This window comes from Eumetopias jubatus, unplaced genomic scaffold, assembly GCF_037043125.1.
Source record: "Eumetopias jubatus isolate StellerSeaLion01/CBP00866 unplaced genomic scaffold, mEumJub1_p1.0 scaffold_9, whole genome shotgun sequence".
Taxonomy (NCBI): Eukaryota; Metazoa; Chordata; class Mammalia; order Carnivora; family Otariidae; genus Eumetopias; species Eumetopias jubatus.
In genome coordinates, this window is record NW_028274815.1 from 113346191 (window position 1) to 113415088 (window position 68898).

Genomic DNA, 68898 nt, shown 5'->3' on the forward strand with positions numbered 1-68898 from the left:
CTTTTCCATGTTCAAAGACCTGATAAGATGGGTGCTCATTTTGGGTGAGTGGCCATTTTTGTACCACTCGAAGGGGAACGGCTCACATAACGGTCTATGTAAAAGGCATTTTCTGGCCTTGAGCAGTGCACAACCTGTGGAGCTGTATGCAATGGTTCTACTGAACCCTTAAGTCGCCAAGTATGACGACAGGAGCTCGTGTGAGGAGGTGAGATGCTGGTAAAATTCTTGGTAAACAAAAATAATGGCTCATAATTGTGGAGCAGTTACTATATGCTTCTAAATATTCTAGGCACTTTCCCAATAATTCCGTGAGTTCAGTACTTTTATCATCATCAGTATCATTTTACAGATAAGAAAAGCAAAAGAAATGGCAAAATCTGGTCCTGAACACACTTTCTCAAATGTGCCCGCCACGCTCTATAGTTCACACAGAACTACCTGGCGCGCTGCCCGCGCTCTTCCTCTCGCTTCTTAGGGCGCCTGCGCGTGTGTCCCCGCGACCGCCTTCCGCCTGGCGTAGCGGCCGGTCACGTGCCGGCACGGGGGCGGGAGCCCGCGCGGGACGCCTGCGCGCCTGCGCGCCGCGGGCTGACCGATTCTACCCTGTCCGGCGGAGCCGGCTCTGGGTCCCGCGGCCATAGCCGCGTCTTCTCTCAGCTGTGCCACCAGCCGGGGCTCGGGCCCGGGCCCGGGCCCCCGGGACATGGCCCTCCGGAGTGCGCAGGGTGACGGCCCCACCTCCAGCCGCTGGGACGGTGGCGCGGAGAAGACAGGTACGGAAGCCGGCGGGGGCGCCGAGGAGCGACCTTCGGGGACGGCCCGAGGGGCAGGGGCGGCCCTGCGGGGGGTAGGCAGGGGACAGCTGTCGGAGGAGGGGCCCCGGGCGCAGGCGGCGTCCGGGGGGTGGGGGGGCCCCCGAGGGACCGCGCGGGGTGTGCCCAGCGCCGCAGGCTGAGGTCGGGACGGCGGGAGAGGAAAAGGGTGGTGGGCCCGGTCATGTCTGAAAGGGAAGCGATCCTGGAGTTGGGGAGTCAGCGGATGCTGAGACCAGAGGAACCCTGCTGGCCGACTCGCGTGCCCCGTGCGAAGGACTGGCGGGGGATCTGGTCCGGCTTCGTCACGTCTGGGGAGAACTGGGTCTCCCGGAGAACTGAGGCCGAGCCTCCACCCCCGGCCCGAGGCTGTCTGGCCACGTCCGCACACTGCTGGTGCCTCCTCCCTAGTTGTAAGGCCCGTTTCCCAAACTTCATTCATCTCTCGCCGGCTTAATTTACGCGGTGAACGTGCTCCACTTACTTCTTTTAATTGCCATAAAAATCCAGCCTTTTAAAAACGTACAGTTCACTGGTTCTTAGCACATTTACGGTGTTGTGCAATCATAGCCACTGTCTGATTCCAGAACATTTCTAATTCCAAAAAGAAACCCCCATCACTCTCCATTCTCTAGTCTCCGCAGCTCCTGGCAGCCACTAATCTACTTTCTGTCTCGATGCTGTGCCACCTAATTTAACATTACTTAATTGTGTAGAAGAAAGCGATTCTCCCAAATTTTTATAGTTTCATACTAAGCAGTAATTTCTATGAAATCATCGTTTCGTTGTGCACTGTTTTTGAATGTTTTACATACAGTTAAAACGGCGCTTAGAATTATTGTTTACTCTGTACCAAGGAAAATAATCCTTTCCCCCTAAGAAGGTAGCTTTCCCATTTTTCCGTCCCCTGTTGGGTGCTGCCCATAACAGAGCCAGCCACCTATGCAACCCACATTTTTGGTGAAGCACCTGGTGTCCACATCTTGTTTCTCTGGGCTCATTTTCTGTTATCTTCCTTTCCTCCTGTTCACTCCTCATATTACTTCTTTGGGCCCTTTGGCCTTGTAACCCTTTGCTGGTGTTTTTGTACGACATCTGTCCTCATGGCATAGTGCCCCAAGCAGTATGGTTTTGTGACCTGTTGTAGTGTGGCTGTGCCTAGGTTGTGAGACTTTAACCCAGTTTCCTTGGTTTTGCTTCTCTGGAAGGAATTTAGAGATGAGAGTTTTGCTTTTAATCATATTGGAGAATTGTTGGCAAAGTTACTAATACTGGAATCCCTCCTTTGTAGACTTTATGATCAGATTGGTTTACTCTCTAGAATATTTTTCTTTATTGTTGGGGTAAAGCAGTTTTTTGTTTTGTTTTGTTTTGTTTTAAGTAGGCTCCACGGAGCCCAACAGGGGCCTCGAACTCACCAACCTGAGATCAAGACCTGAACTGATATCAAGAGTCGGATGCTTAACTGACTGAGCCACCCAGGTGCCCCAAGCAGTTTTTCTTAATACATGCTTGTCTTCATGTTTCAGGTAGTTAATGGATCTCTGCTAATTTGGATACTGTTTGTTGAAACTAATTAGGACTTCCAGAAACAGAGGTTACTTTGTTTTGTTTTTAGTAGGAACCTTACTTGAGTAAGGTAAGGTTTTCCTCTCCCACTCTTTATCTGGTACAGGTATGAAGTTTAAACATAAAATTTTAAGAAAATTTCCAGTGTCAGCATTAGAAGTTCAAGGGATGGGACAGGAAGTGTCTGTTTGGGGGACTCTGTGTCCCCTCTGGCTGGGTCTTCCATTGTTTTGATTTAGGCTGAGTGGACGTTAATTTTACTGTTTTCCTGAGAATCCCAAGAATAGGTCTATGATTTTTCTCTTTCTGAGGTGATACTAGTCGTTCAGCTGAGACTCTTGCTAACCTTTTCTTCCTTGTTGTATAGGCCTACAGTTGTCCTTATCACTCTGTAATTCGTACATCTCTAGTGCACTTGAGTTTTCTGTTTTCTCCCCCTTTTTTACATCACAATGAGAGCCTATATATTAGGGGCAATAAATTTTTGTTGAAGCGGGGAATGGCACACATAGTGTGCCTTCCTCATCTGCCACTACCATTCAATCACTAGATTGTGGGGTTGATAGTGGAGCCTAAACAGACAGCAGCTAAAGTCCACATTTGAACGGTATCCTATTTTGGGAAGTACCAGTAGCTTTAGAAAGAGGCCAAAGAGTTTACATATCTATTTAGGGTTTTGCAGTGAGCCTGTCCCTAACAGTAGTGTGGGGGAAAATAATGTCATTTACTATAGGCCACTTTTTCCAGGAACAGTGGCCAAGCCAAATTATTTCTTTTATTCTGCACATATTTGTTGAGTTCCCACAAAGTGCCAAAAACGAGAAGATAGTAGTAAATTTTGAAATGCAGGATTAAAAATAGAATGGGAGGATAGTGTTAGGAGAAATAAGTATGGGAGCTGTGGTTTGAGTTCAGAATTAGTTAAAATTCTGGCCGATTATTTGCCAAAGCATAATGGAAATCCAGCTGATTGCAAACAGTGCTACTGTTACTAGTTAGTGATACTAGCAACAATTTTCCTTTCCCCCAGATTGCCGAATAGCTTACTTGGGAAGAGGGGTGGATATATGTATAAACAATTTGAGAAAATATATCCACACTCTTAGCAAGTAGTTTAATAAGATTTCTAAATGTCAGCTCACCTCAACAATATTCGGTATTATCATTCTAAGTGTTCTTAATTTGTGATGTGTAGAAAGTACAGGGACACTCTGAATTTATTTATTTATTTATTTTTAAAGATTTTATTTATTTATTTGACAGAGAGCACAAGCAGGGGGAGCAGCAGAGGGAGAGGGAGAAGCAGGTTCCGCACTGAGCAGAGAGCCCGGTGTGGGGCTCGATCCCAGGACCCTGGGATCATGACCTGAGCCGAAGGCAGACGCTTAACCAACTGAGCCACCTAGACACCCCAAAATTTAAAAATAAAAATATATATGTGAATAAAATATTTTGATTTTTCTTTCTTTGCTGGAAATTAATCCAATTCCTGCCATATTTTGTCTCAGCCTGTGTTATATAAAAAGTCTTTTCTTCTACATGTCTGCAGTTCCTCTCTGAACACATACAGCCTTCTCTTCCAAAGGATGGCCCTTTGATCCAAAGTTTATTTTGTTTAATTTTATTTATTTGAGAGCGAGAAAGCGGGAGAGCGTGCGCATGAGTGGGGTGAGGGGCAGAGGGAGAGGGATAAGCAGACTCCCCATTGAGCAGGGAGCCCAACACGGGGGGTCGGTCCCAGGACTCCAGGATCATGAACTGAGCCAAAGGCAGATGCTTAACTGACTGAGCCACCCAGGAGCCCCTGATCGAGTTTAAAATTCCTTCCTTGACTTCCTCTTTTTCTTTTTTTTTAATATTTTATTTTTAAGTCACCTCTACACCCAGTGTGGGACTCGAACCCACAACCCCGAGATCAGGAATCACAGGTTCCGTTGACTGAGCCAGCCAGGCGCCCCACCTTGTCTTCCTCTTGAGTGCAGGACAAAACCCAAATTCTTATTGCCCACAGTTCCTGCATCCATCCAGGTTCTGTTTTCTCTCTTTCCCTAACACTTCAGCCGCACAGAATTTTTCTGTTTTCTGGACGCGTTATTTCTTTCATGTGACAAGGCTTTCCACACACTCTTTCCTCTGCCTGGAATGCTTCCTTCAACAGTCTTCCATGTGCAAAGTTTGCTTTAAGAAGAATAGGGGCAGAATAGGGGCGCCTGGGTAGCGCAGTCGGTTAAGCGTCTGCCTTCAGATCAGGTCATGATCCCAGGCTCCTGGGATGGAGCCCCGAGTCAGACTCCCTGCTCAGCAGGGAGCCTGCTTCTCCCTCTCCCTCCCCCTCTGCCTCTCTCTCAAATAAAATCTTTTTGTTTGTTTGTTTGTTTGTTTTTTAAAGATTTATTTATTTATTTGAGAGAGTGAGAATGAGAGAGAGAGTACGTGAGAGGGGTGAGGGCTAGAGGGAGAAGCAGGCTCCCCGCCAAGCAGGGAGCCCGATGTGGGACTCGATCCCGGGACTCCAGGACCATGACCCGAGCCGAAGGCAGTCGCCCAACCAACTGAGCCACCCAGGCGCCCTCTCTCAAATAAAATCTTAAAAAAAATTTTTTTTAACTAAAAAAAGGTGGCAGAATGTATTTTCACTGAAACCTTTCTTGATTGCCCCAGAAGTAGTCATTCTTTCCTCTGGATTTTCATAATTTTTCATGATTCTGTTATATAATAATGTGTCCCTCCCTAATGTGACTCTCTCAAAGGCTGAGGTGTCATATTCATCGTCCTGTCCCCAGTGTAGTACTTATTACAAGTAGCAGCTCATTCAGTGATGGTTGGATAAATGAATGGATAGACTAATGAGCGGGTGGGTAGAAGGAAGGAAGGACACACTCAAGCCAAGAGCTTGAAGCATCTTGGGGCACCTGCGTGGCTCATTCAGTTAAGCAGTGGACTCTTGATTTTGGCTCAGGTTGTGAGATCGAGCCCCACGTTGGGCTCCACGCTCAGTGGGGAGTTTGCTTGAGATTCTTTCTCCCCACCGCCATGCACACGCTCTAAATCAATCAATCAATCTTTAAGAACTTGAAGCATGTTATAAACAAACGTTAGACTAGTTAGGTGCTATGCTAGCAGAGGGAATTGAGACCTGATTTTTCATGATCTCTAGGTAGAGTTACTATTTAATACAGCATCCAAGCTGGGACATTTCTGAGAGTGCAGTTAGCAGGAGGGGTTTACTATGAGTAATTATGCCGGGACTATAGACGTAAACCAGGAATCTCTCAGACAAACTGGAACAGATGGTCACCCTACTAGGTTATCAGGGAAAATAACAGTCTAACCAGGAGAACAGGTTTACCGGGGTGAAGAGTCACCTGTGTTGTATTCCTGTCTGCACCTCCAGGTGCATGTGACTCCAAGCCAGTGATGCCTCTGTTTGTATGGTTTGTATGTCACAGCTGTCATAGGTAACCAGGATCATTACTACCAACTTTCATGGTGTTAATAATGTGCATCTTTGTCATGGGAACAATTTGTAGACTGTCTCAAAATAGGGTATTATTGAGGAAGGCTGCTTAGGGACCCTTCTAAAGCCTACTCTTCCTTCCAGTGTTACCTTCCACTTAACTGTAGGGTCTTGCGCTTTGTATATGCTACATAACTGTTTCTTACATGAGTCTGTTTACTGTTAGATGAAAGGGCCCTGTGTTCCCTGGATCCAAGCCTTTCTTTTGCTCTCTGCCCCACCCCTTGCTTCTTGAAATCCCCTCTTCCTTTAGAAATTGCACTCTTCAGTAAGGCCTTCTCAAGTTAGCCTGACCTACCACAGCCTCTTTGAGTTCTTGGTGTCTGCACATCCGTTTGGGGGGGCAATTATACTACACTGTTTTGTAACATCTCTTTGGTATTGTCCTGTTTAACTTTTATTGTGTTTGCTGTTCCTAATATTAGATATTCTGCACTGAACTGTGAAAGCATATTACCGCATTATTTTCAATAGAAAAATTACAGTAGGATACCCATCAACCACAGACGCTCAGCCAATTCCTTAGAAGGAATTTAAACACAGTAAAATGCCAGTGTAAATCACAAACTATCACATAAGGATGTAAGATGCTTAAAACATTACTTTCTGCTCACATGCAATTAACATGGTGGTCAAGAAACAGTTGCTGTGTGTGCACGATCATGCCTCTCTTACCACCAGCCACACTGGGGACCCAAGTACACCCTTTGATATTCTGCTTTTGAAAATAATCTCTATGTAGGGGTGCCTGGCTGGCTCAGTTGGTAGAGCATGCAACTCTTGATCTCTAGGTCATGAGTTCAGGCCCCACATTGGGCATGGAGCCTACTTTAAAAAAAAAAAGAAAGAAAAAATATCTCTGTAATTCTGAGATGTTACCAGCTGTATTAGCATGTAACGAGAATTTTTTATCATGTGGTTTTATTTTAAAAGTATTAAATTTTGGTGACATGTATATAAACAACAGGAAAAAATTATTATGTAAAGACATATGTATGTTCTGTGAAGTTAGTTATTAAGAAAGAACAAGCATTCTGTTCTATTCCAAAACATTACTAGTGTCAGAAATGCCTGAATTCACTGGGTGTTTATTCTAATGGTAGTCCCTTGCCTGTCACTTATATGGTTTATCTCCTTAGCGTTTTGCACATTATGTACTAATGACATACCTATAGGTCAACTTCAAAAATACCTACTTGTACCTCAAACGAAATCAGGAGATTGAGCGAGCCCTGCACAGAAAATGAGCACGTGCTGAATATGTGCCTGATGCCTTTTCCCCCTTTGTTTTGCAGACTTTAATGCCAAAAGGAAAAAGAAAGTGGCAGAGATACACCAGGCTCTGAACAGTGACCCCACTGATGTGGCCGCCCTTAGACGCATGGCCATCAGTGAAGGAGGGCTTCTGACTGATGAGATCAGGCAGAAAGTGTGGCCCAAGCTCCTCAATGTCAACACCAATGACCCACCTCCTATATCAGGTAATGGTGGTGGGTGGTTGTGAGGGAAATCTGTCTAGGACGCAAGGATAAAAGAACTCCAGGTGGCGCCTGGGTGGCTCAGTTGGTTGGGCGTCTGCTTTCGGCTCAAATCGTGGTCTCGGGGTCCTAAGATCAAGCCCCGCATCGGGCTCCCTGCTCAGTGGGGAGCCTGCCTCTCCCTCTCCCTCTGCCACTTCCCCTGCTTGTGCTCTCTCACTCTCTCTCAAATGAATAAATAAAAATCTTAAAAAAGAAAATAGAAAGAATTCCAGGATCTTTGATTTTTAGGCTCATTTTAAGCCAATAGTAGATGAGCAAATCTAAAGCATTTTAGGACATGTTTGGGCATCCCCTGAAAGTGATAAGTAGAATTTTCTTCAAAAAATGAAATGAGCTTTTATTAGTTTGATGGGTAGCTTTTATTGACTAGGTAGGGGAGTTTATTCTAGTTTCTATATTCACTTAGGGGTGGGTTATAGGAATCTGTATTTTAACAGACAAATGAACTCATTCTGGTGCAGATGAACTCATTTTGAGAAACGCTAGGCCATGGGGAGAGAGAATACCTCTCTGGTCTTTAAGCAAAACAAAACAAAACTTTTTTATTGGGAACTACTAAGACGTTTTGAATTCTGAAGTTCTGTAACAGTAAGAAAAGCCGTTACTGTGGCACCTGGGTGGCTCGGTCGGTTGGGCGTTCGACTCTTGATTTCAGCGCGGGTCTTGATCTCATGGTCATGGGACTGAGCCCCATGTGGGGCTCTGCGCTCCGTGGAGAGTCTGCTTGAGATTCTTTCTCCCTCACTCTCTGCCCCTCCTCCGTGCACACACGTTCACTTACGTGTTCTCTCTCTTTCTAAAACAAATACATAAATCTTGAAAAGAAAAGAAAAGCTGTTCTTTACTAATTTGCAAGGCCAATGAAGTAAAAGCAGTTCCTTGGAATATAGTACAAAATACAAAAAAGTACTGCACAACAGTGAATCCACTTGGTCATTCAGTCACTCAACAAACATTGATTGCTTTTCTGCTATGTACCGCCAAAGTCCAGGTGCTAGAGATCCTTTCACTCGTGTGGCAGATATTAGCTGTGCTCCTGCTGTGTGCCAGGTGCTAGAGGCGGGTCATGCAGCCTCTGCCGATAAGCCCACGGTGCCGAGGTGCAGCCAAGTAGGTGTTAAGTTGCCACTTGTTATTATCTTTGAAACCGGCTGCCTCGGAGCAGTCAGCTTTCGGTTGGAAGGAAAAGACGTCACCACATTCACACTCTAAACCATGAGAGGATGATCTTCTGTCAGATTCCAAACTACCCAGATCTTTACAAGGTGAAGTCTGTGTGTAGGGAAGTGTTACACGTGCTCCTCCGGTAGCTTCGGATTGGGGCTGTGATGGAAATGCGCACTTGTTATATTACCCTTGGTTGGGGTTGAGGGAGATGTGTGCTGGTTCCATTTACAACAGCTAGAGACTGCCTCCTTACTTTCACACTGTGTTGGACTTAATCAGCTGAACACAGGCTCCTATTTGCAGTGTCTTAGTTTTTAGATTTCAGGGTCAAGAGAGGTTAGGTTCTTCTTTGTGTGAGTTTATCTTAATGCTCCTTCCTGAACAGCTCAGTGCTCCCGAGGCTGCAGAGATGTCCAGGTTTTCCAGTGATCTGTGCTTTCCACATTCATGATCTTATTTGATCAGCGTAGTAACATATGGAAGGAGATATCCCCATTTTACCGACGTGCATGTTGAAATTCAGAGCAGTCTCCCAGTGACATGCCAGGAGCAGCCTCCAGTAGGCCCCTGGCTTCCTGACATCTCTGCTGCTCCTTCTGCCTCACCCTGAACACTGCATGTCCCTCCTCTTATGGTCACAGTGACTCGAATGAAACAGCACGTTTGGAACTAAACTGGGGATTCTTCTCCAAATGTTGTGTCTTGTGTCTTGTCCTCTTCAGGAAAAAGCTGAAGGATGTCCTCCGGGCTTCTGATGTCATACCAGAACGTTTTTGCCCCTGATCTGGCTCCCAGACATTCCTGCAGTAACATGTTCCTTTTCCTCCCACAGGGAAGAACCTACGGCAGGGAAGCAAGGACTACCAGCAAGTGCTGCTGGACGTCAGGCGGTCTTTGCGACGGTTCCCGCCTGGTGAGAAGCTCTTTGGGTCCCGCCACCTGGGAGTTCCCGGCCCAGCTGCTTCCAGCCCAGCCCACGGCGTGACCTCAAAGGGGCCCCTGCCTCCTCAGGAGCCCTTTGTACGCTCAGTCTGCAGAGACATTCTCTCCCCGGCTCAGTCACGTTCACACCCCCGCGGCGAAAGCCTGAGCCCAGAGTAATTTCTCTTGGCCTAGAGGTGCTGAATGAAAAACTTAGAGGCTTTTCCCTGATTCAGAGCCACCGAAGAGACTTCATAGGGACCGTTGGAGCCATCGTCTGGCTTTAAATAGCAGATAGGTTTACAAGGGGGCACTAAGAAGAAGTATTCATATCTTCATTTGATTAGATGTGGATGTGAGGGCGATCTGGCTGCGACATCTGTCACCCCATTGATCGCCAGGGTTGATTCAGCTGATCTGGCTGGCTAGGCGGGTGTCCCCTTCCTCCCTCACCGCTCCATGTGCGTCCCTCCCGAAGCTGTGCGCTCGGTTGAAGAGGACGACCTTCCCCGAGAGAGGAGAGGACCGTTCTTCGGTCAGGGGTATACGAGTAGCTGCGCTCCCTGCTAGACCCTCCAAACAAGCTCTCATCTGATTAGATGTATAAATAGGGGTATCCTACCTGTGCCTCTGTTGGGCCCTGGGCTGGAAGGGAAGGAGGCCATTCCCTGCATGTTTTAAAGGGTCTGTTTAGAAATCGCTTCCCATTCCAGGAGGCATGAGAAGAATGACCAACTGTTGTCTCCATGTTCACAGTGAAGGAAGCTGAGCAACAGACCTCGTGTTTATGATCCATTTCTCTTCCTTTGGCAGCCTCACCTTTGTTTAGGTCCACAAAGAAAGGAGAATTGCTAAAAGGGACAAGAGCCTCTAAACCCATTGCCTCACTCTTCCGAAACCATGCTCTGGCTTGGATTTTGCCTCTTAAATCTTGCTTGCACCCCTGCTCATGATTCCTGTGTAGCCGGTAGCCTGCCCGCTTGCTTTTGATAAAAACGTCTGCCCGTGGCCCAGTCCCCTTTCCCTGTCCTGCCGGTTTGGAGGAGACCACACACGCAGGTGCCCTCATTTCCCCCTAGGTAACCTGCTTTTCCTCTGACCCCTTTCTGCCTCTGCCATTTATGGAATGTTGGTCTGTGAGGTTCTTTGTGTGGGCTGCACTTTCCATGTAGTTTCATATTCTTCTTACATCCGTGTTCTTTTGAGCTCAGCTGACCTCTCTTACTCTGAAAATTCAAACAGAGTTTAGTCTTGTTCTCTCACCACTTTGATTACTTTCCCTAACCATAGTAGTTACTTCATTTTCTTTTTATTGGGTCTTTTAGAATAAGCCTTTTTGAGAAGGGGTTTCCAGATATACCTTGGATCAAGATATATTCCTGTGATACTTCGTTTGGTTTAGAGGAGAACATGTAACTCTTTCAAATTTTTTATTTTTATATAATTTCTCATACCTATAGAAAAAGTTGCAAAAATAGGACAAATAATTCCCCAGATGCCTTTTACGCAGATTTCCTACATTATATGTTAATGTTTTACTATATTTGCTTTAGTATTGCTTTGTCTCTCTCCTACACACACACACACATACGCTTTTTTTCCTGAATTATTTAAGAATCAGTACAGACATGGTGTCCCTTTACGCCTAAATATTTCAGGGTGTGGTTCCTAAAAACAAGGCTCTTACATACTCACACGGCACTCAAGAAATCAGCAACATACTGAAAACTAGTGCTACTAACGTGGAGATTTTATTCAGGTCTCACCCTTCAACGGCAGTAAAATCCTTTAAAGGAAAAGGCAATGTGAATGCAAGCAGTTCCCATTCAGTCATCCTACCTCATTAGCCTCCTCGACCCTGGAGTAGTTCCTTTGTGTTTTATGACTCAGTTATTTTTATAAAATTCCCCTCGCTTTGGGTTGCCGAGCTCCTGGAGACGCTCCCCAGCAGCGACCCTGGGGTACTTCCCGGCAGTACCCGGCCGCCGCAGGCGTGCTGTTCCTGCTCCAGGCAGTGTCAGCTGTGACTGGGCTGAGAAGGGGTTGGTGGGCCGGGCCCGCCCCGCCCCGCCCCGCCGTGAGGCTGCTGCTCTGTGGCTCCTTCCTGTGTGCCGAGTAGTATCAGTGTGGGGATTTTAATACGTGTTGCCAAACTGTTCATAACTTATTCTTTTTATTAAACACTTGGCAAATCCTTTGCTGACCGTCTTCGCCCCTCCTTGTTAGCAGGATGCTCAGTGTGTTCAGGGGCATCTCCCCTCGTCTTCCCTCCCCAGGCATGCCGGAGAAGCAGAGAGAGGGGCTCCAGGAAGAGCTGATCGACATCATCCTCCTCATCTTGGAGCGGAACCCTCAGCTGCACTACTACCAGGGTTACCACGACATCGTGGTCACGTTTCTGCTGGTGGTAGGCGAGAAGCTGACACCGTCCCTGGTAGAAAAATTGTCTACCCACCACCTCAGGTACCAGCGCAGAGGAATACAAGAGGATGTGGGATCCCTCCTCAAGCCCCCCTGGGGACCACTCCTCAGCCCGTTTGCTAGTCTCTTTCCAGTGGTGGGAACCCTGTTCTACCCCCTCGGCCCTGATCTGAGCATTTGGTCTGACCAAGCTCATTGAATTGTCTCCGTCCAGGGATTTCATGGATCCAACAATGGACAACACCAAGCATATATTAAACTATCTGATGCCCATCATTGACCAGGTGAATCCAGAGCTCCATGACTTCATGCAGTGGTATGTATACGTTTCCATTTGTGTACACGCTTGCACACGCACACCCACACCCCTTTGACTTTCTCCTGGCCCTGGTCTCTTCCTCACAAGTCCAGCTCAATTGCACCACCATTGTATGTTGACAGGCGTTAAGTTTTTCCAGATTGTCCTTTCTGTTCGCCAGTGAGCTGGATAATTCAGGTCTGTACAGTCTGGGAGCACTTTTTTGGGTACTGTGCTCTTGTGGGGATACGAGAGATGTACAGCACATGCCCTTGAGGAGGTTACATTTGGTGGGGAGGGCTGGGGAGGTGAGTATGCCGAGGTGGACTTTGAGGTTATTGCTTCAGGAAAAGGACATACTACTGTAGGATCCCGAATCGAGAAGGACAAGGCCATCCGTGGGTTGTTTTATTCTCTAGGTTCCAAGGAGAAGAAATATTTCTTTGCAAATCTTATATGATTTTTTTCTCTTCTGTGTAATTGGAAATGAGTCCTTGGGCCAACACCTCACCCCCCCCCTTTTTTTTTAATGTCTGTGTCTTAAGATGTTTCAGTCATCTCACGTTAACTGAACAATTAATACAGTTGTGTCTTTAAGCCTGAGAATATGTGCAAACCATGGTATCGTTCTGTGAAAACAGACTTCTTCTTCCTGTTATTGACACTGGTTAGCCATTAGGACAGCAGCCAGCGAGATAAGGCAACCAGGACCCCATCATAGTATTAGTGTCATGATGGTGGGTATGTTTTAAGGATTTTGTATTCGGTGAGAAGATGCTGAATTCCTAGGGGGCTGAATTTTCCAGAGAGTGTATCTCCCAAATTCTTTCTTAATAAGCACCGAGGACAAAGATGTCCCAGGGAGCGGAGAGGGACAGCCTGTCAGGGAACCTAATGTCTGGATTTCCTTGCTCCTAGTGCCGAGGTGGGAACCATCTTTGCCCTCAGCTGGCTCATCACCTGGTTTGGGCATGTCCTGTCTGACTTCAGGCACGTCGTGCGGTTATACGACTTCTTCCTGGCCTGCCACCCGCTGATGCCCATTTACTTTGCAGCCGTGGTAGGTACAGGCCACAAGCCAGCAGCTAGGTTCCCCATCACCCATTCCAACTCAATCGTTTTCCCTCAAGGGAGACCAGGTGATTTTGGAAAGATGGGAAAGAGCATTTCCCAGACTGGTGCCCCTGGACGCCGCTCTGTGCAATGTGAATGGGAGTGTTATGGGGAAAGAAAAGGCTCTGTGTAAAAATAGGATTGGGAAATGCTTGGTTAAACCAAGTTAAAGAGATCTGTTTCCTGCATGATTCTTCTGAAACTTTAAAATGCTCATGTGCATAATGAATTGTCCATGTTCCTCTTGACATCCCCCGGAACTAGTGTAGACTGCCAGCTCCAGGCCAGGGAGGGAGAAGGTGCAGTACGACGACAGGGGGGACACTGGCAGGGCTTGATGGGCTTCCCGTTCCATGGAGGTGCCTTCACTGCTCTTGAGAGGGGAGCAAGCCTGTTCTTTCTACTGCTTTGAACCATTTTTTTCTGTGTGGGAGCTCCAGGAGTCTCCCTGTGAGCCCTTTTCTTCTCTTCCTCCTAAAAGAACCTCTTTCATTTTGTTGGTCGGCCTTCCGCATCCTGGGGTGGAAGTCTGCCTGTAGCAGGAAGGGCCAGCCCCCTGGGAAAAGCATACATACGTTATTCCTTCCTAGATGGATACAAGAGTCTGCTGTCTGTTACCGATTTAAATTCATCTCTAAGGAGAATGACGTGCAAGCGGCGAAGGCCCTGCTTGTCCCGGTCTCTGATGCAAGGCCTTGCTCCCCACAGATCGTGTTGTATCGAGAGCAGGAAGTCCTGGATTGTGACTGTGACATGGCCTCGGTCCACCACCTGTTGTCCCAGATCCCTCAGGACCTGCCCTATGAGACCCTGATCAGCAGAGCTGGAGACCTGTTTGTTCAGTTTCCCCCGTCCGAACTTGCGCGGGAGGCATCTGCCCAACAGCAGGCCGAGAAGTGAGTGAGGCGGAGGCTCTGGTTGACCTGGGGGTGTCTGTGGGTGAGCAGAAGTGGTGGAGGATTGTGTCTGCCGGGCGCCGGGCTGGGGGATGTCTCCAGAGATCTAAGCTCCAGCCAGCAGAATCCCTACCTCAGTCTTCACGGCTCTTTATCCAGAAGAGCCTTGTGAGCAGTGGACGGCTCTGCCCTCAGCCTCTGTGATAATCCCGTTTTTCTGTCTCTTCTTTCATTGCATGTCCTTCTTCTGTCTCCTCCGCCTCTGCAGGACAGCCGCCTCTACCTTCAAAGACTTTGAGCTGGCATCAGCCCAGCAGAGGCCTGACACGGTGCTGCGGCAGCGGTTTCGGGGATTCCTGCGACCTGAGGATCGAACGAAAGACGTCCTGACCAAACCAAGGACCAACCGCTTTGTGAAGCTGGCGGTGATGGGGCTGACGGTGGCACTTGGAGCGGCCGCCCTGGCTGTGGTGAAAAGTGCCTTGGAGTGGGCCCCCAAGTTCCAGCTGCAGCTGTTCCCCTAAATGCCAGGGAGGGCGCTGCCTCCTCCATTACGTTGAGGTTTCACCCTTCCATGGAAGGATTGGGAGGGGGTGGAATTTCCTTTATTAAAAGGGTTTCTGTCAAGGGTTTTCTATTCCTGCCAGGCCCCCACCCTGCCTGCCCATGGCTCACCTTTGCTCCAGAGCCCACTGGCACCTGAGAGCTGCGCTCGGAGGCCGAGCCAGGCCGCGGGCCTCCTCTCCCTCCCCACCGCCCTGCCCCTGCGCTGCCCGCTGCCGCCTCTTGGCGGTGGGCACCAGGGGTTTCTTGAGCTGCCCGTGGCCCTGGGAACCCACCGGGCCTGGTTACTGGGGACCTTCTTAGCTGCCCCGTAGCAAGTAAGCTGGGCCACCAAGGGCCCTCCTCGCGGTGCCTCCTGTTCCGTCTGCTGCCACTGGCCTGAGGAGGAAGGAGCTGCTGCCGTGGGAGTTAGACCTTGGAACCGAGGCGAGGGACAGAGGCTGCTAGCCGGGTGCAAGATCGGCCCCTCTCGAGAGCAGCTCCCTTAGCTGGTCAGAAATCAGACAGATGTGAAGTAGGTTACTAGGTAAATCCTATCTATTTTCAGCCTAGAAATCACTTGGGCATTTCCAGTCAAACAGGAAGGAATGTGAGGTTGCAGGGCCCAGATGTAACCTGGTTTTGCCTGCCTTCTTTTTCCTCCCTGTTCTCTCACAAGCCACACGATGTTGCTTTTAAAGGACACTTTTATTACTCTTTTTAGAATTACATATACACCCAACATGTAAAGTACCCTCACTCTGAAAATGATAGTTCCTTCACAGGAAAAACGGTCCTCATCAGCAAGATGAGCTTCTAAGACCCTGAAGTTTCCTTTCTCCTCGACTGTTGAACGTCTCACTTGAGCTAGAGCCGCTGTGTGTTTACAGCCCCGCACTTCCAGAGCGCCCACGGGCCCACTCTCCTTCCTTCCTCTTCTCCTCAGACCACTGTTCTCCCAAGTAGGCACCCACTCGCTCCTACCTTGGCTTCGTTTGGGGGATTCAGTTTATCTTCTCAACTGCTGGTCTCTCCTTCCTGGTTGGAAATGTCATTGGAGACTTGTCAGCAACCAGAAGGAACACACCAGCCTGAAGAGTATGGGAGAAGCTGAGAACAGCCAGCTCCCGCCCCAAGCTTCTGGAGGAGTCTCCAGGCCTTCGGGGACAAGACGGATCATTCAGTCCTTCTGGACCACTTTTCTTGTAAGCGAAACCAAGTTTGTTTGAGGTTAACTCTGGCTTGAAAAAAAAGTGCCTTTTGCTGCTTTAAAGAATTGAGGTGTAGAGTATGAAGCAGCCATGTACTTTCATTTTCCTGTCTCTTGGGCACTGTTCTCTTGGCAGGTGTTTTCTTAAAGGGAACGTGCCAGAAGTCCTGTCCCTTAGCATACCGAGACGGCAGAGTGGGGGGCACTTAGTACGCCAGGCAGCCGGCAGGCCCAGGGCAGTGAGGGGTCTCTACGGCGAGTCACGTGAAGTGACACTAAGCACTTTAAAACAAAAGGTTAAAGTGATGGGTCATTCTCTGTAGCAGGAGTCCCACTTGGGGTAAGCGTAATGTGGATGGATTAATCTAGACAGTGATGGAGACATGAAGACAAAGGAAATTCTTCCAGGACCCGGTCCCAGGCTTCTCCCCCGGCAAGCTTGTCCCCTTGCCGCCTTCACAGATGCACAGCTCCCCTGCCGCAGCGCTGGGGCCTAAATGCTGAAGGAATTGATGGGCAAGAGGGGCGGAGGGGCATAGGATCACAGGCTTTGGATCCCAGAAGGCAAGTGGCACAGGCTTCTGTTGTAGCCTTAGGAGGGGGTTCATTTGTTTTGTAGCTTTGCTGACATTGGGATTCTCCCTGCCAACGAGAAGAAAGCATTATCCTTTTACCTTCAGGTGGTTTACTATTCTGTAAAGAATATGTGTAAATAGTTTGTACAGAACCCTGTATAAAATAAACAGCCATATGTGGTTACTAGTCAGTCTCCTGACATTCCGTCCTGTGCTCCCTCACGTCCCGCTCCTGGCCTGGGACTGTGCTGGAGTCTAGGGACTCTTGGGTGGCCTTGACTTACGTGGAGAGCTTGGGGAACACCTGCAGTCCTGTTTCTACTTCACCTGCAAGAGGTACGACCTACCCGTTCCAGGTACTGCCCGGGGGCACTGGCCCCAGTTAGGCAGTGCAAGTGACGTGGGACATTGGTCCAGGGGGATCTTGCCTGTTTTCCGCATACTTCTGGGGATGCCTTAGGCTCTAAAGGCGGACATTTGGTTTGGGAACCTAATCAGTCTGATGTGAAGGCAACTTTATCTCCACATGTAATTCCCATCCCCAGAGGAGCTGCTGAGAGCGGTTCTTGCCAAGCTCTTCCCACACCTCTTAACTGCCAGCCATTGGGTAGTGGGAACCCAGAGCAGTGCCTTGAGCATGGGGCCATCTTGGAGGCAAGAATCCATGTTGTCTGGGACATGTTTTGATGCTTCCCTGGCCCAGAGTGGGGGTGTGAGGGCACCCAAGCCGGACAGGCATCACTCAGCTCTTGGACCGTGTCCCACCACCCTAGGCCAGCACACACACCACCCCACCCCCCCCCGTGCTGCCCCCTCGTTTGACGCTCATGGAGTCCACAGGGCTGGCCAGGACACCGCCCTGCCTCCGGGAGCTCACACACCAGACAGTTGCACTGAACAAGCAGGTTGCTCTGAGTGGCAAATTTGGTGGTGGTTTTGTCGAGTTGATGGTTGACTATGGAGAAGTTTTGGTAATTAGAACGTTGAAGGAAGTACATGTGTGATATGATAAATACTTGGGTTTTGTCCCCAGTTCCCCTAACAGCCTGGGAATTTCCCGATGGGAGTGTCTTTGGTTGTTCACAATGATTCCCTTTTGATTCCAGGTGAGTTTATGCTAATGAGGTGACAAGGTAGGGCGACTGGAGAGTTCCGGGAATGGGCAGGTCAGCAGAAAGACCAAGTGATTGGAGGGTGGGACTTCCAGCCCCTCCCAGACCCCCAGGGAGGGGAGGAGATCCTGGGGAGCCATGGCTACACAACACAAACTCTGGACCAGAGATCTCGCAAAGCTTCTGGGTGGACACCTCAAGGTGCTGGGAGGGTAATGCTCCCAGAGGGGGCTTGGGGGCACCGCACCTCCCTCCCCCACGCCTTGGCCTATGCATCCCTTCCATATTACTGTTTGCAGAGTTGTATCCTTTATAGTAAATCCGTAAAGGTTAGTGAAGTTGTTCTGAGTTCTGTGAGCCCTTCTAGCCAAGTATTGAACCTGAGGGGGTGTCGTGGAAACCCCTGAATTTGTGGTTGGCCGGGCAGAAATGTGGGCACCCCGGGCACCCCATTTGTGGCTGGCATCTGAGGGGGGGCAGGCTCGTGGAACTGAGCCCTTTAACCTGTGGGGTCTGATGCTACTTCCCGGTAGTTATGTCAGAATCGAGTTGAATTGTTGGGCCGGGAGCTGTTGGAGAATTGGGGCAATGGGGTCAGAAAATGCCACACGATACTTAAGGTGGAGGGGAAATTGTGTGAAAACAGCTGAATAAAAAGTGTGCCCGTCTCGTAGACAAACGGAGTGGGTCGTGCCAGCGCGAGGGGACCTGCGGTTGAGGCCCTGGAGAAGGGGGTTGGGACTCTCTCGGGGGCAATCTGGGGGGCCGGGGTGGCAGGACGGCCAGTGTCACTTCCGGGCGGTGTGGGCGTCTGCGAGTGCGAATCGGGCCTCCCACGCGGGCGGCGCGGGGAGCTGCGGCGGGGGGGGGGCGGGCAGCAAACGGCGCGCTGGCGTGAGCGCTTCACCTACGCGGCGGTGAACGTGGACGGGCCCTTCACGCTTCCAGCCAGCCCCGCGCCACGCCCCCCCGCCCGCGCGCGCCCTGGGCTCCTCCAGGGATTAAGTGGGGACTACAGGGAAGAACAAGCCGGAGGCTTTTGCCAAATGCAACCAAGAGGTGAGGGGGCCTGAGGCTCGGCCTGGCTTGATCTTCTTTCCCCTGCCCTGCGTCCCCTCGCCCCCTCACCCCTCATCCTTCTGCGGTGTCTCCCGCTGCCTTTCTCCCTGTCCTTACAAAGGCCCTCTCTTGCTGGTGGTCTCCCCGATTGACCGATGGTTGTTTGCCCAGCAGCTTTTGTGAGCGAGCAAGGCTGTGGGCTCGCCTCCAACTTGCTGCTTTTGAAGTGAGTGGCTTTCCTGCCAGACACCCCCCCCCCCCCCCCGACTCGAGAGGAAGACGTGTTCGCTTCGGCAGGGGAGGGGCAGCCCGCCCTCCAGGGCCGCGGCTGCTCCCATCGGAGGAGGCGCGGTCTTCCACTCGCCGTCCCTCGCCCCAGCAGAGAGACTGGCACCCAGGTCCGCCGGGACCTCCGGCTGCTGGCTCAGGTAGGTGGCTCCAGTCCAAAGGCCGTGGGGTTCAGTTTCGAGTCTGCCCCGGTGAGTTGGCAGTGGGCTCTCAGTGGTCTGGGCCCCCGGCAATGGGCTGACCCCTTGGGAGGGGGAGGCTCCTCCACTCAACCCACAGCAGGGAGCACTCAAGGCCCGGCTGTCTTGGATCCTTCCTGGTGCTGGACGCGGAGCCTGGGACAGCCCGCACCCCTGCACTGGTACTCCGGACCCTCTGCTTGGCTGCAGCAGACCCAACTTCTCTGCCAAGTGGCTGAGTGAGCCGAGCCGCACGGCAGCCCCCGGGCCTGTCCTGTCTCCACTGTTGATACAGCCATGGCTAAAGAAATACTCCATTAATACCTCTTAATGCTATCGGACAGAGAATGGTACAAGGCCCCGGGAAAGGCGACAGCGTGGGGCTTACTGGGGGTGAGGAGGACTGGGGTGAACCGAGAGCCACAGTCCCCACCCTGGCCCAGCCCTGCCCTGTGGAAATGAGGGCCCAGGGTTACAAGTGTTGTCTCTTTCAAGAGAAGCTGGGCATCTAGGTTTTAATGCAGTCTCTCTCAATGTAAAATCGTTGGCAACCAAATTTCTAAAATACTGGGGAGGGGGCGCCTCGGTGGCTCAGTCGTGAAGCCTCAGGTCATGATCCCGGGGTCCTGGGATCGAGGCCCACATCGGGCTCCCTGCTCCGCGGGAAGCCTGTTTCTCCCTCTCCCACTCCCCCTGCTTGTGTTCCCTCTCTCGCTGTGTCTGTCAAATAAATAAAATCTTTAAAAAAATAAAATACTGGGGAGACTGGTTACAGCCTGTACTGAGAGAACAGGTCTCTGCTTAACTGTTGCGCTCAGGCCCCTGAGGGCTGCGAGACACTGGCCCTGGTGCAGGGGTCGGGGGGGAGGGAGCTGGGGACAGAATACCTCCCGTCCCCACCGGGCCCCATCTCACTGTGCTGCAGCCCTGCTCTCCTCCCCGGCAGGGGCTCTGTCTGACCCTTTCTTCCTCCCAGGGCAGCGAGGCTGGCAGAGCACAAGACCCTCACTCATGTTCTCAGAGGACTCTCTGCTCCCAGTGCCTGGGGTCAACGCTTGAGCCTCCGGGGACAGGGGGGCAATGCCTGTCCAGGGACCAGAACGAGCCCTGCCCCAGCCCCCAGCCCCAGCCCAAACCACACGCCCCAACTTCTGGAGCCTGGAATCCAGGCAGGCCTTGAAGGGCAGAGACGCCCTCCGCCTGTCTTGACGGTGATCCACATGGAAGCTCAGACGACGTGTTCACCATCAAGTACCGGATCTCAACGGGGAAGGGGGCTTGGTCAGAGAAGGCAGCAAAACTTCCATCTCTTTTAGCTCTGACCAGCACAGACTGACACCAAAACTGTGCCATCTTGCCTGAGGTATTAAAATGGGGATGGCCAGCCCCGCCCCCCAACTGCAGCAGCTTCACGTGTTCCTGAAAGATCGCTGTCCTCCAAGCCCACAGGGCTGCAGCAAGGCTGGCCTGCCGTCCTTGCCCTCCCCCAGCAAGGACCCATCTGCAGACCCACTTCCTGCCTGACCCAAGAGCGTGCAGCCCCTCAAGTGGGCACAGGAGTGCCTCGACCGGGGCAAGGATCCCCGTGCAGGTCACACCCTCGCTCCACCACTGCCAGGGGTTACCGGACCCTGCCTCAGTGCCCACGGAGCTCGCCATCCTGCCCGTGTGCAGGGTCCCAGCCCGTGACGCTTTCACGCCCCCTTACGACATCACACGCATCCCTTCCTGGAAAGCCATTTTAATTAGCTTACACAGGCAGCAAAGAGGGAGACATGGAAGCTGAACCTGATGCGCTGTGCTTTAGACACCGCCAGGTCTCCCCCTGGCTCCGAACGGGCTTAGCAGCAGCTGTCTAACACGCCACAGGCCTCCGACAGCAAAGACAGAGGAGAGTCAGCCCCAGAGAGCCGATGGGGAAGCGGTGGGCTCTGGGTGCTCAGCGTTCAGCAGACGAGGGCGGTGGAAGGGGGAGAGCGTGGACTCACACGGGGCTCTCAGAGGCTCCATCCAGCAGGGCTGTGTTTAAGTCTGGGTCAGGTGGAGGGAAGAGCCGCAGAGAAGAGCTGAGAGGTCTGGCCGGCAAGCCCCAGAGGAAGGGCAAAGGCCCTGGGGCAGACGCAGCCATGGACAACACCGACCGCAAGCTTAGGCAGGGCCCCCTGCAACACCCCTTGCAAACAAAGCCATCCGCACAGCTCGGGGGCCTTGGTCTCTACAAGGCCTGTCTCAGCCATGCGCAAAGGCATCTCCCAGGGAAGAAATCAGAGCCAAAGCACCAGCCCTGTCCCACAGCAGCATGGGGATGTGGGGCTGGGTCAGCGTGGGGACCAGGCCATCCTCAGCTAGTGGCAGTTCTGACAGCTGGGGTGGCAAGGAATCCCATTCACCCGGCAACGGCAGCCCCCACTGGTGTCTCCTGGGCCCTGGAGGATGGGGAGGAGAGAAGGTCATGACAGTGAAGACAGTGCCCTCCCTCCATCACACCCTCAAAGCACTGCACGCCCCCACTCCGGGCCTTTGCTCAGGCCGGTCCTCCTGCTATGAACGGCCCCCCCGGCCTCAGCTACCTGATGGAGGCAGTCAGTAAGACCTTTCTGGGCTCCCACAGCGCCCCCAATTACATGGTCTCAGTCTACACTCCCCTGGACCCAGAGGAGACAAAGGATGTGACAGATCTTTGCATATCCTGGGTGGGCCCCGCACCCGGGCCCCAGAGACAGGGCGGCTCCCTCTGCCTCCGTCTGTCCTGGTGTCCACCTGGATGGAAGGACAAGCCCCCGTCTCCAGAAACAGACTCCTAGTAAAGACAGCTGCCTTCCGTGCAGCGCTCACCACAGACAGCCCGCGGAGCACCTCCCTTGCACGTTTTCAGCTGACTCAGGAGAAGGCGGGAGAGGCCCTGCCACCGTCTCTGCCAGTGTCCCCACGTTACAGATGAGCAGCCTAACCCCAAGGCCAGGGTGCGCGCACCACCGGCCCGCTCGCCTCGGACCCCAGACCGACTCCTCATCGCTGCCCTGGGCGGGGGCGGGGGGGAGGGGTCAGCCAGCTTTTTCCGTAAAGGGCCGGTTCCTTCAGGCTTCTGGGGCCATATGGTCCCGGCCTTTGTGGGCCAAATGCGGCCGCAGACAGGACACAACGGAGGTACTGGGCTGTGCTCCCAGAACACGCTACTTAGGGACAGGACACTTGGATTTCATATCATTTCACAGCTCACAAGACAGTCTTCTGTTCTTGGTACTTTGCAAACACTTAAAAAAATGTAAAAAACGTTCTTACTTTACCAGCTGGACAGATACAGGCAGTAGTCAGATCTGGCCCAGGGGCTGTCCCCCGTTCTCGGGCAAGGCCGCCAGGGCACCTCCCCTAGCACCCCCAAGCCTCTGCTCTCCAGAGGACTCACCCCGGGTCCCCAGCGCGGGCCCTTGGTGACCCAGCAGATTTCCGTGTGGCACACAGTGCAGCGGATCCAGTCACAGCCGTCCTTCTTCTGCACCACGATCCGGCACTGCGGGCAGTGCATGGCCTCGCCCTGCTGCAGCATCGACTGGGGCGGGGGGGGGGGGGGCGCTTCAGCTCCCGCCCCCTGCAGAGGGAAGCCGGCTCTCCCCTCTGGAGTCCGGGCTCACTCTCCTCCGCGGCTCCACCAGGCCTCGTGTCTGTGGACCTCTTCCTGCTGCTTGCCACCCGCCCACCTGTCCTAAGTAGCTCCCATTTCTGGATGGTGATGACACGAGAACGGGGTGAGAGCGCTCTCTGAGAAGCCCCCCACCCGCGGAGAGCTCCCAGCGCTGCAACCTCCAGGCCCTCAGCCCCGACCCTGCCTCACCCTGAGCATCTCTGTCGTCTGCCGGGCGGCCACGTCATTCTGAGCCCGCAGGGCCAGGTCGTCCTGGTACTCCTTGCAGTTCATCTGCTCGTGGATGGCCTGCAGTGGGGTGAGGGGCACGAGGTGAGAAGGTTCCTCGAGGGGTTAAGAGGCTGAGGGACGTGAGGGGGCACTTAATGCCTCCAGACGATGGCCCGGAGAGGGCCTCGCTTTATACACCAAGCACCCATTTTAGGGAAGAGAACACGGAGGCCAGGGAGGGGAGGCCAGGGTCGTCCCATATGATGATAATACCCACAGGTGCCAAGTCCGGAGGGCAGAGAAATCCCTACACCCCCTCTCCCCACGACTGCAGCCCCTCCGTGCCTGGCTAGACTGCCCTGATCACAGGCCCGATGCTCCGCAACCAAGCTTACTTAGGCTGTGACCAGGCTCAGACCTGTCTACTCGCCCAAGACCAGTCTCTTCGGTGGTCAAATGCTGAGATGATGAGGGGAGGGAGGGGCACGAGGTCAGGGTCCGGCAAGACTCCATCTGGGGCCAGCGTTGGGGTCGGTCTGTGACTGGGATCGGGATTCAGTTAGAGGCCAGGGTCAGGACTCAGTCCTGGGCTGAGGCTCAGTCTAGGTTGAGGTTCCATCAAGGGCCAGGGCTTGGTCCAAGGCTTAGGCTCAGTATGGGGCCCAGGTCAGGCCCCATCACGGACATGCAGCTATCTGTCCTGACAGGCCAGTGTCACAGCTCCTTTCCCAGGAGAACAAGCACTGAATTGCAGTGAGCTCCTGGCAGGACGAGGGGGATGGACAGCACGGGTCCCTGTCCCCACCTTACAGAGCAGGCAGTTGACGTGGAAGCACACCGGGCAGGTAAACTCGTTGACATCATCCTCAAAGAAGCACCATCCCTTGCAGTCCGGGGTCTTGCAGTGGTAGCTAAAGGCACTGCGGTTTTCCGCGATGGAGACACCCAGGTCCAGAAACCGCTGGTAATCCTCGGGGGGCAGCAGCTGCCAAAAGGCCACAACCCACAGCCCGGTTTGCTCGGGGTGCAGAATAGCCGATGAGGGCCCTCCCTGCCCCCAAATATCCTCCAGGAAGCCCCCAACCCATAAAGTCCAACCTAGCTCCGGCTCTTTACTTCGCACCACCCTCGGTGTTTAAAAACTCCATTCAAAAGTGGATTATAAGTTCTAGAGATGGATGGTGGTGATGGTTGCACAACAGTGTCAGTGTACTTAATACCACAGAACTGTACACTTAAAAATAGTAAAAATGAAAAAAAACAAGAAAAATGGTAAATTTTGTTATGTGTACATTTAAGGAAAAAAAATGAACAAAAATAATAAATGGCAATGCTGGGGAAGATGTGGTTAAGCTAGTATTCTGGTACATCACACTCTGGGAAAGCAACGTGGCAGCTGTGTTTCAACAAAATTTCTCCGACCCATTGGGCCTCACTCCACTTCCACTGAGTTTATCCTAAGCATAGAATATATAAGAAGAGACAGTATGCAAAACGTTCCTTGAAGCATTCATTACAAACTGAGAAACGGGAATTATTACAAGAAGAGGTGTAAGCAAAATAGATGCCGTAAGATTTATGATAATCCTTAGAAAAATTCTATGGCAAAAGAGCAAAAGTTGTTATATCCATGCTGGTAACAATGAAGAAAAAATCATGCCTACTTTCTATATCTGAATTGGGTGGTGGTTACAAGAGTTACATTTGCCAAAACTCACCCAACTGCATGCTTATAAGGGTGCATTTTATTGCATGCCAAGTTTCCTTTAGTAAACTTGATTTAAAAAGGAATAAAGTTATGTCTGCCCACAGACACCAAGGGAAACAGGAAAATGCAGTCAGGGATTCCCTGGGGTGGCAGGGTTGTGGGTGACTTTTCTCTTTGATTTCTGTTCCTGTTCTATGTGGTTTAGGCATGTGTTTTGTAAAGATAACCTCCACTGCATTACGCTGCTGATCCCTGCCCCTTTTTCCCTCTGCCACACCTGACCTTCTCTGAGTCTTGGGTCAACCCCCAAGGGCTCTGGGGAAGCATGGGCCCTGCAGCCCCTTGGCAGGAACTCCGGTCCCATCACAATGCCCTTGGCAGGGATGGACCTCAAGGAAAAACCTCTGGGTAATCACCATGGGTGCCAGGACATATGGAATGACTGACTCCATGTCTGGGAGCTTTCCAGGCCGCAGTGAGAAGGCCTTAGCAACCCCCTGAAGCCGCCCTTCCCTGATGCCCCACAGACAACAGATAAAAGGGGCTGTTCTTGGTGCAGGTGGAAGTTCCCCAAGCTCTACCCTTTCTGCCCCCCCCACCTTTTCAGCTGAGGTAGACCCCCTGGGCTCCAGGAAATACTAGGAGCAGTCAAGGAGGTTCGCAGAAGCAGGATCCTAAGGGAGAGGCAGGAGGAACAGAGGTCTTGGGGATGTGCCTGTGGGGTCTCCCATGTGGACCTCAGCCACCTTTGACCCTGCCTCGTGTTTTGGCCTGGGAATCCCAAGATGCCCATTTCTGAGAAGGCCCTTCCCAGCAGTTTAAAAACCATGAATGAAGCCCAACGGTCAATTTTCCAGGTGGGGATATGGAGACTCACAGAAGGCTGAGAACTTGGTAATAATATTAATAATAGTAACAGTGAATGCGCTCGCCGGGATGCCTACGGCACTGGAATGGACTGCTGGAGGAATGGCCCCATTTATTCATGTCTCCCTGATGCCACACCCTTGGGTGGTGCCCTCTGGCAGGGACTCTGGGCTTGAGCATGCTCAGTGGGAGGGCAGCAAGGGAGCGAAGAGGGGAGGTACTCTTGCACTGGAGCCCCCTGCTGGCTGCTCTTGTAACCTGAGGACCATCAGCTGGGGAGCTGGCCTGGCCCGCTTGACGCAGCGAGAGCGCAAAGTGGAAAGAGGCCCAGCCGCAACCCCTGCCACTGCAGGTGAGGCCATCATGAATCAGTCCAGGCCAGCTGACCCACTAGCTAAACCCACCTGAGGCCGGCCAGGCCCAGCAGGAGCTAGAAAAATCAGTTGCTACAAGAATCGTCTGGCTAAGCCCAACCCCAATGACTAACTTGCAGATTCATGAACGAAATGAACAGTGGTTGTCTGAAGACACTATGTCTGGAAAACCTGTTACGCAACAAAAACAAACTGATACGAGGGCTCACCCACCATGTGTCAAGCGCTACTCTAGAATCTTTACACACACCCTTCTCTTATATTCTTCACAGCCTTTGAAGAAACTATCTTCGACCCTAACTGAAATGAGAAAAGCAAGGCATCGGCTGAGTATCTGACTTGAGGTCACCAGGGCCAATGGGCCCAGGTTCCCCACACCTAACGCCTCTGCTGTCTTTCCTTCACAACGGTGGTTTCTTTACCAGCTACATCCCCCAAGTCCTGTCCTCCTCACTGCTTCGCCCCCAGCATCCCACGCAGAAGGCTCTGGATAGATGTGTGCTGTCTAAGATGCGCCGGCTCAGGGCGGCCCCCCCCCCCCCCCCAGGCTCCCAGGCCTTACCGCCCGGATTTCTCTCTCCAGCAGCTTGCCTGAGCACGAGTAGGTGTTGTCAATGAAGGGGCAGGAGACCTCGGCCTCCTGGCTGTTGCGGATGGTGCCCTGCAGACACTCCCTGGAGGGGGAGTGGGGTGAGGAGTGGAGGTTAGGGTCATCTGAACCCCATCTGACTCCTCACGTGGTGAGGCCTGACCCCAGGGAGGCTTTTCTTCAGTACCTCCCTTCCTATCCCTCCACCTCTGTCTACCCCGCCACCACCCCCACTGCTCTGGTCTAGGCCCCCATCACCCCTCGCCGGGAGGACTGTGGGCACAGCTTCACTGGGATCCCTGTGTCCACCTGTCCCCAGCAGCCTCCCACCCCGACCTGCCCAGAACAAACCTGCACCCCTCACTACGGCTCGCAAGAACCCCACGGACAGGTCCTCCCTAACACCTCTCTGTCCATCCCTCTGCTCTGGCCACACCGACCCCTGCTTGCCGCAGATGGGCCAGGCACACCCCTGCACCAGAGCTTCTGGTCTCTGTGCAAGTGCTACCTCCCGTGGGGCTTCCCTGACCCCCTCCTGAAGCAGAGCCCCTGGGTTTTCTTTCTTCGTAACTCACCGGTACTTAGATCTAACACAATTTACAAGTATACAAGTCATGATTTGATTACCAGCAGCCTCTCCACTGGAAGGTAAGCTCCAGGAAGCAGGAACAGCTTTTGTGTCCAACCCTGGATCCCTAGGCCTAGCCCAGTCCCTGGCACCCAGGGGCCATTCAACAAACACCTGCTGTGACGAAGGAGGACCCCGTTTCCAGAGCCCAGGGCTGGCAGCCTGCCCACCAGCCAGGCAGAGAGCGGGAACCAGTAGGCCTGAGCAGTGTGGCCGTGGGAGGCGGCAGGCCTCTCTGCACCCCACAAGCCTCCTTGGCAAAATGCGGAGACAGCGCCTACCTCGCAGGTTTTTGCGGCCATCCAATGAGATGTAAGCGCACGGGCCCCACCCACTCTCAGCCCTACGGTAACTGGCGGCTGCGAGAAACGCGGCCCTGCTGGGGGTGGGGGTGGGGGCCGCACCTGCAGAAGGCGTGCAGACACTCACGCAGCACCACGGCATCGCCGGGCGCCAGCACCAAGTAGCACACGGGGCACTCGGTGGGCTCGGTGTTCAGCACCAGGCTCCTCTGATCCAGCTGGACGTGCTGCAGGTAGTTCCCCTCCTGCTGCTGCTGCTTCCGCTGGGCACACGGGGTGGGGCCGCGGGGCGGGTCAGGGACTCAGGGGAGGGGCAGACCATGAAGGGGGCGGGACCAGGTCAGACCCCGGAGGCGGGGCAAAGCTGGGGGCGAGGCAGGATCCCTGGGTGGGGGTGGGGGTGGGGGTGGCCTGGCCGTGGGCAGGAGACGAAATGCTGGGAAGGGTGGGGCCAGCGCGGGGCCTGGAGGCGAGGGGGGAAGCCACGGGCGGGAGGCGGGCCAGGCTAGGGCAGGCTGGGGCAGGCCGGGGCTGCAACCAGGGGTCAAGCCACGCGAGGGAGTGATGCGGTAGGGAAAGGAAGGGGGTTAAGGTCTGAGGGGGTAGTCTAGGGTAACAGGGCTCACATCCCTGCCAAGAAGCAGGGTAGGGCTGGGCAGGGGGTGGGGTCGGAGCCGGTCAAGGTCACAGAGTGGGTCAGGGGTATGGAGGTGGTAATAAAGCTAGGGAGCAAGGCAAGATGGGAGAAGACAGGGTCTGGGCCAAGACTGTAGGTAAGACCACGAATGAGGTCATGGCTGGGGCGAGGCAAGGACAGCACTGGATCCAAGGGGAATGCAGGTGAGGGTTGGGGGGCATCCGATCAGAATGGGGAACACTCAGGATCTGGTATCTGTGTCATCAGGGCTTGTGTAAGGATCGGGGGCAGAGCTATGGGAGGGGCAGGACAGAGGGCGGGGTCAACCTCGCAGGGAGAGGTGAAAGGCTGGGTCCAGGCTCATAGGAAGTCAGGGGTGAATCACAACAGGGAGGGAGGGTGTCAGGAATAGTAGGGTCCAGGGTGAGGTGACGTCTGAGTGGAGCAGGAGCTAGGTCACAGGCGGATAAGGAGGTGGACAAAAGCATGGTCAGAGCTAGGGTACCGGAGTCACAGCCAGGGGAGTTGTCTGCACAGTGGGTGTGGAAGTCAAAGCTAGGGGCGGAGCCACAGCCCCAATGGGGGCGGGGCATGTGATCACAGCCAGGGAGCAGGGTCTCAGCACCTAAGACCTCCAGGAGAGGGCGAGTCACAGTCACGTGCAGAGTCAGCACCAGCGGTGGGCTCAGGAGGGGGCAAGGCGGCAACGCGGGAGGAGCGGCAATGCGGAGGTGCCTCCCTTCCAGTCCTACGCCTCCCCGCCCGGTCTGCGCGTGTTTGTCCCGGGACTTCCGCGCCCACCTGCTGGTACTGGCGCAGCGCCTCCTCCTCGCCCGCCAGGCGCGCTCTCTCCTCCTCGTCGGGCTGGTACGAGGCAGGGACCTGGTAGGCCTCAGGCCGCGCCCGACAGCACATCTCGCAGCCGGGCCTCGTGGGCTTGTTAATGAAGGTGCAGCCGGGGCACTGCCAGCCCACCTGGGAGCAGAGTCGGGGAGTGGGGGGTTGAGCACCGCGCGGGCAGTCGGGCGGAGGCGGGGCCCGGGAGCGCGGAGGTGGGGGCGGGGCCGGGGCGCGCGGTCACCAGCACGCGGAGGCAGGGGCGGCTTACCGGCGGGGGTTCGGGCGTGGCGTCGGGCTGGCCCCGCCCCGGCTCCTGGGGGACTCCGGGCTTCGTGGGGGCGGGCTCCAGAGGGCCCCGGGGCTGCAGCGTGAGGTCCTTGAAGCCCAGATCTAGGGAGGAGGGTTTAGGGGGTGGCAGATCCAGGCAGCCCACTTCGTGCACACTCTGAGCCAGCCAGGCGCCCTGCGGCCCCCCCACCCCCCCCCCGCACCGCTCCCTGCTCCCTGGGGGAGTCCAACTCGGTTCCTCAAGTGAGCCTAGACCTGGCTGAATGTGGGGCTCCTACAGGGTCAGGGTCCCTCCTCCACCCGTGAGTGCTCCTGTGAGCCCGTGGCTTAAAAAGGGGCTTAAAACCCCGGGCCTAAAAACCGGCCTCCTATGCTCCTGAAGTCATGCACCTAGAGGCACAATGACTTCTGAGATGCTCCTGACAAATACTGAATCTGCATCCATTCACGAGGGGATAGTGGACAGGAAAAAAACAAAAAACAAAACTGGCCAGACTCTTCAAATATCAGGAAAGTCAAAGGAAGACTGAGGACACCAAAGATTGAAACACCCTGAGAGACATGACGCCACTGCCAGGTGTCTGGCTACAAAGGACATTCGTGCAACAACTGGTAAAATCTGGGTAACATCTGTGGATTAGATAACAGTATTTCATCATTGTTAATTTCCTAAATTTGGTAGTTGCATGTGGTAATGTAAGAAAATGATCCCTTTTCCAAGAACATGAACACTTAAGTATTTAGACGAGAGGGACATCATGTCTGCAACTTCCCAACAGCTCAGAAAAAATTTAGACATATACAAATAATTATATAGAGAGAATGACAAAGCAAAGTAATTGTGGTGAAATGTTAATATTTTGGGGAATCCACATGAAAGGTACTTGGGAATTTGTTATACAGTTCTTTGTACAATGTTGCAACTTTTCTATAAGTCTGATATACTTTCAGATGATAAGCAAAAAATTTAGAATAAACGCTATTACTGTCATCATCATATCCAATGTACAGATTTAGAAACCGAGGAACAGAGACAGGAAGGGACGTGCCTGAGGTCGTACAGCTGATGAATGCCGGAGCCAGGAGTGAACTCAGCCCCACTCCTCCCCCAGACCAGCTGCTCTCAAAATGGCTCTGAAATGGCTGCCTCCGGGGTACCCTTTGTCCTCTCTTCCCCGCTATGCATAAGGTCCTCCCAGTGAGGGCTCCTGACCAAAAGCCTCGGGCTCTGCTCCCTCTCACCCTGCGATCTCAGGTGAGTCCCAAGGCGCTCAGAGGGAGAGCCTCACCTTCCAGCATCCGCAGCTGCCTCTCCCGCTGCAGCTCCTGAGGGTTGAGTGAGGTGTTGCAGGCTGACAGCAGATAGAGGTAGGCACTGTCCCCATTCCGCCGCACCCCATGGGAGTGCAGGGTCTCTTGGTCCCGGGCCAGCCGCTGCCCAATCACCCACTGCTGCAGGACAGGCGGAAAGCCGTAGTCCAGGAATACCTGGGGGGCGCAGGGTATGGAGAGCGGGAGAGTGAAAAGGAAGGATCAGTGTAAAGAGAGGTAGAAGCAAAATGGGAAGCATGTGCCTTGATATGTCCCTTTAGTGTGGCCCCACCCCCTGCCAACTCACCATGTCCTTGAGGGAAGCCACGGTCATGTCAGGACGCACGGTGAGCCAGATGCTGACTGTGTGCATCTGAGCATCCTCCACGCTCACCCACAGCCTGCGGAGAAGGTCACAGGTCCAACCCCGGCCGCCAGCTATTGGCACAGACGTGTATGCCCACTTGTGCACGCGTACGCATGTGTACAGACGCAAGTGCACACGCCCACGCCCCCCCTCACACACACACACACCCTGGGGTAGGGGCCTTTCCTGGATTCCCACAGCACTGGGCTTCCTTCTTGATCAGAACCCACCGCGTGAGCCCCTGCAATGGCTTGGCACTGCTCTGAGAATCAGATCCACGCTCACCGCGGCACACCAGGGCCTCTGCGATCGGCCCCTCCCGGCTCTGCAGCCTCCTCTCTCATTCTGTCCTTTGGTCCCTAGCCAAGCCACCAACAGCCAACCACTATATGCCAAGACAGGTCAAAGCACTTCATATGTTTTAGCTCATTTAATCCTCTCCATGAACCCATGAGGCAGATACTGCTGTCACCGCTGCTTTATGGATAAAAACCCGAGGCACAGCCAGGTCACACTGACTCTACTGAATAAGCACTGAATGACTGTGAGAGGCAGGATTCCAAGCCGGTGTCATTCCAGAGAAACACCAGCCTTCTCAAGGACCCTTCAACATTTCTGGAAGATCAAAAGCATGAAAAGGGAGGGCTAAGATAAAAAACAAGAACAAAGGGGCACCTGGGTGGCTCAGTCGGTTAAGCGACTGCCTTCGGCTCAGGTCATGATCCCGGAGTCCCGGGATCGAGTCCCGCATCGGGCTCCCTGCTCAGCGGGGAGTCTGCTTCTCCCTCTGACCCTCCCCCCTCTCGTGTGCTCTCTCTCTCTCTCTCTCTCATTCTCGCTCTCTCAAATAAATAAATAAATCTTAAAAAAAAAACAAGAACAAAAACAAAACAAAACTGATCCCAAAGGAAACAGAAAAATCCGAATACAGAACAAGAAGAGCAAGGAGCAATCAGTACGTGAGGACAAGCTCCCGGAAATGTAAAACGTGACTCCTGACTAACCTAACCTTCACCTCCAGCTCCAAGTTCACAAGAAAAACTGGAGAGCCTAAATGACAGGCTGAGACAGCAATTAAGAAATCCAGAATGTGGGAAAATTCTGGAAGTCCAAGACCCGGTTTCTTAAATTAATGGCATAAAAAGAGAAGGGGAATAAAAAGGACGATATTAAGAAATGTTACGCATAGATCTCCTTTGGCTCCTGACGGGAACAAACGTACTATAAAAATTGTTAATGAGATAATCAGGGAAATTTTAATATAAGCAGTATTAGAGGATTTTAAGGAATTATTGCTAATAATTCCTTAATTATTGTTAGGTGTGCTAATGAATCCGCGTTCATAAACAAGCCATGGGGAGGTAATGTATGGCACGGTGACTGTAGTTAACAATACTCTGTTGTATGTCTAAATATTGCTCAGAATAAGTCTTAAAAGCTTTTTTTTTTTTAAAGATTTTATTTATTTATTTGACAGAGAGAGACACAGCTAGAGAGGGAACACAAGCAGGGGGAGTGGGAGAGGGAGAAGCAGGCTTCCCGCCGAGCAGGGAGCCCGATGCGGGCCTCGATCCCAGGACCCTGGATCACGACCCGAGCCGAAGGCAGCCGCTTAACGACTGAGCCACCCAGGCGCCCCTTAAAAGCTCTTATCACAAGAAAAAATAGGGGTGCCTGGCTGGCTCAGTCAGTAGAGCATGTGACTCCTTTTTTTTTAAGATTTTATTTATTTATTTATTTGACAGAGAGAGAGAGAGAGAGAGAGAGAGCACAGCAGGGGGAGCGGCAGGGAGAGGGAGAAGCAGGCTCCCCGCCGAGCAGGGAGCCCACCTGGGATCATGACCTGAGCCAAAGGCAGACGGAGCCACCCAGGCACCCCTAGAACATGGACTCTTGATCTCGGGGTGGTGAGTTGAAGTCCCATGTTGGGCGCAGAGATTACTTAAAAATAATAATAATCTGTAAGTATGTGAGGCAATGGACGTTAACTTATTGTGGTCATCACTGCACAATACACACACGTACCAAATCATATGGCATCCATCTAAAATGAATCTGAGCCTCCACTTCCAACGTGTGGACGGGAAGAGGGGAGCTCCTCACACAGCCCCCAGCGATTCTCGAGCACCAGTAGGGCGTCCTATACTGCAACTCAATTCTGATCCTATCGACCCAGAGACAGCAGCTGCGTCCACAGGTTGAGGGCTCAGCCCGATGAGACTGCCCCTCCCCCATGCCAATCACAAGCCCTGGTTGTCACCTGTGCTGTCCCACCAGCTATAGAGTTGGGGGTTCCAACAGTCCACTCCTCAGGTTCAATTAATTTGCTAGAGCAGTTCCTAGAACTCGAACATTTTACTTACTAGATCACTGGTTTATTATAAAAGGATATAATTCAGGAACAGCCAGATGGAAGAGACACATAGGGCAAGGTAAATGGGAAGGGGTGAGGAGCTTCCGTACCCTCTTGGACTGTACCGTTCTCCCCAAATCTCCATGTGTTCACCAACCCAGGAGCTCTCTGAACCCTGTCCTTTTCAGTTTTTATGAAGATTTCATTACATACGCATGACTGATTAAACCGCTGCCACTGGGGACTGATGCAACCTCAGCCCCTGTCCCCTCCCAGGAGGTCAGGGGGATGGGACTGGAAGTTCCAACCCGCTAATCATGGGGGTTGGTTGCTCTGGTGACTAGCCCCTATTCTTAGGTGATCTGGGGACATTCCAAAAGTCACCTCATTCACATAACAAAAGGCACCTCTACCATTCTCATCACTTACAAAGTTCTGGGGAGGTCTGTGCCAGGAAAGGACAAAGACCAAATATGTATTCCTTATTATAAATCACAATATCACATCCCCTTAAACTAATACAATGTTATATGTCAGTGATATCTCAGTAAAACTGGAAAAAAAAAAGTCCATGTGAAAGGTGGACACAAATGTTCCCAGCAGCAGCATTACTCAATATTAGCTGAAAAGTGGAAAAAACCCAAATGTCCATCAAATGATTAATAGAGAAAATATGGTATATCCATACAGTGGATTATTATTCAGCAACAAAAAGAAATAAAGTTCTGGGGCACCTGGGTGGTTTAGTCGGTAAGCATCCAACTCTTGATCTCAGGGTCGTGAGTTCAAGCCCTGCACTGGGCTCCACGTTTAGGGGAGCCTACTTAAAAAAATAATAATAAATAAACAAAAATAAAAGGAATAAAGTTCTGATACATGCTACAACACGGATGAATTAAGAAAACATTATGCTAAGTGAAAGAAGCCAGACACAAAAGGCCACATGTCGTATGATTCCATTTATATGAAATATCTAGACTAGGCACACCCCTGGAGATAAGCAGATTAGTGGCTGCCTAAGGCTGGGGTTGCGGAAAGGCAGGGAGATGAGGAGTGACTACTAATAAGCACAGACTGGGGTTCTGCAGGGGGTGATAAAAACGGTCTATAAGTGGGGCACCTGGGTGGCTCAGTCGGTTAAGCGTCTGCCTTCAGTTCAGGTCATGATCCCAGGGTCCTGGGATCAAGCCCCTCATGAGGCTCTCTGCTCAGCATGAAGTCTGCTTCTCCCTCTCCCTCTGCCACTCCCCCTGCTCCTGCTCTCACTCTCAAATAAATAATAAAATCTTAAAAAAAAAAAGTTCTATAATTGATTGTGGTGATGGTTGCACAACTCTGAATATACTAAAAGCCTTGAACTATACACTTTAAATTGTTGGATTGTATGGTATGTCAACTATATCTCAATGAAACCATTAAAAAATCAAATGGGATCCACCAGGATCATTGAAAATCACAACTATGAAACTACTGTCTTACTATGTATGCAGCAGCAAAAAAGCAGCAGGAGAAAGATAAACCCTGCCGTTTGTTGAGTGACTGATAGGTGCGAGGCACAGTGCTAAGCATTACAACATCAAGCTTAAGTCTCCTGGAGAAAGACTAACCGTATCCATCCTCCCTTGCTTCTCTTGCTAACAGAACCCCTGAATTCTAGTTGGATACCTGGTCACATTTCACAGCCTCCCTTCAAGCTGAGTGTGGCTGTGGGAATAAGTTCTGGTCTGCAGGAACTCAGTAGAAAAAGTGCGACTTTCTGAGCCATGTGCTCTTAAGTGTAGGAGGGGGTGTCCTTCTTCCCTTCTGTAGAGGCCGCTTTGGGACAACAAGCTGGAGCAATGGAAACTTGATCAAGGCAAAAGGGCCCACAGCAACCACCAAAGCTGAACACAAATAGGCTCATTAAGCGACCCACCTCAAAATCCGCATAGCCCTAGCTGACAATGGGTTACTTACACCAGACACAATTACCAATAAAGGGAAAATTCCATCAGTTCTCAGTCCCCTACTTCCCCACTTTGCCCTGTAACTACCGCCCCCTACCCAGCCTCACTGCAGATAGTCTGTTCTGCTGTCCCACCCACCGCTCCCCTGCAGTGTATTCAATAAACTTCTGTCTCCTTTATTTGGCCTAGGGTGCATTCTTTCACCTCCCGGGGCCGCCAGCTCCCACCCGACTGGGTGGCCTCACTTTTGGGTCCCCCCCCAACCCAGATCTGATCAGGAGAGAAACCACACCTTTCTCCTTCCTGCTGACAAGAATGCTGATGTGATGGCTGGAGCTGGAACAGCTATTTTGGACCATGAAGCAAACCTCAGAATGGAGTCCATGAATGACAGAAAAACAGGACAGAAGCATGAGTCTCTGAGGACTACAGGAAGCACAGCCTCCATCCACACCTAGACTGCCTGCCGTCAAACTTATTTATGCCAGTTATTGGGTTTTTTCTGTTACATGAGGACTAACACTCTAATACCCCTTCTAACCACCCTATGAGATAACTTACTATTATTGTCCCATTTTAAAAATTTAAAAAACCCTGAAACTCCGAGAGGTGAAGTGACTTGCCATAGATCTCACAGTTGATTAGTGACAGAGCTTGGGTTTGAACCTAGGTCTCCTGACACCAGAACCTGCCGCTAAACATAACTGTTCTATAGGCAAGAATACATTGTGGTCTGCTGCGGTTCAGGAAACCCTAAGTCTTTGGCCACCCACGCACTCCTTACCTGATGTCCTGTGTTGGGGAGACCTCGGGCTTTAGTCGCACACTCAGGGGCACCCGTTGCTCTGCCAGCCAGATGGCACACTGCACTGCCACCTTTTCATCCCCGCCTGCCACTGCCCGGCTGAGTCTCAGGGCCATCTCCTCGGCTGAAATCCAGCACAGTGGAAGCAGGTTAGCACAGGGTTTATCTTTCAGGAGCTGGGGGTGAGGGAGGTGGTGACCCCTTGTACATGATGCTTCCTCTGTCTTCCTGGTGAACTCCTACATATCCTTCAGTACCCAGCTTAAAAGTCCCTTTCTCTGAGAGGCCTTCTCTAAAACTCCCCATTCCCCCTCTCTGTTCATTTGGTTCGATTTTTCCTCCATACTCCCAGGTCCCCATACTTCCATTCACTTATGTGACAAGCATCTATTGAGCTCCTGCTGTGTACCAACCACTGTCAAAGAAACTGGCATTCAGCAGTGAATAAGATAAACAGGGTCTCTCTCCTCATGGATCTCCCAGCCAAGTAAGGAGACAAGACAACAGAAAAAAATTCAGATTGTGATCCATGCTGGCAAGGAAATAAACAGGGTAAGATCAGGGAAGGCCTCTAGGAGGAGGTGACGCTGAAGCTGAGACCAGAAGGAGAAGCTACATATGTCCAGACCCAGTTAGGGAAGAGTATACCAGGTGGAGAGAAAGGTAAGGGCAAAGGCCTTGAGCAAGAAATGGTTAGATGAGAACAGAGAGAAGCCAGTGGAGCTCCATCGGAATGAACAAGGGGGTGAATGGGGTAAGACTATGAGGTCAATAAAGCCCAAAGGGCCTTGTGGGCTAACCAAGGGCTCTGGCCTCTGTTTTAAGAACATAGAGGAGCACCTGGTGGGGGGATTTAAGCAGGGTGATGACATGACTTGACATGTTCTACAGTGCTGGGTGGAGGAAGCAAGAGGGGAGGCAAGGGCCCCTGATATTCAGGTCCATTGAGATCTGTCTCCCCCACCAGCCTGCGAGGTATCCTGTGCCCTCTGGGAGCTCCCTACCCCATCGCAGCAGAGTTGGGTCACGGTGGCCTCAGGGGCATCCCATAATTGAATGAAAAGCCTCTGGCAGCAACCGGGCCCCAAAGAAGGAAACTGAGGGGCAGGTGGGTAGAGGAAGGACACTGTTAAAGCTCCCTCTCCCGGGTCCTTCTGGGGAGGGGAGGCCGGGTCCTGCCGGGGCCCACCTCCTAACAGAAGTTTCCCAGCCGCCTCAAGGGGGTGCCCACCTTTCTTGGTCTTCTCGTCCATCTGGCTTGGTTGCGCCCATCCCCCCGGGCGGGGGCAGCAGCTCCGGAGAAATGCTATCCCTGGGTCACCTGGCAGAGGGCGGACGACCACAAGCCAACTCAGCCCCCGCCGGTGGCCTTCCACGCGGCCCGAGCCCTCTTTGTGCCTTGGTGTCCCCAGCGGCAATTGGGTAACATCCCAAGCACCGGGGACCGGGTATGGGAAGCGGCCGGGACCCTGCGTGGGAGGTGAAAGGGCAGGCGGCACAGAGCCAAGCCCACAATGCGCGACAGAGGAAACGAGACAGGCCTGGTGCGGGGATGAGAGTGACGCCGCACAGCCGGGCGCTGTTTAGCCCCCGGGGAGGGGCCCCACTTTTCGCTGCTGGGAGCGCCCCTGGCGCCCAGGATTACAGCCACACTCCCTCCCCTCCGGGGTGGCCCCAGACAGTGGGGACGGGAGGAGAGCAAGCTACAGCGGAAGGGAAAGTGAAAGTGGAGGCCCCGGAAGTGGGGCAGCAGATTGTCGGGACATCCGGACACCCTCCGCCCCCACACACCGCCCGGCCCACCCAGGGGCGGCTGCCACCTACGCAGTCCCCGGCGATCCTCGCCCTGCTCCGGATCACGGCTCAATGACCGGGTGCTCAATGACCTTGACCGGAGTGACCCCTGTTGGGCCGACCCCAGACTCCCGGACCCTCACTCACCCGCCCTGCCGCGCCCGCCGCGCCGCGGGAAGGGGCGGGGGCGGGGCCCGGATGGGAGGGGCGGGGCCGGACGGGGGCGGGGCCATGACTGCCGGGGGCGGTGATTGGGCGGTATTGGGGTGGGGCACAGCGCGGAGCCACCCCGCCTCAGCCTCCGCGGACCCACTCGCACCCCTGAGGGTCAGCCACATCCCCGGCTCTGTTTGCTGAAGACCAGCGGAAGCTCTGGCCTCACCTGACGGCTTCTCCTTTCGGCCCCAGCAGTCCATTTTCCACCTGCTGCCAGAGGGTCCCTAGAATGTCAATCAAATCACTCCTCAACACACTCGCAGTAGTTCCCAACACTCTCATGGCAAAGTAAAAGCCGAGGTCCTCCCCACGGCCTGCAAACTGCCTCCCCTCCTTTTCTACTGTTAAACCTAAAATATAAAACAGCCAGTTATTTTCCCAGCAAAATGGGTTTATTCAGGAATAGCCAAGAATTGCAATTTGGGACATTCAAGCTATGAAAAACCATGGGCAAGTCTAACAAACAAAGCAAAGGAACATTATTTTACTGAGAAGGAGGAAACTGGGAGGGGTGCTTTGAGCCAAAATCCACTGGAGAAAAGCAAGAGTTCAGGGTGATGACAGGTTCTCATTGGCGGAGTTACAGAGGTAGTGGATTTCTTGTAGGGGATGCAATTCACATCTTTCCCCGTCGGGGCCTGTAGTTGATACTTTCCTGCTGAGGACTCTTTGTTGGGGTGTGTAATTGACAATTCCTCCTGTAAGGGACCTCCAGGGGTACCTGTCAGAGCTCCCCTTCTTGGCCTCCCCACTCCATTTTAGTGAGATCTCCCTTGATTACTTGGCTCACTCCACTCAAGCCCATTGGCCTCCTAAGTCCTGCAACAAGGCAGATGCACTCCACCTCAGGGCCTTTGCATATGCCATAACCGAAATACCCTTATGGCTTGCTCTCTCCGTTTAGTTTGGTCTTTACCCAAGAGTCTTCCCCATCCACTCTATCTGAAATTTCACACACCCACATACATCCGGCATTTCATATCCTCCTTCCTGGCTTCATTTTTTTTTTCCTACAGCATCTATTACTATCTAATGGCATATTTTACTTATTTATCTTGGGGTTTGTTTTTTTTTTTTGTGTGTGTCTGTTTCCCTCTTCTAGAGGCCAGGACTCTTGTCTATTTTGCTCACTGCTGTGTTCCTGGTATCTAGAACAGTTCCTAACGTAATAGGTCCTCAAGGATTATATCTTAAACAAATGAAGGAATCTCTGACTTTTCATCTAGGGTCACTTACCTTTTGCCTGAAATGCATCCCTTAACACAGAGGTTCTCAACCTGGACTGTACATTTGAATCATCTGTAGAGCTTTTAAAAATCCTGATGCCCACGCCACATCTCAGATCAACTGATTCATAATCCCAGGCTGGGCCCAGGCATCAGGAATTTACAACGCTCTCTGCTATTTATAATACAAAGTCAGGTTTGAGAGCCGCTGTTTTAAAACTCCTTGTTAGGAAGATACTCCTGGTGACAAATTTTCTTGGTCTTTGAAGTCTTAGTTAGAGTTCAGTCTTGATAGACATTTTCACTGGGAGAATCCAGCTGGCATTTCACCTTGAAAATAGCACTCCTGGGGTGCCTGGGTGGCTCAGTCGTTAGGCGTCTGCCTTCGGCTCAGGTCATGGTCCCAGGGTCCTGGGATTGAGCCCCACGTCGGGCTCCCTGCTCGGCGGGAAGCCTGCTTCTCCCTCTCCCACTCCCCCTGCTTGTGTTCCCTCTCTCGCTGTGTCTCTCTCTGTCAAATAAATAAATAAAATCTTAAAAAGAAAAAAGAAAGAAAGAAAATAGCACTCCTTCGTCTTCCAGCTTCTATGGCTGCTACCGAAACATCACCACCTGTCAGTCTAACTGCTGTTCTTTCTTTCAACAGCCTTATTGACATATAATTGATATACTGTAAGAGCCATCTATTTAAAGTGTACGGTTTAATGGTTTTTAGTACATTTGCAGACTTATATATACAACCGTCACCACAATCTAATTTTAGAACATTTTTATCACCCCTAGAGAAGCCCTGTACCCATTAGCAGACACCCCCCACCTGGTATCCTCCAACCGCGCGGCATTAATCTACTTTTGGTCTCTATAGATTTTCCTATTCTTATATTAATTAAATCCTACAATATGTGTTCCTTAGTGACTGGCTTCTTTCGTTTAGCATCATGTTTTTGAGGTTCATCCATGTTGTACTGCCATCCTTTAGAGAGTAATCTCGCTGGTTTTTTCCTCTGAGTGCTTTTAAGATTTTTTCTTTGTCTTTTTGCATTTTCACTATGATGTGTCTATGTGTGAAAATTTAGAGTCTCTCTCTCTCTTTTTTTGACATAATCTCTACGCCTAACATGGAGCTCAAACTCATGACCCTGAGATCAAGAGTCACAGGCTCTAGAGACTGAGCCAGCCAGGGGCCCCTATAGAGTCTCTTGAATCTGTGGTTGATGTTGGATTTCTATCTCACTATTCCCTCTTTCGCCACATCTAATCTGTGGTTTAACCCAGATTTTGAATTATTTTTTTTGAAGATTTTTTTTTTTTATTTGAGAGAGAGAGAAAGAACATGAGCAGAGAGGGGGCAGAGGGAGAGGGAGAAGCAGACTCCCTGCTGAGCAGGAGCCCGATGCGGGTCTCCATCCCAGGACCCCCAGACCACGACCCAAGCTGAAGGCAGACACTTAATCGACTGAGCCACCCAGGCGCCCCCACACCCCCCCCACCAAGACTTTGAATTTTTTATTTTGGTTATTGTATTTTTTATTTTAGAAGTTCTGTTAGGTTTTCAGATCTGTTGTCACTTGATAAAGTTTCTATACTTTGGCCATGGTTTCTAGCTTGTTATTTATTTCAGGGCAGTACACATTTTTCTTTTATAATCTGTGTCTGATAATATTGCCATCTGAACTCTGAGTATCTGTTTCTGCTGGTTTTCACTGGTTTTCACTTCTGTTGCCTTGTTTTCCCCTGGTGACCCTGCCGGTTTATGATGATCGTGGTTCCTTCAGCCCTGAGGTTACCTGCACAAATTTGGACTGAGGGCAGATATTTTCTTTCAGCGGTCCTGGTCCTCGCCTCGGCCCTTCAAGGGCAGAGCCAGCATTCACTTGGGACATCCTTCATCCTAGCGGGTAGACTCTTTTTTTTTTTCCTTTAAATTTTTTATTGTTATGTTAATCACCATACATTACATCATTACTTTTTGATGTAGTGTTCCATGATTCATTGTTTGTGCATAACACCCAGTGCTCCACGCAGAACGTGCCCTCTTTAATACCCATCACCAGGCTAACCCATCCCCCCACCCCCCTCCCCTCTAGAACACTCAGTTTGTGCACGTACCCCTTCAGATCCCTACATTTGTATCTTTGGGGTAAATACCCAGTAGTGCAATTGCTGGATCGTAGGGTAGCTCTATTTTCAACTGTTTGAGGAACCTCCGTACAGTTTTCCAGAGTGGCTGTGCCAGCTTGCATTCCCACCAACAGTGTAGGAGGGTTCCCCTTTCTCCACATCCCTGCCAACATCTGTCGTTTCCTGACCAGCGGGTAGACTCTTTAGTCGTTCAAACCTGGGCTCAGTCCCACCGTTTGCTATCTGTGTGCCCTGAACAAGATTACCGCTCTCTGGGCCTCAGCTTCCCCCTCCGTGCAGTGGTAATCACGATGGCTCCTCCCTCATAGGGCTGTTTTGAGGATTTGTGTCAGTTATGGCTTGTTGATATCTAATGAGTTACCCCAAAATTCAGTGGCTTAGAACAACAATAAACATGTAGATCTCACACAGTTTCTGGGGGTTAGGAACTCAGGAGCAGCTTCTTAGGTGGTTTTGGCTCAAAGTCTCTCAGAGGTTGTAGTGAAGATGTTGGTTGAGGCTTCAGTCATCCGAAGGCTTGACTGGGGTGGAGGGTCAGCTTTCAAGGAAGCTGCTCATGGGGCACCTGGGTGGCTCAGTTGGTTAAGTGACTGCCTTCGGCTCAGGTCATGATCCTGGAGTCCTGGGATCGAGTTCCACATCAGGCTTCCTGCTCGGCAGGGAGTCTGCTTCTCCCTCTGACCCTCCCCCCTCTCTTGTGCTCTCTCTCTTTCTCATTCTCTCTCTTTCAAATAAATAAATAAAATCTTTAAAAAAAAAAAAGCTGCTCACACACCTGGTTAGTGCTGGTTTGCAGGATGTCTAAGTTTCTTGCCACATGTGCCTCTCCATCAGTCTACTTGAGTGTCCTTGAAACATGGCAGCTGGCTTTCCCTAGAGCAGATGATTCAGGAGAGCAAGGCAGGAGCCATGATATATTGTATGGCTGAGCCTTACTCCTTCAGACGGACAGTGATTCCCACGACTGGGGAGGGCGAGGTGACCCCTGTGTGGGAGTGAGTCACCGCCGCAACCCTGGGCCACGAGTTTGGGAATCTAACACGGATGCAACATGGTACCACATACAGCTTTGTGGCCTTCAAGCGTCGCACCTTCCTGCAAACTTGGGCAGGGGCATCCCCAGTGTGCAGCGCCACACTCGGGCACACATCCTTGGCACTGTGCCACCACGTTTTGTAGTGTTTTATCTTGTCTACACGTGGGGGACCCAGGAGTTTGAGAAATCCAAGGGCAAGAATCCAGCTGCTTATGAAAATGACAAATGGGCTACGCATCTGGGTGAGGGTTCCGTGGGTCTGAAAGATCCTTCTCTGACAGAAGAGTCTACATTGCTGTGTTGTGTTGAAGACATAATACACTTCTTATGGACTGAAAAAAAAGTCATATTTTTTCATTTTCACAATATCCTATTTGTTACACGTGTCACCCCAGCTCAGGGGAGGAGGGAACTACACAGGGGCCTGAATACCACGTGTCAAGATCATAGCGGGCTGTGTTAGAGGCTGGCCATCACATGTCAAATGAGAGAGCGCATACAAAGTGCTTAGAACCATGCCTGGCACGTGATGTATCCTCAGTAAACATTAATCATCCCTAACAAGTGTCCTGCTTTGTTCTAGCCATGTAGAGTCTGCATAGCCACTGCTTTCAGTTAGTCATTCAATAAACATTTAACTGAGCAGCTCTGTGTGCCAGGCACTGTTCTAGGAGTGGGGGAGACCATTATGAACAAAACATAGCCCCTGGCCTTCTGTACCTCCCACAAACAACAGAGACAGAATGTCCTGCCAGGTGGTGGTGCTAAGTGCTGTGAAGAAAAACAAAGCCAGTTAAGGAGAGAGGTAAAGCCAGTAAAACAGTCATAGTGGCTCAGATTTGAGCCCTGAGAGAGCCCTCTCAGACCTCTGAGTCCCTCCTGGCATCCCAAGCAGGTGGAACTTATATACCCATTTTATACCTGGGCTGGGGTCTAACAAGCTCAGAGAAGAGCTGAAATGAGCTTGAGTTCCCCAAGGAGTCAGGATTTCTCCAAATACAGAGGTTCTCCAAATGGATGCTCAGTAGCATCACCCAGGGGGCTTGTTAAGATGCACAACCCCACGCAGTCTGACTCACAGGTCAAGAGAGGTCAGGGATCAGCCTTGTAAACAAGCATCCCAGAAGACTGACCAACCACATCTAGACTCTGTTCTTCAGGCTGCAGAGGTGCAGGGCAGGGCTGGCCCAGTCTTACAGAGTCTCCAGGTCCAGCCTCAAAGGCGGGGTGGGGCTTAGTCACACAGAGGGGAGTGGAACAGGCTGGGGCCCAGAGACACCAAGCAATTTGCCCAGGGACACACAGCCTGAAGGGTCAGTTTTGGGTACACAGTGGTCAACTTATTTGATCAAGTATATCCCGTGCTGTCTATTAAAATAAATAAGTAAATAAAAAGCCATAAATTATTTTCAGCTCCTCCCATCAAGACGGAGAATCATTTTTCCCACCTCCTGAATCTGACTGTGTGACATGCTTTGGCCAATGGGACATTTGCTGATGTGACACCGGCATAGTGTGCACATTGGCGTCTGTCCTCTATTATTGCTTTTTTGAAACCCAAGACCACCATATGAGGGGGCCCGGGCTAAGCCTGTTGGAGGCTGAGACCTCGTAGAACAGAAGTGAGCTACCCAGCCCAATCTCCTTAAAGCCTGCTGCTGACAGACTGACGGATGACACACAGCCAGGCATGAGCCTGCCTGCCCTTCTAGCGGGCCCAAACTGCTGGCCCCGAGAAGCAGGGACCGCTAAGTTTTGGTGTTTGTAATGCAGCAAAGCCTAGTTACTGGGGGAGAGAAATTTTCTCCCCTCCTTTGGGGCAAATTATATTTAATCATGGTCATTAACCCTAACTGCCCAACAGACAAACTCCGAATCACAAAGACCTCACCCAGGTAACTTCATGTCTTGCTCACTAAAAGCCAGTGTGGATCTGGTGGTCCTCCTCCATCTCGTAGCTAAGCGAACCGTGGCCTCACGGTGGCTGTGTTAGGAATGAGAGGGCGGAGGTCCACCAGCTCTCAATGGCCTCAGCCCAGAAGGGATCTCCCACAGAGGGCACTTCTACACACACACACCATTGGTCAGAATTAATCACGTGAGTATAAGGGGGGGCAGGCAGGTAGGGGAGCACCTGGAATATTTGGTGACGCCCACCTTAGCCACAAAGAACTTACTTAACACAGAGGTAATTAGTTTCTTTCTCTCTTTCTTTCAGATTTTATTTATTTGAGAGAAAGAGAGAGAGCATGAGTGGGGGGACAGAGAGAGAGGGAGAAGCAGGCCCCCTGCCGAGCAGGGAGCCTGACAACGTGGGGCTGGATCCCAGGACCCTGAGATCATGACATGAGCAGAAAGCAGCCCCTTAACCAATTAAGCCACTCAGGCGCCCTGGTAATTAGCTTCTTTTTTTTTTTTTAAGATTTTATTTATTATTTGAGAGAACGAGAATGAGAGAGAGAGAGAGCGCACATGAGAGGAAGAAAGGTCAGAGAGAGAAGCAGACTCCCTGCTGAGCAGGGAGCCCGATGTGGGACTCGATCCCGGGACTCCAGGATCATGACCCGAGCCGAAGGCAGTCGCTTAACCAACTGAGCCACCCAGGCGCCCCTGGTAATTAGCTTCTTAATTTGTGTGGTTACCTGTTTAACATCTGGCTTCTCTATTAGACTGAGTCCCTGAGCGGAGGGACCACGTTTGTGTCCATCTGGCACCATGCCTGGCTGTAGCCGTCATTCAAAATAGTGGTTGAATTGCTAAAGCAAATAAATAATTGGGCAGACCACAATATTATCTTTTGTGTTTAGCTCCCAGTTATAGAGAAAAACCCCAATTAAATTTCCTACAGTCCCTCACTTGTAGTAATATATATGTATTACATTTGATATTGTAAAAGTTTTACAATGATCATTATATGAATATAAGTAGAACATGAAAGTCCCCACTAATAGCGTCAGGGGTTTGGCCACATGCATTACTTGGTGAGAGTCGGTTCTGTATTTTTCTGTGCGTTTTCATGTGGCTGCCTCTGAGATGCCTTGTCAAAAGTTCCTGCTTTGTGGGGTCCCTGGGTGGCTCAGTCATTAAGCCGCTGCCTTCGACTCAGGTCATGATCTCAGGGTCCTGGGATCGAGCCCCGCATCGGGCTCCCTGTTCAATGGGGAGCCTGCTTCTCCCTCTCCCTCTGCCCCTCCACTCACGCTCTCTCTCTCTCTCTCTCTCAAATAAATACATAAAATCTTAAAAAAAAAAAAAGTTCTTGCTTCAAGGCAAAACCAGGAAACCAGGTGAGTTTCTCTGTTGTGCGGTGTTGGCCGAGTCTTCTCTCTAAACCACTTTTTTTTACCTATAAAATGACAAGCGTATTTACCTCCTAGGGTTGCCGTGAGAATTAAACGAGTCCCTCTGTGTAATGTAGATAAAAGGTTAGCACAGTACCCGACACTTGGCACCCCCTTTTTAGATGAGTTTGTGTCCCTCCCCCTCACTCCTCTGGTACTGGCGAGGACACGCGGCTTGTGAAGGAACTGGGACTGTTAATTTGTCCACACAAATTGTTCCAACTGTCTGTTGGAAGCCAGGGCGGGGAAGAAGAAAGCTTGGGGCCCTTCCCCAGCAATCCTGGGTACAGAGAGAGGAAGCTGACTCGTCCCTATCAGTTAGCTTTTGCTGTGTAACAAAACACCCCAAAACTCAGTGGCTTAAAACAAAGATCCCTTTATTTAGCTCATGATTCTGAGGCAAGGCTTCTGGTCTTGGCCAGCCTGACTGATCGGTGCATTTGCAGACTGATGGCTGGGTGATCTAGAACGGTCGCCCTCACCTGTCTGCAGCCAGCCATAACTTCAACCAGGACACCTCAGTTCTCGTGCTTTCTCCCACTACCTCCTCCCAGAATTTGACTTTGCTCAGGTGACAACCCCTTCCACATGGAGCATGAACCTCAGGGAGGCTGCACCCCGCCTGCCGCCGGAGGGTTGGCTTGGTTAATTTGTGTACCCGCATTTCCCTGCTGGTGATTGGTCAGGAAAGGACATGTGACCCAGCCCTGGCCAATGAAATCTGTGGGAAAGTCGGCCAGGAGGGCTTCTGGCAAAGCTTTCCCCATCCAAGAAAGAGCTCTGGGGGTAAAAGTAACAGCTGACTCTTATTGAGGGTTTAAGTGCTTTACAGGAAATAACTCATTCAACTCTCGTGAGATGGGCACTGTTTCGCTCATTGTACAGATGAGTAAGCTGAGTAGTTAAGACACTTGAGGGTCAGCTAGTGAGTGTGGGAGCCAAGACTTCGTTCCAGGCAGCCTAACTCCAGAGGACTGAGTCCTCTGGTGCTACAGTACCACCCTCCTGCTTCCTCTGGTCACGGATCTCTCTTCTGTTGACACCTGGGACCGCTGTGGCCATTGTGTCAGTCGTCACCAGGGACAACAGAGCAGAGAGAGAATGAGCCCGGGGAGCCAGTCCTTGCTTATGGCTCTGAGAGCTGAACCAACCAGCCCAGAAGCCCGTCCCACCTCTTGACTTCTTGGCTTTGTGTGAAATTTCCTTCTTTTGAAAGCCACTTTGGCCCAGGGTTTCAGTTACTTGCAGCCAAAAAGTACCCTAACAGAGACCCCAGTGCCTCCCGAAGGAACAGACGGCATGCGCAAGAGCCGCTGGGCTGCAGGGAATCTGTTCTCACAAACCACAAGCCTCTGGCCTCGCCATCGGGCAAGGAGAACGCTGGGTTGGGGAGGAGTGGACAGAGCACATGTCCGGAGACATTAAAATATCTCATAACTCCTTTATTAGGCAAAAGGTAAAAATACATTCTTATGGCATCCAAAACCCATGGTGTTGATCCAAAACCCAGAATAGGGCTTGAGACTTCCCAGAAGGCCAGGAGGAAGAGCCTGCCTCCTCCAACCTCATCTCTGGTGCTCAGGCCAGCGGAGCACAGCTGTGGACCCTCATTCCAAACCGTCCTTGAGTCAGATGAGGACCAGCCTCATAGTTTGAACTGGAGAGGCTCCAGCCCGAGTCCTTGGCTCGGGCCTGGATGGAGAAGACAGAGCTGCTGGGAGTTCCCAGCACAGCCTGGGCTCTGGAGTCCTGAGTTGTGAGGGGGAGGCCTGGAGGCTTTGGCACAGGGATTTGTGAGAGGGACTGTCCAGGGTCAGAAGTGCTGGGGCACCAGCACGAGTGGATGCTGACACCTACACCGGGAGGGCCCCGTGTGGACACACCTGCGGGCATGGAAAAGCGGTGAGCTCTGAGAGCAGGAGATTTGTCTTCTGTTCACTGCTGTGTTCCCGGCACCTAGAACAGGGCTTGGCACACAGTGGACTCCCAAGAAGGATGTGTTAAATGCACAGACCTGTGTGCCCAGGTATGAGGAACCACGCAGGTGTGCATACAGCCCACTCCATACATGCCTCTTCCTTTCTTGCTTCTAGAAGGCACTAAGGTTTGGCTCAGTGCAAAAAAGGCCGGAGAGAGCTTGGAGATACCCCAAACTCAGTCCACTGTTTGCAGCTGAGAGTCTAGGGCTACCTAGCCATATAGACCCGCTTCTGCTTCCCCCTCCTCTTCCTCAGCTTCCTCCAACCCCGGCCCTTCGGGAACCACCTGGTCAGCCACCCAGAGGTGGCATCGGGATGGAGCTGAGGGGATCGGGTTGTCCCGCAGCCAGGGGTGCAGCAGGATGCCCGTGGCTGTGAGCCGCTCAGCTGGCTCCCGTCGAAGGAGGCAGCGGACCAGGCAGCGGGCAGGAGCCGAGAGGCCCTCAGGCAGGGCAAAGGCACCGCGGCGGATCTTGCCAAAGAGCAAGGCAGGCTCTGAGTCTTGGAAGGGGTAGTGGCCAGCCAGCATGGTGAAGAGCGCCACGCCCAGGCTCCACACATCGGCGGCCTTGCCCGAGTAGGATGCCCTGGAGCTGAGGATCTCCGGTCCCACATAGGCTGGGCACGCGTGTTTGTCCCACAGGGAGTCGTCGGGCCCACTCAGCACACAGGCGTCCTCCAGGTTCTCCAGCGCCAGCTTTGTCCTGTGGCAGGGGGACAGACAGAGGGGTCAGCTCCTATGGGGACCCCCATGCCACCACCCTCTACTCTCACCCTTAATGGCACCCATGTCGTGAGCGCCTGCAGGCATCGGGCAGAATTGAGCCAGTCCTGCGAGCCTGGTTGGTTGATCGCATTTTACGCACGAGGAGGCCCAGGCTCAGAGACGTGAAGTCATTTCTCAAGGCCACAGAACAATTGGGTTTGAACTAGGACTCTGAGAGGAGCACATTTCCCAACAGTCGCTCGAGGAGGGGCTGAGGGGGCCGAGGGCACTAAGCGTCTCTTAAACCAGGGACAAACTTAGGGTCCAGGCAGGTAATAAAGTGAGAGAAATAGGAAGTGGGGACCATGCCAAACACCTCAGCACAAACACTGTCTAAAAAGGTCACTGCTAACAACATTACAGTCAACGTTCTGGAGTGTCCATGGGGTACCTGACCCGGAGCTAAGCTCCTTATCTGCTGTATCTCATCTCGTCCTCACACAACCTGTGAGGAAGCCGTCATTTTGCAGCCACAGGGTACAGGGCTGGGATGTGAACCCCAACTCTCACCCACCCAGAGCCACTGCTATGAACCCCTCACCGTTCCCAATGGCCCCACATTCCCATTTTTCCCCAAGAGAAGCCAGAAACCATATGTTAATGAAAAGTCCCAGTTTTTGAAATGTTGGCAGCCAATTTCAATTAAAAACAAATGAACATGGGGCGCCTGGGTGGTTCAGTCGGTTAAGCATCTGCCATCGGCTCAGGTCATGATCCCAGGGTCCTGGGATCGAGCCCCGCATCGGGCTCCCTGCTCGGCGGGGAGCCTGCTTCTCCCTCTCCCTTTGCTCCTCCCCCTGCTCATGCTCTCTCTCTCTCAAATTAATAAAAATCTTAAAAAAAAAAAAAAACAGGGGCGCCTGGGTGGCTCGGTCGTTAAGCATCTGCCTTCGGCTCAGGTCATGATCCCAGGTTCTTAGGATCGAGCCCCGCATCGGGCTCCCTGCTCGGCGGGAAGCCTGCTTCTCCCTCTCCCACTCCCCCTGCTTGTGTTCCCTCTCTCGCTCTGTCTCTCTCTGTCAAATAAATAAATAAAATCTTAAGAACAAAAAAAACAAATGAACATGTACGTGGGACCAAAAAGAAAATGTGTGTGAGGTCCACCATTTGCAACTTCCGCTTTAAACAACTTCCACAGAGCACTCCAGGTTACTTTAATAATAACCTTTCTGTTACCAATGCCATTTTTTTAATTACCACTGCTATTAAAATTATTCTGTGACACCAGTTCCAGGGCGCCTGCTGGCATTTGAAAAAAATCAAGACCCAGGCAGGTAAAGCCACTGTCAAGGCCAAAGAGCAGGTAGAAAGTAGAACCAAGATTCCAAGCGAGGTCTGTCTCCACCAGCCCTCTTCTACCAACAGTGCTTCTCAAACTATTGCCTTAAAAAGACATGAAGTACTTTCTCACCCTGGGAGGTCTGTGGGTGATGTAACTCATCCTAAGTTCACAATTATTTGAAGCTCTGTATTAACTTAAAAAATCATTATAAAATTTATATTCTACTTCTTACTAAAGGCATGTTCATTTTAGTATAAAATGTAGAAGGAGAGAAGGAAAGAGAAAATCACCGTTAGGCAAGCATCACAACAGTAACTGCTACAGGCAAGGTGGATGCCCTGTGAAAATCCCTGGGCAAATTTGAGGAGAAACAGTATTTACATGCATGGCCTCGAAGCACCAGCCCAAGGTATGTATGTATGTATGTATGTATGTATGTATGTATTTTTAAAGATTTTATTTTATTTTATTTTATTTTATTTTATTTTATTTTATTTGACAGAGAGACACAGCGAGAGAGGGAACACAAGCAGGGGGAGAGGGAGAGGGAGAAGCAGGCTCCCTGATGTGGGGCTCGATCCCAGGACCCTGGGATCATGACCTGAGCTGAAGGCAGACGCTTAAGGACTGAGCCACCCAGGCACCCCACAATTTTATTTTATTTTTACTTTAGAAAGAGAGAGCATGAGCAGGGAGAGGGGCAGAGGGAGAGGGAGAGGGAGAGAAGACACCCCACTGAGCACAGAGCCCAAGGTGCAGGTTCAGTCTCACAACCCTGAGATCATGACCTGAGCAGAAATCAAGAGTTGGAGGCTTAACCAACTAAGCCACCCAGGTGCCCCCCCCAAGGTATTTATTAATTACAAGGGGTAAATTAGGAACCTTACAGTGGAGAAATTTGGCAGACACCACCTTAACCAAATGACCGAGGTTAACGATCACAGTAACACATATCACCATCATGCATCTTCTGACACAGTGTGCTGAGAAGGACCTATCCCTCTTGTGGTACTCTTTTTTTTTTAAGATTTTATTTGTTTATTTATTTCTTTATTTGAGAGAGAGAGCACTCATGAGTTGGGGGGAAGGGAGAGGGAGAGGGAATCTCAAGCAGACTTGGCAATGAGCACAGAGCCCCACTTGGGGCTCCACGCACGGCTCCATCTCAAGACCCTGAGATCATGACCCAAGCCAAAACCAAGTGTCAGATGCCCAGCTGACTCAGCCACCCAGGCACCCTTCCTGTTGTACGGTACTGTTGCCAAAAATGCATAATCTCGGTCTAAGCATGAGAAAAACATCCATCAAATCCAAGTTGAGAGGCAATGTATGAAATAACTGACTGGTACTATCCAAAAGTTGTCAAGGTCAGGATGGTGGCCACGGAAATCAGAATCTGGTAAGGAGTGTGTACAACTCACCTGCGAAATCAACTAGCCCTGAAAAAAAATTTTTTGAAAAAAGAAAAAAAAAACCCCAAACCAAAAAGTGTCAAGGTCAAGGAGGACAAGGAAAGACTAAGGGACTGTTTCAGACTGGAGCAGACTAAGGAGACAGGACAACTGAATGCAGGCTGGGGTCCTGGACTGGATCCTGGACAGAAAATTGGTATTAGTGGGAAGCTAGTGAAATCGGAATCAATCCACGGTTTAGTGAATAGTACTAGACCAAGATTAATTTCTTAGTTTTTTGGGTTTGTTTTTGTTTTTTTTTGAGAGAGAGAGAGAGAGGGAAAGCGAGCTTGAACTGGGGGCGGGGCAGGGAGAGAGAATCCCAAGCGGACTCCCCACTGAGTGCAGAGCCTGATGCAGGGCTCGATCTCACGACCCTGAGATCATGACCTGAGCGGAAACCAAGAGTTGGTCACTTAGCCAACTGAGCCACCCAGGCTTAGTTTTGATAGTTGTTTCTTAGTTTTGATAGTTGTTCTGTGGCTATGTGAGAAGTTAACATTAAGGGAAGTGGGTGAAGGAGATATGAAAACTCTTTGCACTATTTTCACAACTTTTAGGAAAGTCTAAAAGTATTTCAAAAAGTTTAAAATGGGGACGCCTGGGTGGCTCAGTCAGTTAAGTGTCTGCCTTCCACTCAGGCCATGATCCCAAGGTCCCAGGATCAAGCCCCACATCAGGCTCCTTGCTCAGTGGGGAGTCTGATTCTCCCTCTGCTGCTGCTCCCCCTGCTTGTGCGCGCTCTCTCTCTCTTTCTCTCTCTCATAAATAAATAAATAAATGAATAAATAAATAAAATCTTTAAAAAAAAAGTTTGAAATGTGAATGAGTGGGGGGGTGCCTGGCTGGCTCAGTTGAAAGAGCATGCGACTCTTGATGTTGGGGTCATGAATTTGAGCCTCATGTTGGGTGCAGAGATCACTTAAAAAAATAAATTAAATAAATTAAAATGTGCCGTGGGGTCGCCCTCCTTCCCCACCCCCCAATCCCACAAAAAATCTTGCAATGTAATCCATGTTCCTGATGGCTGTTCATGTGGACCTCACTGGCTTGCCTGCTCCAGGACACACCCCACTCCTGCTCACCGCCCCCCTCCCCAATCTGGGGTAGGGGAGAGAAAGCCGGCTCCCCTCTCCGCTCCCTCCCTCCAACATCACTGATTCTGTTTCACAGAAAACATTCCCATTGAGGAACCTCAGGGCCCGTTGTGGCTTGTTGTCTGTGGCCCTGATATCCTGGAAACATCTTAACTGTCCACTTTTCTCCTTCCAATGGGGAAACTGAGGTCCAGAGACCCTGAGTCACCCAGAGTCAGCAGGTAAGCCCAGCCAGGCCTCCCGCCTCTCAAGCTCAGGGTGGATTAGGACCTCTCTGGAGTCACATCTGGGTTCGATTCCCAGCTCTATTTATTTAGCTGTGGTATCTTGGGGGTTACTTGACTTTTCTGGGCGGGTCTCCTCACCTGGCCTATGGGAACAAGAAGAGTGCCTACCTCATCTTTGTAAGCATCCGGGCCGAGTCAGAGAGCGCAGCCAAGCTCTTCGTCACTGTCAGCTCTTATGACTGTCACAGAGGCAACACTCCAGTCCAGGGGCTTTCATTAGCCCCGAGTCAACCTTTTCCCGGGAACCAGGCAGAGGAGCCAGTCCGGGCTTCTCCATTTCTTTGTGTAAGTTACTTTGCCTTCGTGGGCCTCAGTTTCCCCATCAGGGCCCATCTCTTAGGTATGTCTGCGAGGAGGGTCTCTGTGACCACACTCACCTCTCGCGGTCGGTGAAGACAAAGCGCCGCAGCTTGAGATCGCGCAGGACCAGCCCGTGCTGGTGACAGTGCGCCAGGACGGCGGCCATCTGGCGGAAGAGCGCGGCGGCTTCGGGCTCGGGGAGGCGGCGGCGGCGGCGCACCAGGCTGTGCATGTCCCCGTGGGGCCGCGGGAAAAAGGTGTACAGGTGGCGGGGGCCTGCCACGACGTCGGCGGGCCGTGCCACGTGTCCTTGCGGGGGCAGCCGCGAGTAGGGCTCCAGCGCCGCCAGGGCCTCGCGGGCCGGGTACACCTGTGGGCGGGGCTTGGCCTGAGCGCGGGCGCCGCCAGGTGGAGCGGGGAGGGGGGGGTGGGGGGGCCTTGGGAACAGTCCCCGCCAAGCCTTTGGGCACTGCTGTGCGCTAGGCACTGGGCCGGGCGCTCCAGCAGCAAGCCGCTCCCCTCTCACAAAGCTGAGAGGCCACACAGCCAGCGAGTGGCAGGGCTGAGATCTGAATCCATGCTCCGTTGTGTGCGCTCTCAACTACCTTATATGGCCTTAAACTTCAGATAACTGGGAAATAGTAGGTAATCCAAATGAAAATAAGCCCCAGGGCCCAGGGCCGGGTAAATCCAGAAGAGCAGAGAGCTCGCAGGTCACTATATGCAGAGCATCGCCAGGCTCATAGCTCCCATTCCCTGGGATTCACTGCCTGCCAACTCCATCCCCACCCCCCCGCCACGCCCCCTTGCCACCCACTCCAGGTGCAGGCACTGCATGGCCGGCGGCGGCTGCCATCCATAGGGATCCAACTTGCCTGACAGCCATGGTCCCTGCCCTCCTGATGCCCACAGTCCAAACCAGCCAAAAACTAAATATTTCCCAATTCTTATAAGCATTGCAAAGGAACCAAGAAAGATGCTGGAATAGAGAATATTTTGGAAGGAGGCACTTAGGTGAAAAGGTGTGGTCTAAAAGGGGTTCTGGGGGGGCACCTGGGTGGCTCAGTCGTTAAGCAAGCGTCTGCCTTCGGCTCAGGTCATGATCCCAGGGTCCTGGGATCGAGCCCCACATCGGGCTCCCTGCTCAGCGGGAAGCCTGCTTCTCCCTCTCCCACTGCTTGTGTTCACTCTCTCACTGTCTCTCTCTCTCTCTCTCTCTGTCAAAATAAATAAATAAAATTTTTAAAAAATAAATAAAAGGGGTTCTGGGGAAGTGACCTGAATGATTCCGAGATGCCCATGGGATAAGCTTTCCAGGGGGAGGACATGGGCAGTGCAAAGGCCCTGAGGCAAGAAAGAGCATGAGCTGCTCTAGAAAATCAGCCCCAGATCAGTTCAGCTGGAGTGGGTTAAGAGAGGGAAGAGGGGCAGTGGTAAGAGTGGCGAGGTTGTCAGAAAACGTGCTAGGGGCTTTATGGACTTTAGGTGGGAGCCTCACCACAGCCCTGAAAGGTGTTCTGTTTTTACTGCTGGTGAGACTGATGTTCAGAGATGGAAGGGCACTTGTTGGAGGCCACACAGCCGATCAGAGGCAGAGCGGGGAGACTCACTTAGTTTGTCTGCCTTTAAACCCTTCCCATGTTATATTGGTTCTGCCACACAGAAAATAAACCAATAAAGCATATACATATTTAATTCATGAAAAAAAAAATGTAAGCATGTCTTAAAACAACAAACAAACACTTGGCTGGCATGGAAGAAAGAATCCAAAAAACAGAGACTACCTTTTTTTTTTTTTAAGTCAGGGCAAGCACATTCCTGCCTTAGTACATTTGCACTTGACTGCCCTGCTTCCTGGATGCTCTTCCCTAGATACCCACAGGGCTGGCTCCCCCAGCTCACACAAGTCACTGCTCAAATGTCACCTCCTTGGAGAGTTCTTCCTGGACTAAAATCACCTGCTCCCCCACGGTCCCTGTCCCCCTCTCTCCCAGCTCCTAGCTTTCTCTCCAAAGCACTTATGATCACCTGACACAGGATCACCCTTCCCTTGTGCCATATTTTACTTATTCCCTTGTTTACTGCCCATGTCCTCCACTAGAGCATCAGCTTGATGAGAACAGAACTCTATCTTGGAACCATAGCATGGTGCATGGCACGTAGGGTGCTCAGTGAAGGTTTATTGAATGAATGAATAGGTGATAATCTATAGACAGAATGCCGATCCTTCTACACACTGACCAGAAAAGACGATGTGGAAATGGCAGGTCAGCCCCACGGCTCATGCTAGCATGAGGATAAGCACGTGCCAGGAGACCGCCCCCCTAAATGTTTCTGAATAACTGGGGCTATGAGAAAGCATGGCGCTTCTGGTTTGAGCCTGCTTTGGTCATGCCACTCAGCAGGGACTCCCCTCCCCAGTAGGAACAGAAGAAAACCTGTAATGTTGCAGGAAAAGGAGCCAGAGTTCAGGGATTCCTTAGAGCACTTGGGTCAGAGCACTGGGGACCTGCAGTGGGCAGCCCAGAGCCCAGGTAAAGCTGGTGGCTGGACCACAGGTCCGCCTCTATCCCCCTGCCCACTGCACCCCCCACCCAGTAGAAGCCAGTTGCCAATGCTCCCGGGTGGAGGCTTAGGTCCACCTGCTTCTCTGTGCATTCCCAAGGGGACCCAGGCCCCCTTCTTCCCATCCCCTGTGTAGCTGGGTCTCCTGTATCATTCTTACCCTGCCCACCAGAAGCAAACTGACCTGCTATGTCTGTAACACGTGTCCTAGCATGGGGCCACAGCCCTGGGCTCAGTCTCACCTCTGACACCCCCTGGCTCTGTGACCACAGTTTTATGAGCCTCAGTGTCCTCTATCTGCAAAATGGGCCAATAATAGTAAATACGTCACAGACCAGGTGAAGATTGGAAGAGATTACACACACTAAAGCATCAACATAGTACCTAGTGCACAGTAAATACCTATTATTATAGTTCTTCACCTCTGCCTTTTTAGGATGTGACCCGCCAATGTCCCCTGGGCCTCACCTTGCCCATTTCCTGATTTCTGCCAAGAACCTTGGACTTTGCCCTAGGAGCCAGGCCCGTTACAGTGAGGTTTCGTGCTTGGCCCTTCCTTCTTGGCCTTGGTCTTTCCATCTGTGAAATGGTCACAGGCTAGGCCCAATGACCTCCAGGGTCCCAGGAGTTCTGATGTCTACCCCAGCTCACCCTTCCCTTGTGCAAGTATCTTCAGTGGCTCCCGCAGCCCAGGGCCAGCTCCTTTCTCATGCTTTTACAATCGGTGGCCGCCGGCCCTCCCCTCCTGTCCCTCTCCAGTCTGGCCGTGGTGAAGTCCTTCGAACCCTCTGATGCCTCACATGCTCTTGCTCCTCAGGCCTCTGCACGGTGGCCTCACCTGCCCGGATCTCCATTCTCCCACTTCTCCCTGGCTAACTCCTGCTCAGCCTTTTCTGACACCGCCCCCCCCCTTGAATACACTGGAGGCTCCTGCTCTGTGCTCCCACGGCCCCTAAGCTCCACCCCTATGGCCTGTATCATACTATGGGCCTAAGCTGAGCATGCCCCAGGGCTGGGCATGTCAGGTTTACCTCTCTGGCCTCAGCCCAGGCCGGGACCTGACAGAGAGCTGGGGGCTCTCTGACTGCTTCCCCAATAAACACAGGAACAAAGTAACCCTAAGGACCCCTCCGCCCTGACAGTCCTCTGGAGCCAAGGCCCTTGCCAGGCCCCTGTGATGCTGGGGGAGAGTGACCCAGGGGACCCACCTTGCAGGTGTACTCCGTGCCTGTGGGGCAGTGCAGGGCACGGTAGGCTCGGCCACCTTCCTCAGGCTCCAGGAGGACGTAGGGCCCAAGCCGGGAGGGAGTGGTCACAGTGAGGGCCTGGGCTGGAGCAGGGGGTGGGATCAGGGTCAGCGGGCAGGGGGGCAGCTGAGGCTGGGGCCCGCTTCGGGCTTGTTTCCGGGTGGGACATTCGGTGTCTAGGTCACTGTCCAACTCCAACCGCTTCCTCCTGGACGGGGCACCCACAGGAGCAGCCAGAAGGGTGGCTCGCATCTACAAAGAAGGGGAGAAAGCACTGAAGGGAGGCTGCTGGGCAGCCCCCCCTTCCCTAGCTGTTATGGAGGGTGACTTGGCAGTGTGCATTAAACTGACAAATGCACTTACCCTTGACCAGGTGTCCCACTTCTGGAAATTTATCCTCCCATTAAAATGCTCACCAAAATATTAAACACAGGAAAGGCTGTTTTCAGTAGAGCCTTGTATCTAATAGCAAAAGGCGGGAAACACCACCAAATGGCCATCAGCAGGGGGCTGGTTAAACATCGTGGTACAGCCACACCGCGGACTCCAATACATGGACTGCCTTGGGAGGGAGACCCCACATTGAGCGAAAGGCCATAATCCCAAGGTGGTAAGAATGCAACAGCAGGGGCGCCTGGGTGGCTCAGTTGGTTAAACGACTGCCTTCGGCTCAGGTCATGATCCTGGAGTCCCGGGATCGAGTCCCGCATCGGGCTCCCTGCTCAGCAGGGGGTCTGCTTCTCCCTCTGACCTTCCTCTCTCTCATGCTCTCTACCATTCTCTCTCTCTCTCTCAATAAATAATAAATGAAATCTCTAAAAAAAAAAAGAATGCAACAGCAGGTGGCTGTAGTCAGACATTCCTGGGTTCTAATCCTGGCTCACCACTCTTCCTGGCTGGGTAGCCCTGGGCAAATCCTGCAGTCTTCCCCAGCCTCAGTTCCCTCACCTGTAAAGTGGGAGCAGGATGCAAAGCCCATAGGATTTTTACAATGATGAAATGAAAACACAAATAATTTAGAGTGACCTGTTGCAGGGTGGCTGGCAGCAAATGGTCACGGTCCATTGCTACTACTATTATTCATAGCCGAAGGCGCCTCAGTGTTCTTGGGACTATCCCTGGGGTGGCTCTTCCATGGCCACAGCAGCACTCCAGGCTCTGCTTTGGCTGTATCCATTCCTCAGAAGCTGGTAGGGCCTGGGATAAGCTCCATGGGACAGGTGGAGTTACCCTAACTGAGCAAGGGACTTCGCAGGCCACACTGCGGGACTAGAATCTCCACTGTAGGATGGAGGCAGCCCCTCATATCTATTTCTTGCTGTTCCCCGACACCTCGGGGAAGAAGGGCGAGTCATACCAAACACACACTCACAGAACCCAGAGCAGACAGGTGCACACACGCCCCTCAAAACCACAGTTTGTCCAAGCCAGCCAGCTGAGACACCACATCGAGGGCAGAAAGGGGCACACACATCATTAAGTGACACACACCTCATCCTCCGTGGGCCAGTGTGTAGGCATACACACACAGAGCCCTCCACCCATCACGCTCCCCACTGCACGACTGATAGCAGGAAGGTCACCGGCACGTCTGACTCGAGCCCCATCCCCCTCGGCCGCCTCGCCCAGCCTTCCCCAGCCCGGCTCCTCCCGTGGGAGCGGAAGCGGCGGCCAGCGGGTGTCCTGAGGCAGAGGATTCAGCGGAAACGGAGCGGCGGGAGGGGCAGAGGCAAGGGAAGGAGGCTGGGCCCCAGGGCTGCGAGACACCCCAGGGTCCGCAGGGACAAAACACACACGCGCACAGTTCAACCTGCGACCCGCAGCCGCAGGGCCAGGTGCACACCTGCGGCGACGCTCCGTGCGCTCCGGGGTCCGGCACCCCGCGCTCCGCATCCTCGCTTCCACTCGCCCTGCGCCCGCCCCCGCCCCCAGGACACCCCAGCCCCGGCCCCAGCCGTGTCCCCCGCTCGGCCGACACCTGCCACCAGGTACGCAGCCCTCCCCACAGCTCGCAGCGTCCGCCGAGACACATTCCCCCCCAACCCCGCAGGCTCACGCGGACCCTCAGGCTCACCGTACAGCGACACAGACCCTACACAGAGTCCCCGGCGCCCCCCCGCCAACAGGCCCCTCACACACACGCCTCCCCCGCCCCACACTCACCTCTCGGGGCGACACTTCCACACCTCCGTCCCCCGGATACCGCCGCCACCTTCGCGGGGGTCCACCCTCCCCGCCCCCCCCCCCCGCGCCCACTCGCGGCCCCGGCCCCTCTCGGGCCCCGCTGGGTACCTTGCCCGGGTGTGCGGCAGGGGTCCTGAGTCGCCGGGGCACTCCTACGTGGCCGGGGGCCCACTGCGACGTGACCGAGCTCGGGACCCCGACCCCCCGCAGCCGGACACGTGTGGAGCCGCTGGAGCTTCCGCTGCGAGTGTCTCCCGGCGCCAGCCCGGGCCCGGGTGATGCAAACCTGCGCTAATCGGCCGCGGCCTGCGCTCGGGCCCGGGATTGCACCATCCTCCGGGCTCCGCCCCTGGGGTCACCGCCCCGGCGCGCCCCGCCCCGCCCCGCCCCCCCCCCCCCCCCCCGCCTCACCCGACCTCCAGGGGTGCCTGGGCTCCACCTCCTCGCCCACCTGCCCCGCGCACACACCCCCTACTGGGTCTCCCTATCACCTTGGAAAGAGCACTTTACTTTTCTGGGCCTCAGTTTCGCCGTATGTGAAATGGGGAGAACATCCTCCCCTTTCAGGATGCAGAGGAGAAAGAGAGCAAACCGTGACGGTTTCCGGGTGCTTTCCTGTTTATAAAGAACCTTCCCACCATTGCTTTATTAACTTTAGGAAGACCCTCGGCAATCAGAAAGCTCCGCTCACCCCATCCTACTAAGGGGTAACCTGAGGCCCAGCGCTGGCAAAGCAGCCTGGGAGCTCTGCAAAGACTGCAGACTTAGGAGCTGACTCCGGACTCAGAAGAGCTAGTGTGGTCCCCTGGGGATGCCTGAGGTCAGGCAGGCTTCACAGCGTTCACTGGATAGAGGCAGTGCAGCCTCATGGTTAAGAGCCAGTGCCTAAACCAGCCTGCCTAAGAGTGCACCCCCCACCTTTGCACAGACGCACTGTGCAACCTCAGGAAACCCTGAGGGTTCCTTCAAACGCCTTCAAAAGGCGGGACTGAAGTTCCTCCTCTGTAAAATGGGCTTATAGGAGTCTCACTTCATAAGATGTTTGCTGGGACAAAATAATTAGAACTATGTGGCACATCCTAAGTGCTTGATAAATAGAATGGAGGCTCAGAGAGGGGAAGGCACCCATAACAGGATTTGCACCCCAAGCCTAGGAGGCCCTGGGGCCACTTGTTGTTTGGTGAAGCATCACTGTACAGCCCTAGGAGTCCAGCACCTTTCTGGGAAATCCCTTTTAGGTCTTGATGTCTGACTGCACCAGGGTCAAAAAATAACTCCTCCAGGCAGAGGTTGGATGAATCGTGGGTGGAGTTACCTTTGTTTCTCAGGTTCCAGAACCCCAGGGAGCAGCTCACTTGTGTCTCAGGAACTTCAGGGCTCATCAGGGTCTTCTGGGATCTCATTTAACCCTGGAGACTTCCCTGCCAGGGAGGGACTAATGAACTCATTTTCTACACCAGGACATCTAGACTCAAGTGGAAAATCCCACAGCAGTTAGGGACAAAGCAAGGTGGGTTTGGTTGTTTTCTGAGCTTCTCCATGAAGCCAGCACGGTGCTGGGTTTGCTCAGACATCCCTAGCTTTGTCCAGGCTGTGTCAGACCCTGTTCTAAATGCTGGGGGCTCAACAGTGACAAGATTAACCCATCCCTGCCCTCACAGATCTCATAAATCTGTGGGAAGACAGACCATTAGCAAGAAAATAAAATCAATAACCAAGATCATTTAAAATTTATGTCATGTATTTTCTTGAATAAAGAAACAGGATAGATTTGTCCTCTATCAGATATGAATGAGGGGTGTCTATTTTCATGAGGGTTCATCAGGAAGGTGATGTTTTTTGTTTGTTTTTTGTTAATTTTTTATTGTTATGTGAATCACCATACATTACATCATTAGTTTTGGATGTAGTGTTCCATGATTCATTGTTTGTGCATAACACCCAGTGCTCCACGCAGAATGTGCCCTCTTTAATACCCATCACCAGGCTAACCCATCCCCCCACCCCCCTCCCCTCTAGAACCCTCAGTTTGTTTTTCAGAGTCCATCATCTCTCATGGTTCGTCTCCCCCTCCGACTTACTCCCCTTCATTCTTCCCCTCCTGCTATCTTCTTCTTTTTCTTTTTTCTTAACATATGTTACGTTATTTGTTTCAGAAGTACAGATCTGTGATCCAACAGTCTTGCACAGTTCACAGTGCTCACCATAGCACATACCCTACCCAACATCTATCACCCAGCCACCCCATCCCTCCCACCCCCAACCACTCCAGCAACCCTCAGTTTGTTTCCTGAGATTAAGAATTGCTCATATCAGTGCAGTCATATGATACATGTCTTTCTCTGATTGACTTATTTCACTCAGCATAACACCCTCCAGTTCCATCCACGTCGTTGCAAATGGCAAGATCTCATTCCTTTTGATGGCTGCATAATATTCCATTGTGTATATATACCACCTCTTCTTTATCCATTCATCTGTCGATGGACATCTTGGCTCTTTCCACAGTTTGGCTGTTGTGGACATTGCTGCTATAAACATTGGGGTGCACGTACCAGGAAGGTGATGTTTAAACTAAGATCTTAAGGAAGAGATGGGTGAGAAGTGCAAAGATCTGAGGGGACACAGAAAAAGTAAGTGCAAAGGCCCCAAGGCACTTAAGGAACCAGGAGATAGGCACTATGGCCTCTATTCTACAGATGAGTGAAAGTAAGGGGCTTACCCAAGAGCACCCAGCTTGTAGTATGAAACAGATTTGAGATTTGCTGGGGCAGCTAACTCCGGTGGCCACACTGTCCAGAGACATTTTGCAACCTTTGCAACCCAGCTGCCTTCACCTGGACTGGTGGATATGGCTTCTGGAACTGTACCCAGGGCATGGCCCCCCAGGTTTGGGGGTGGGCCTTGTCACAGTTGAGGGTGTCAAATCCCAGTTCTCTAGATCAAAAGAACATGAAATATAAGCCACACTTGTAGTTTCAAATTTTCTAGTCATGCATTAAAGAGGAACAAGAAGAAATTGATTTTTTTAAAAGATGTATTTATTTATTTGAGAGAAAGACAGCATGCGTGCACATGAGGGGGGGAGAGGCAGAGGGAGAGGGAGAAAGAGAATCTCAAGCTGACTCCCCGATAAGCGTGGAGCCCGACAGGGGGCTCGATCTCACAACCCTGAGGTCATGACCTGATCTGAAATCAAGAATCAGACACTCAACCAACTGAGCTACCCAGGCGTCCCTGGGTGAAATTAATTTTAATAATATATTCTATTTAATTCAATATATCTAGCATACTATCATTTCAACAAATAATAAAAAATTATTAATGAGATAATCTAATTTTTTTTCTTACTGATTTTTCAAAATCTGGTATTTTATACTTAGTTCAGAAAGAAATCAGTGTGGGAGCTAAATTGTCAGTGCTTAAAGTGAAATGTTATTCTACCAAAACAATTAAATTATGTTTAATGGACAAAAGGCTTCATTTGCATTAAAATTAAAAGTTCAATCACATGAAAAAATTCAGTTTCTTAGTCAAACTAACCATATTTTAAACGCTCCGTAACTTTATGTAGTAAATGGTTACCAAATTGAGTAGCACAGCCCTAGACCAAGATTTCCTGGCACATGATCCCGGGAGTGTAGCAAAGAAGTGAAGGGCCTGTTGGGTTTATAGCATAGATGCTAAATAACCTTGAGCTTCAGTTTTATGCATCTATAAAATGGGATTAATTATACCCTTCCTTGCATTGTAGTCCTAAGGATTAAATGCATTAAGGTATCCTCGAGTCAGATCACATTTCATGGGTTCAGATCTTACCACTTCCAAGTGATGAAATTTCAGGTAAATTCCTTAAGCTCTCTGTGCCTCAGTTTCCTCATCTGTAAAATGGAGATAATAATAGTACCTAGTTCATTGGTTTGTTGTGAGGATCCAATGACTTAATATTTGTGAAGTGCCTGGAATATAAATGCTATATAAATATCTATTAAAAAGTAAGAAAATAGGGGCGCCTGGGTGGCTCAGTTGGTTAAGCGACTGCCCTCGGCTCAGGTCATGATCCTGGAGTCCTGGGATCGAGTCCCGCATCGGGCTCCCTGATCAGCGGGGAGTCTGCTTCTCTCTCTGACCCTCCCCCCTCTCATGTGCTCTGTCTCTCATTCTCGCTCTCTCAAATAAATAAATAAATAAATAAAAATCTAAAGAAAAAAAGTAAGAAAATAAATGGTGACCAACTCCCCTCCCCAATAAAGTTCACTTTCCTAGAGAGAGAATTTGGCTTTCATGAATTTCCTTCTCTCCAGGCTTAGACATTGCACTACCCTGGTTTCTGAGCCAAGCAGGCTACATGTCTATTTGCTGTAGTTCTGCTGGTTCTCAGCACTGGGAACTGGGGGGAGGAACTCAGGCTGTGCTCTGAGAGAGGAGAGGCATGGGGGTCCAAGGACCCATGACAACAGCTGCTTGCCTCCTTCCTTTCTACGTGGCCTGGCCAGTGTTTCCCACATGCCCGAGAATCCACCACTGGTGTCCTTTATCTTTATAACTTCTCCCCCACAGAAGTCAAACAATGCCTTGGAAAGAATTGTGCTTGGATTCCAGGTCTGGCTAAAGCCATGGGTCTGTGAGATGGTGGGCAGGTCATCTCCCCTTTGGGAGCCCTGCTGTTCTTCCCTGTAAAAGGAAGGAAGAGTTGGATTAAGTCAGTGTTTTCCAAAATATAAAATGTACACCAATGGTAGGATGCCAGGTAGTTTTAGGGTCTCCAGACTATTAAATAACATTGAATCAGATCGGGATACGGGTATTTCCTTTTGATTTTCTTCCTGTTCCTCCAGTTACTAGGGAGAAAGTCTCATTTAACAGCTTCTATGTCTTTTTTTTTTTAATTTTTTATTTATTTATTTGACAGAGAGAGACACAGCGAGAGAGGGAACACAAGCAGGGGGAGCAGGAGAGGGAGAAGCAGGCCTCCTGCCAAACAGGGAGCCCGATGCGGAGCCTGATCCCAGGAGCCTGGGATCATGACCTGAGCCGAAGGCAGACGCTTAATGACTGAGCCACCCAGGTGCCCCCCTCTTTTTTTTTTAAATGTATTTATTTATTTGAGGGGGGGAGGAGGGGCAGAGGGAGAGGGAGAGGGAGAGAGAGTCCCAAGCAGTCTCCATGGTGAGCCTGGAGCCTGATGCAAGGCTTGATCTCACAACCCTGAGATCAGGACCTTGAGATCACCACCCGAGGTGAAACCAAGGGGTGCCTAATCCAGGCACCCCAGCTTCTATGTCATTAACACCTTCCTTGTTAAGGGAGAGAGAGCAGGGTCAGTTCAGAGTCTTCAGCAAGAAACAGGATTTAGCTAGACTCTAAGAATCTTGTCTTGCTGTTCTTGTATTCAATTATTTTTTTATTTTTTTGAAAAAAAAATTTTTTTGAGAGAGAGCACAAGCAGGGGGAGGGACAGAGGGAGAGGGAGAGCATCTCAAACAGGCTCCATGCTCAGCCCAGAGTCCAATGTGGGGCTTGATCTCACAGGCCTCCAAGATCATGATCTGAGCCGAAATCAAGAGTCTGAGCCAGGGTCGCCTTGGTGGCTCAGTCGTTAAGCGTCTGTCTTCGGCTCAGCTCATTGTCCCAGGGTCCTGGGATCTAGCCCCACCCCTGCTCAGCGGGAAGCCTGCTTCTCCCTCTCCCTCTCCCTCTTCCTCTGCTGCTCCCCCTGCTTGTGTTCCCTCTCTCGCTGTGTCTCTCTGTTAAATAAATAAATAAATCTTAAAAAAAAAAAAAAAAAGAGTCTGAGCCAAAATCAAGAGTCAGTCAACTGACTGAGCCACCCAGGTGCCCCCTTGTATTCAATTTTATAGCCATTTCTTCTTTCTGGAAAATGATGGCTTTCCATTTTAAGTGAATGATTTAAATTTTCCATTTTAAATAAATTTCCCTACTTTTTAAAAATGAGCTGATTGAAAGAAAAACACTACAGAACTAATAGTACAAATGGGTAAACAGATTTGGGCCAATGGATCTGGGAATGACAGTAGGTGATTCAAGAGTTGCAGCCCTCGGCTCAGGCTCCTCTTGGGGAGCCCTTATTAAGCGACTGGGCATCTCCTTCTTCTCTGGGGTCTCCCAGGGGCTTTGCAAAATTCTTCATCATTTGAATCTGCCTCAGGCTGGGCCCCAGGAAAGGGAGGAAGGCCAGTGCCTGGCACAACATCAGCCCAGCAGTGGTCCAGTGGCAGTTACAGCCCTGCTGGGTCATCCAGGCCTGTCCTCTGAGGATGGGAACGTGATTCTTTGCCCATGGATGGAGCATGGCCCCATGTGGGTGCTTCCCTTGCATCATCTTACTGCATTATCAGACTTCCCCACCAGGCTCCTGTTTTCATGCCTGGAGGCAGATGAGGGAACTGGGGCTCAGAGGGTGACATCACTGGCCTAAGGAGTAAGTGGGGGCCGTGAGATTAGGAAGCAGCCAGTCTGGCTCAAAGTCCAGGTGGTCTTTGTCTACAGCTTCGTGCCACCTCCTTGACCTCTACTGGCTGTCTGGCGCTGGGCAAGTCACTTAGCTGCTCTGAGACCCAGAGCCTTCATCTATGAAATGGAATTGACCTAGTATATCCTCCAGAGAGGAGAGGGGTATTGAATGGCACATTGCTGTTGGGCACTGTTACTGGATTAAATGGAAGGGTTAACTGAGTTAATAGCAAGTGCTCAGAAGAGTTCCTGGCCGGAGTAAACACATGATAGTAAGTGGCTGACATAGTTTCCACAAAGCCAAGGATGCCACCTCTCAACCCCTGCCACCCCCACAACACAGCCTTGAGAGCTGGGGGTGGAGAGGTAGGGGCACATTTCCTGAGCATCCCCCATATGGCAGGCCTGGACTGTGTCTTGCAGCTGCTTCCTCATACAACCCTAACCGCAACCCTGTGACCTGAGGGTGAATTTATGCTCTTTTCACACCTGAGAAAATCAGGTGTCACAGAGAAGTAACCTGCCCAGGATCACACAGCAAGCCAGAGGGGTTTGAACCCAGGTGTGTGTGGTTCCAAAGCCCACGTCACTGACTGTTCCAGAATCATCCACTAGACTGATTGGAAGTTCCTAGGGAAGTCCCATGCCCTCCTCAAGGGCGAGGGGTCGTCTCTCCAACCTGTGGCGGGAGGAGCCAGAGACTGCAGGAGGAAAGCTGGTTTGGGTTCTGACCTTGCCGCTGACAGTTGGGTGACCTTGGGCAGCCACCAGTCCTTCTCTGGGCTCAACCACATGATTACTGCTTTTTGTGTGTTGGAGGTGGGGCTCTGCGAACTTCCAGGGATCCTGATTCTCCCCCTTGCCTTCCCGCTGGGAGGAGGCAGCCCTAGATCCTCCTGCTCCCAATACTGCAGTTGTTGCTGAGTCATCTGGTCTCTGCCCTGCCTGCCTGCCTCCTGCTGGTCCTGAAGCCATCGGGGCTGGGAAGGAAAGGGATTACGTGTGTTTGATTCAGGTCACTGCCCAGCCCTTCTGTTTCTGGGAAAAGCTTGAGGAGTAGGAGAGGGTACTGAGGTGTTCAGCCAGCAGCCAGTTGCATCAGAAAGACTTACGCAAGGTGCCCTCCTGGGTCAGGCACAGAGCGCTGCCTCATAGCCCCTGCCCCCACTCTGGTCCCCTGGGTGCCAGAATGAGGACTGCTGGGCCGTGTGGGGGACACTGAGACGGGCCTGGGCCTCAGGGTGTGACCCGGCGAGGGCGAGGGAGAGGAGAAGAGGGTTTGGGCAGGTGCTGCTCATCTGTGTGGATGATGGAACTTTAGGCTAAAGGGAGTCAAGAACCAATCCACCTACTCTGACCGTCCCTGGAGAAAAACAAGACTAGACCGGTGCCCTGGACAATGACTGAGCCCTGATCCTTGACTCTGGTCATAGACGGAGGCCTATTCCAGACTTTGGACTCCTACTGAACTCTGACCTGAAAACTTGGACGTAACCTGAGCTCCCATCATTGCTCACAGCCACAGCTAAATCCTGACCATGGCCCAAACCAAGCACTGATTTGGTCACTGCCTAGGCACCCACATTTTCCCATCCTGACTGGGATGGGAAACAAATGCAGAAGAAAAATTATTTAAATTTCCTTACTACCTACAGCCCATTGACGAGTCCTTGAAACAAGCAGAGTGACACTCCTCTAGGGCCCCAACTGCCTCGATGTTAATACTTTGCTAAGGGCAAAAGGCAATCCTACCCCGAACACCCCCTAGCCCCACCCCAAGGATCCTGTAAGTCTACTTGAACGTATAAAAATTCCTTTGGAAATTTCCTTTATCTCTAACCCTCCCCCCAAGATACAAGTTGACAATCATCCCCCAAGCATATGGCCCACTGATAGACATCTGAAGGGTCTCATGACTAAGGTTTTACTAGACTGTAATAAGTGACCTTTTCCCAACAATAGCTAGCCCCCTCCAGGTCCTGGAAACCTTGCTTCCAAATTTCCTTTGAGACTTACGCTATCCCTAACCCCCTCCCAACTTGCAAGTCTATAACGGGCCGCTGCTCAGGGCCCTGGTGCTGCTCCTTCCGCCCACGGGCCCTGTCCCTGCGCTTTCATAAAACCACCTGTTTGCACCAAAGACGTCTCAAGAGTTCTTTCTTGGCCATCGGCTTCGAACCTTAACGTCTTTCCTACATCACTGACCCTTGACCTAAATTCCAGTTCCAGCTCATGATTAAGTTACAATCCTGCAGGCAGACTTAGCTCTAATCTCTTACTCCTGACCCCAGCCCCCAGATAAACTCCAACTGGAGCCCTCGGCCTGGTCTCTCAAGAACAGAGAAGTGTGCTCAGGCACAGACATCAAGAGCTTGGCACTTGCTGGCCTCCCTTCCGGCAGTCTTAACCCCTCCCAGGTTGAGGATGGCCAAAGGGCTGGATTGAACCGGAAACCCCATGGGGCTGACCTCTGAGTAGCCCAAGACTGTGACTCAGCAGGGTCGGGGCAGGACAGGAGTCAGGCTGGGCCACGGGGGATGGGCTGGGGCAGGTGCTATGTCAGTGTGGGGAGAGAGAAGACAATCTCTCTGAGGTTAGAGCTATAGGTGGGGTGTGGGGAGACCCCAGGTCTGGAAGTGGATGGTGCATGTGGCCGGCCAGGGCCACTGAAGTAAAGCAGCCCAGCCCAAGTCCTGTCCACCTCCATCTACCCATTTGTTGCCCATTTTTCCATCCCTCATCCATCTCATTCTCTCAGAGCATCCTTTTTTCCCCTTCATAATACACGTTATAATTTGGAATTATAATTTGGAGCTATATATGTATTTAATCATATGTAATCATATATTAATAATTTAATAAATATTAATAAATTGCTATAATTAATACATATATTAATCGTATATAATTACATATGTATTTCGTATCTATGTCTATCTCTCCCATGAAACTGTATGCTCCTTTAGGGCAGGCCCTCATCGGTTTGGCTCACCAGTGCATGGTAAGTGCTCGGTGAATAGAAGCTGAATGGATTAAATCCTTCCACCGATGTATTCATCCCTCATCCTTCCATCTACTGTTCACTCATAACCCATTCCCCACCATCTGCCCCTTTAAATTTCTCCTACCCTCTCTCCATTCTTCCATCTACCCTCCAATCATCATCCATCCATCCACCTATCCATCAACTATATATCTTTCCAGCGTCAATCAAATAATTTATATATTCATTCATTCATTCATTCATTCATTCATTCATTCATTCATTCATTCAACAAATGTGTATTGCATACCCACTTCTATGTCAGGCACTGTTCTAAAGCCTGGGGATACTGCAGTGAAGATAATAGACAAAAATGGTGCTTATATCCCAGTAGGAAGAAAGCATGCAAGAAATAATTAACATAAGAATACCTAAA

The 68898-nt window shown here is 51.6% G+C and overlaps 3 protein-coding genes and 1 pseudogene across 9 annotated transcripts; 2 read left to right on the forward strand and 2 right to left on the reverse strand.

Moving 5' to 3' along the window:
- Positions 1-558: 558 nt before the first annotated feature.
- Positions 559-16773, forward strand: TBC1D20 (TBC1 domain family member 20). 4 transcript variants are annotated; one of them, XM_028118719.2, is made up of 9 exons: positions 560-776; positions 2197-2297; positions 7197-7382; positions 9442-9522; positions 11807-11993; positions 12166-12267; positions 13168-13309; positions 14071-14258; positions 14527-16773. In XM_028118719.2, the coding sequence occupies exons 3-9, from the start codon at positions 7283-7285 to the stop codon at positions 14780-14782; spliced, it is 1056 nt and encodes a 351-aa protein (XP_027974520.1). In that variant the 5' UTR covers positions 560-776; positions 2197-2297; positions 7197-7282; the 3' UTR covers positions 14783-16773. The 4 variants fall into 4 exon arrangements, with proteins under 4 accessions (XP_027974516.1, XP_027974520.1, XP_027974519.1 ...); XM_028118718.2 differs by having other exon boundaries at positions 2200-2344; XM_028118717.2 differs by having other exon boundaries at positions 2200-2297.
- Positions 16774-20949: 4176 nt separating this feature from the next.
- Positions 20950-38078, reverse strand: RBCK1 (RANBP2-type and C3HC4-type zinc finger containing 1). Of its 4 annotated transcripts, none has more exons than XM_088026736.1 (13): positions 38034-38078; positions 37324-37413; positions 36072-36216; positions 30929-31022; positions 30600-30798; positions 29291-29412; positions 28984-29157; positions 27648-27808; positions 26589-26700; positions 23883-24062; positions 23057-23155; positions 22631-22774; positions 20950-21650 (listed from the first exon to the last, which is right to left on the reverse strand). In XM_088026736.1, the coding sequence occupies exons 2-13, from the start codon at positions 37343-37345 to the stop codon at positions 21570-21572; spliced, it is 1533 nt and encodes a 510-aa protein (XP_087882862.1). In that variant the 5' UTR covers positions 37346-37413; positions 38034-38078; the 3' UTR covers positions 20950-21569. The 4 variants fall into 4 exon arrangements, with proteins under 4 accessions (XP_087882862.1, XP_087882861.1, XP_027974419.1 ...); XM_088026735.1 differs by lacking the exon at positions 38034-38078 and adding an exon at positions 37917-38027; XM_028118618.2 differs by lacking the exon at positions 37324-37413 and having other exon boundaries at positions 38034-38068.
- On the forward strand, positions 37543-45235 carry LOC114220763 (cytochrome b-c1 complex subunit 8 pseudogene; annotated as a pseudogene).
- A 2048-nt stretch (positions 45236-47283) lies between these two features.
- TRIB3 (tribbles pseudokinase 3) lies at positions 47284-59277 on the reverse strand. The gene is made up of 4 exons (XM_088026737.1): positions 59114-59277; positions 56783-57073; positions 53087-53379; positions 47284-48530 (listed from the first exon to the last, which is right to left on the reverse strand). The coding sequence occupies exons 2-4, from the start codon at positions 57071-57073 to the stop codon at positions 48038-48040; spliced, it is 1077 nt and encodes a 358-aa protein (XP_087882863.1). The 5' UTR covers positions 59114-59277; the 3' UTR covers positions 47284-48037.
- Positions 59278-68898: the final 9621 nt, after the last annotated feature.

What these genes read in the sequence shown, in the direction of transcription:
- RBCK1 (XM_088026736.1), bottom strand. Translation starts at nt 37,345, where the DNA reads ATGGACGAGAAGACCAAGAAAG. An exon ending in TGGCTTCCCTCAAGGACATG is followed by an intron (nt 30,799 to 30,928) that starts GTGAGTTGGCAG and finishes TGCGCCCCCCAG; the next exon opens with GTATTCCTGGACTACGGCTT. An exon ending in CGCTGCGCCAGTACCAGCAG is followed by an intron (nt 27,809 to 28,983) that starts GTGGGCGCGGAA and finishes CCGTGTGCCCAG; the next exon opens with CGGAAGCAGCAGCAGCAGGA.
- TRIB3 (XM_088026737.1), bottom strand. Translation starts at nt 57,073, where the DNA reads ATGCGAGCCACCCTTCTGGCTGCTCCTGTGGGTGCCCCGTCCAGGAGG. An exon ending in GCACGGAGTACACCTGCAAG is followed by an intron (nt 53,380 to 56,782) that starts GTGGGTCCCCTG and finishes CCCCGCCCACAG; the next exon opens with GTGTACCCGGCCCGCGAGGC. An exon ending in GTCTTCACCGACCGCGAGAG is followed by an intron (nt 48,531 to 53,086) that starts GTGAGTGTGGTC and finishes CCCCTGCCACAG; the next exon opens with GACAAAGCTGGCGCTGGAGA.
- TBC1D20 (XM_028118715.2), top strand. Translation starts at nt 707, where the DNA reads ATGGCCCTCCGGAGTGCGCAGGGTGACGGCCCCACCTCCAGCCGCTGG. An exon ending in TTGTCTACCCACCACCTCAG is followed by an intron (nt 11,994 to 12,165) that starts GTACCAGCGCAG and finishes GTCTCCGTCCAG; the next exon opens with GGATTTCATGGATCCAACAA. An exon ending in CCATTTACTTTGCAGCCGTG is followed by an intron (nt 13,310 to 14,070) that starts GTAGGTACAGGC and finishes TGCTCCCCACAG; the next exon opens with ATCGTGTTGTATCGAGAGCA.